The sequence below is a fragment of the Gossypium raimondii genome, chromosome 7 (assembly GCF_025698545.1).
Source record: "Gossypium raimondii isolate GPD5lz chromosome 7, ASM2569854v1, whole genome shotgun sequence".
In the NCBI taxonomy this organism is placed as follows: Eukaryota; Viridiplantae; Streptophyta; class Magnoliopsida; order Malvales; family Malvaceae; genus Gossypium; species Gossypium raimondii.
In genome coordinates, this window is record NC_068571.1 from 3,562,235 (window position 1) to 3,631,925 (window position 69,691).

Genomic DNA, 69,691 nt, shown 5'->3' on the forward strand with positions numbered 1-69,691 from the left:
AAATATATAAAATGGACCACCTTAAAATAAATTATCGAAATGTGTTATTCATAACTCCATGTTAGGGTGTCACATATCGTAATTTAATAATATTTTTCTATTAGTGGGATAAAATGCGAAATAAAAATTAATTATCGAAATGTGTTTTTTGTAACAAACTAATTGAACTATTTGTTTTAAAATTGCAGATATCGAAATGAGTTCTTTGGTTAGAAACGATGATCACATATCAAACATAATTAATAAGATGGTAATAAATTGTTATTTGTTACTCACGAGTTCCCTTATAAAAAGTTCCACCCCATTTACGGAATTAAATTATGTTATATTAACTATTTCTGTAATTTAATAGTGCCGGGGCCAATACCGCGCATTAAGGGGTCGTGTGAATGGTTTAGAGTATCCCCGGATGAATGACTAATGCCATACTTGGAGTTAACCGGATTTGAGTTAGCGGCATTGATCCCGACATTTGATTTGCGATACGACTTAATCCATTTTGGTTGAGCGGTGGCACCCGGAGACCCACATTTTTCATTTGGCGTGTGAGGAGTGCACTATCACTCTAGAGGATGTTGTACTGCAACTAGAGCTCACAATCGATGGGAGTGTGATAACGGGCGTAAGTACGATCTCTAAGCCGGTCGCCCTTTGTTATAATCTACTAGGAGTCTTGTCCGGTTATGCTGGGTCAAAATTTACGGGTTTGAGGTTTCCATAGCTGAAGGCCGATTTTGAGCATTTACTAATTAATGCCACTGAGCGAGAGGTGATGTGCGCTGCTTAAATGTACATTATGCACATTATAGGGGGTATACTCATGCCGGATGCAAACAACAACAAGGTCCATTTGATGTACTTACCCCTGTTAACTTATTTGCATAATGTCCATCCGTTCGTATAGGGGGTGTACTCATGCCTCATATTGTTGCAGTCTTGGGCTCTTTACCAGATGTCATTCTTGGCTCGTACCCGCTAATTGCAGCCTTCCGTTGACCTCCAACACTCCCCCAATATATATAATGTTGGTTTAGACACGATGACTTTTGTAGTCTATTGACACATTCATGTTATATCGCTTAATGGTAAATACGCACTCTTCCATGCTTTCGAATTTTTGGCCCACGAACAACTCTTCAGGATCGAAATCTACGGACAGCCGGTGAGCAGGTAATATATCAGGGTACTCCAGGAATTCGGTTGCATGCATCGCACCGGGGTCTATGAGAGACATGTGTGCCCCAGGATTATTATGTATCACAATATGTTGAATCTGGTTCCCGACTAAAGACGCGTTAACATTTCCATCATCATTCACGCCTTCATCGTTAATATCATCTGGGACCTCGTCCACATCAGGATCACTATCACTATCGACCTCGTGATCAGAAGGATCACTACTACCGCACCCATCATCACCAATCGCATCAGTTTCAGATGCAGCATTAAGATCGATATCGATCCTGAGTACAGTCGATTGACTATCAACGTACGATATCAGAACCACCATACACGACTCTTGAGCTCCATGTTCTTCACCTAATGGAGTGAGATCTTCAGTTGTCTCTAAATTAGCTAACCCGATAAATAATTGAACCGTTGCATTTTGGTCACTCTGATTCCCACAATAAAGAGCGACCATTGTCTCCACGTCTTCATTGTTTTGAAGTTTCATCTCGATGAATTTGATGGGATCTGTCGAAACTAGAGACTTGTAGAAAAGTTTTGAGATCCTTCTCTCATAACGTCTAACAATTTTTGCACTAATCATTCCTTTCATATCATCAAACGAGATATTTCTACTAAATCTCATTACTATTTGTTGGCGACATTCAAATATACATCCAACTGTTGTCAAAATTACTCCATCGAAATAAATGCATACGAAAAACTGATTATCCATCTTCAATCCTAAATCTATTAAAAAAAATAAAAATTCTCAATACAATTTCGAAGAGCTAAATAATATTTTAATAAAAAATAAACTGTAAAAAAAATATCAACATTATATCAATATGCAAAACTTTTCATTCATAAGATCAACATTATATCAATATTAAGTTCTCATTTCGTACATGTACAACCATATTTACTCTTTTTTTTGCCATATTCTCTAGTCTCTAACTTTTACTTTATCTTCGCATTTAACCTCTTAAACTCATTTCTATGTTTTATTCCATCTCTGATTATGTATCTTCCTCCGGGAAATTCTCTAGATTAAATTCTAAATTCTTTTCAAATCCATCTTCTACAATCCAATTTGGAAATTCCTCAGGATCTTCTTCCTCTTCTATCTTTATAACGAGTATTGAATTTATAAATTCTCTTGGTAATATCCTAAAAACTAATTCATCCATCCATGGCATGTCAAAGACATTTTGCTTTCCAGTCAACTTTCGCGAACCTACACTTTGTATCGCTATTTTTCTTGCTCCATAAGAGATTATAAACTTCACGTAGTATATAACTGTATTCCAATAGGTTCGTGGTACCAATGTCTTCCAAAGTTGGTCTAAAATCATTTGATGCTCTCGTTCTATTAATGTCCCTCTAAGGGTCAAATATTGCACTTTATTCTTTCTAATCAGTTTATGACCCTTCCATAACACTTCTTGCATCTTTTGATTTACGGTAATAAAGTGTTGAATGATGTCTTCTTCTAGTTTCATTCTATAATCTTACATTTCTCTCATCATCCTATCAACTTTCTCCCTTTATGCTGAAGTTGTTATCTTATCAGGTAATATCAGATTTATTGTCATTTCTTCCAATATCTATGATAAAAAATAAGTTTTTTAATTTCAATATTTATCTATTTTCCTCTCGCCATCACTAGCTAACAATCAATTTATAATAATTACTAACAAAATAAGTTAAAAATAAGTTAAAAACAACATAAATAATTATATTTATAACAAATCACAATAAATATCAAAATAAACAAATTAGTAACAAAATACCTTCACAATAAAAATTACATTTCTAATCCCTTTTATTAAAAAAAAAAACATACATTCACCTTCCTCTTCTCTACTATCGGTCGTTTCTTTTTTGCTTTTCTTTCTTTCTTTTAGCTTTCTTTTCCTAATCTTCTTCTCTACTAAAAACCTTTTTTTTTTCACTTTTCTTTCTTCTCCCTCTCTTCTTCTCTTATGCTATCTTTTTTTTTTTTAAACTACTTTTCTTCTTCTCTATAAAGGGGGGACCATGGTTATAAGACCCCCAAATTTACTTCATCGGTGCCGCCTATTAATATGGCTCCACCTCCAAATACCATACCCGTATACATCAGCGGTTTTATACTAAACCCAAACTTTAGGTGTCGCTTATCAATATGACACCACCTATTAAAATATATATTTTTTCAAATGACAAAAACTGAAACTGGCAACTTTAGGGTGTTGGTGTACCTATTCACCACCCTCCACCACCCCATTTATACCATTTTCGTATATAATCAAACATCTAACCCATTTTTGAATTTAATATATATTTTTTGTAACATTGGTGTAAAAAATTCAAGAAAAGTAGAAATAAATATGAATAAAAGAATCTCCTCAGTTTACAACTTGATAAAGCAGTGTTTCAGGAAAAAAAAAGACCACAAATGTAACCCTCTTCCCAAGTGGCAACCAGTAAAAAGGAAAAAACCCACCAAGAGAGAAGAAAGAAAACAATCGTAAGTATTTGTCAAAAAAAAAAAAAAACAATGGTAAGTGATTACTCTCATGACCGATCTCCTGAGGTGGTTCCTTTCTTTGATAACTCCCATTTTCTTTATAAGCTGAGAGATAACCAGTTTTGTGTTCTGCAATGTTTGCTTCATATCTCATGCTGAGATGCTTCGCTTCTGCTTCTGGTCAGTTACCCTCAATTTGGGACACATCTGAAAGACAGTAAAATGGTCAGCGTAAGGATTCAGACACTATTTCCTTAAGAACATGGATGAGTTAATAAAATGCTTACCTTCTGTAATGATGATACGCAGTCTGTCCACATTGAGCTCATAAAACAGACAGGTTCATGGTCTTTAACCCAAATTTCTTTACTTCTCGTAAAAGATGAAGTATCTCTTGAATTAATAGCAGCCCCTTTTTTCCATTTTTGAGAGCATTTAGAGAACGGTGAAGAAAACTACAGTCAGTTTCAAGTGCTTCCAACCTCTCATTAAGTTCTGCAATTTCGTTTTCAAGAGCATCTAAGCTAATTTCTCCCCAATCTTCAGAACCTTCCTGCCCATTGGAAACCGTATCACAATTTTCTTCTTCATCTTTGCTTATTGAAGTTTCTTGGGAAACACCGGTTCCATTAGCCATTGATGAAGCTTCCTGTACTGGTGTGTGATCCTTTTCCTCTCGGCCTCCATCAGAGTTTTGTGGTGATGAAGTCCCATACTGAGCAAGCATGTTAAGTTTCTTCTCCAACTTTTGTAGCCACTGAGAGATGTACGACTTCTCGTCTTCGATTTCCGACCAGGCGGTTATGACTACGGGATGATCGTCGACGACGGTACTAGCCTCGGGCAACATTGTTTCCAAGGGATATTTCATATCATCTTGCTTGGAACATGTGCTTGTGTTGTTCTCCATAGAAACATATTCCTTGTCTAAGTTGATGTTCGCCTCGGGTTTGGTCTCTTCCGATGTTTCATCAGGGAAGTTATATTTGTAATATTCAAGCTCTGCTTCCAAATCTTGTACTTCTTTCTCTTTTTCAGTCAGAAGATCGTTAGCTTTCTCCAAGGCGTCAACATCGTATTCGGCTTGCTCTTCCATCATCCTTAGGTACTGCAGGGCTTCCATACGGAGTGCTGCTTTTTCTTCTTGCAACCTTGTGATCATCGCCATTGCCTGATTTGCAGCAATTGCAGAAGCATTCCTTTCTTCATCTAGCTCCTTGGATAATGCATTTATGTAGTTCCTGTAATTGTCAACTTCTTGTTTCAGCGTATCAAGTGGATTTTCGCCTTCGATGACGCTGCTTTCTTCGAAATATTTGAGGCCAGGTGAGTCATTTATTGCTTCAAAGAACAGGTTCTGAAGATTCCGAACCTCTTCGGAGTTGGATTCAGATCTTAGCAATTCAACTGCACGATCTTGTAACTCAGGACTTAAATTGTTCAATGATAAATGAATCCCTTCTCTAGAAGTGCTCTGCCCCGACAATGACTGAACTTCTCCATTAACTCCATTCGTAGGTTCAGTAACAAACTCGGATGCACTTTTTTCTTCACCACAGACTGGTAGCTCCTGCACCGCAATCCGATCCCCATCGGTTGAATTTACGATGGCGGTATCATCTCCAAGTCGGTCAGTTCCGAAAACAGTTTGAGTTGACGAGCTTATCAACTTAGAGATTTCATCACTCTCAGTTTTACTCGGTTCAAAAATAGTCTCCACCGGCAATGACTTATGATCTTCATGAACCTCATTATTGTTTGTTAGCATATGTTTTGTAACAAACTCAGGTTCACTAGGATCTCCATCGGTCGAATTTAGCATGGCAGTATCATCCGCAACTTGATCGGCTTCGAAACGAGCTCCGGTTGTTGTACTTATCAACTTCAAGATTTCATCATTCTTATTGACAGAAACATTTTCATTCTCCGGTTCAAGAGGAACATCCTTAGCATTAACTGAATTAGAAGTATCAACCAGAGGAATAAGATCAGCTGCTAATAATGAGGCACTGAAACTTGGAACTTCCATTAGACAGGATGTAGGAGGATAATTATCTAGAGAAATAAGCTCAGGTAGTTCATTAAAATTAGCCTTCACTTTATGCTCACTGACCACATTCTCATTCTCTGGAGCCAAGCATCTAAGATCATGAGATTCATTAGGATCATCAGCCTGTTCTTTTTTGTTCTCGTTTATATTACGAATTATGCTACCGCCAGTATCGTTATCAGTAGCCGGGAACGCGGATTCAGATTCAGAACTGATCTTCACCTCAGGTTCTCCTACGTGAGACAAGTGCTCAAATCCAGTTTTCCCAGGAACCGTGTCGTTCATCTTCTTCAAGTCATTTATAGGACTTAAGCTACGAGGCAAAGGAATGCTGGGCTTCGAAACCGACGTGGACGATTTCAGGAGAAGTGATCTATTGGAACTTGGTCTTGGAATCCATGGTTTATTACAGCATAGGCACAACCGTGTGAATTTGTAGGCAGATGTAGGATCCTCATCTACTTGAGAACAACAATTTCCATCATAACCCAATTTTCCTGAAACGAGTCTCTTCATATCGGAGTTTGATTCATTTCCCTCGACATGCGACGCGAGACATTCATCGCACATGCCACTGCTATCGACGAGCTTGTCATGGATGTTGCAGGAAAGCAAGAATGAAATCTCTGATCTATGACTTCGGCAAAACAGAGTCCGATAGAATCCATCTTTTGCATTGCCGAAAACATGATCAAGCCGTGAGCATAGAATGCAAGGAATTTGCAATTCACAGTATTGTGCAAAACTTGTGACCATGTAAGAGAAGGCAGCATCAATGAACAATAAAAAGATTAGCATCCATTCACAAGCAGCAAACTTGAGCACTCTTATAAACCCTTTCAAATTCCTTTGTACTCTGGGAAATGGATTTACAGTTGCAGTCATTTTTTCCAGAAATTTGCTCTAGGACTGGATTTCCACGAGGTTCACAAAAAAAAACCTTGCAATGCAAACCTGAGATTTTAAAAAAATGGGAAAAAAAAAAGTGAATTTTATGATAACAAATAATTAAAAATTGAAATCAAATTCCTTAAGATCCAACCTATTAATTAATTAATGTAATAAAAAACAACCCCACATGAAATCAAAGAAAACCCAATTACGAGGATCTATTGACACAGACAATTATAAGAACAATCCTCCAAATTCAATTAAGATCCAAAGATGAAGAATAATACCTTATCTGGATTGATATGAACAATGATGATGAGTTAGGACGAGTGTCAGATATATATACCTGTATATACATATATCTGACACAGGTAATCTTGAAATGTTCTTAGATTTAGAAGAACATTACCATATCACTCTGTCCTAATAAAATCCATACGAAAAACCCAACTAATATGATGATGATTTAACAGGGAAGAAGAAGAAGAAGAAACGGAAACGGAAAGTGCTTTTGTCCGGGAAAAATGATTGACCGTTGAAACCAACTGTTATTGGTTGTTTAGTTGCCAAATAAAGGATTATTTCATGTTGGAATTTTTTTAATTTGAACCAGTTTGGATATGTATTTTTTTAAGCTCGAGTTCAAATATTTTTAGATTCGAATTTTCTCTTGCTCGGATCTTTTTGAAATCAACTTTTTTCGGGCTTGAATTTTTATTTTTTTGTCTGGACTGGCTCAGATCAAAATGGTTTAGACAGATTCAAATAATTTTAATGTTTTATAAATCCTACCTTTTTGAATGTAGGTGAATAACACATTTATTTTTATATAAAAATCTATATAATATATAACATATAATGTAAATAATATTTTAAAAATAAAAAATTTTGAATCAGAATTTAGGTAACGGTACCATATTTTAAGAAAAAATATATATTTTCATAATATTTAGAAGATAGACGTATTACATGACCATATTTTATATTCTTTAATTTTCATTGTTTTGATGTATGCGAAATTGATATAAATAAAGTAGTTATATTCTAGATACACATAATAATCATTTTCAGTGAACGTAACACTTCCAGCGCTGCAAGTACATCAGCCACCATATTACCTTCACGGTACTCATGCACCACCGTGACCTCCCAGTTTCGCTTAATCAGTTCCATCGTTGACCTCCCGGTCGAACAAGGAGGCTCCAGCTTTGTCATGCCGGTTAGAAATCGAAAAAACAACAAGGCTATCCATTGCTAGTACCATCCGTCTTATCCCTATCTCCCATGCAGCTTGGAGTCCCTCGTATGCACCCCAAAACTCTGCCTCCATCACCGTGCAAGTTCCAGCATTTTTAGCAAACCCCCATACCCATTGACCATTCCAATCATGTATATAACCCCTCCACAGGCAGCCACCCTGTTAGAGTTTGCGTGACTCTATTAAGCACAAAATTAGATTGGGATTATGCTTTGTGGTACGGATCATACCGTACCAATTTAGTTCATATAGAACTATACTTCTACTATTTGACTTTGATTAGAATAAAGTTTTTCAACCCTTAAATAGAGATAATCGAAACTCCTATTGTATCATTTGTTTTTCAACCATTAGTTTGTTAAATTTATTCGAATTCCTTGATTGGTTATCTTCCTTCACAATATGTGTTAATTCTACTCGATTTCGGTTCCTTAGTTTGGCAGTGAACTACTTCTCTAGCAATATTTCACCAGGGCTGGGAACTTGTTCTTCCTTGGAGCAACTTTTGCTTGGCAGAAATGATCTTAGAGGTGGGATAACTGTAGACATCTTTTAGCTTCAAAATTTGAACCTTTTGGAGTTTTAAGAGAACCACTTTGGTGGGAAGCTTAATCCTGGTATTGCTAATCTTTCTAAACTTGTTCGGTTAGATATTTCTTCAAATGATTTTTCTGGAGAGATCCCGGATGTGTTCAGTCAACTTCAGAATTTTCAGTTTCTAGTAGCGCATTCATATCTATTTAGTGGTAGAAATCTCAGTTCATTGTCCAATTCTCCAACCATTAGTTTGTTAAATTTGAGGAACAATACATTTGAGGGTCCTATAGATTGTGCCAGATAATCTTCCTTCATGTCGACAATTGAAAGATATCAATCTTGCTAGGAATAATTGCAATGGCCAAATCCCTGAGAGCTTCAAAGAATTTCATAGCCTCTCTTATCTTTCCCTCTCCAATGCCAGCCTCCGAAATCTGTCTTCTGCTCTTCAAATTCTGAACCAGTGTAGGAATCTAACTACTCTGGTCCTTACCTTGAATTTTCGTGATGAAACATTGTCTGATCTTAAAGGTTCAATTCCCCTATGGTTTAAACGTATTACTGCTTTGCAGTTGTTGGATTTATCATGGAACCATTTGGTTGGAAAAATTCCTCCATGGTTTGGGAGCTATAGGGATCTCTTTTACTTGGACTTACCTAACAACTTGTTGACAGGAGATATCCCAAAAAGCTTAACTAAATTACCGGGCCTCATTCATGGAAATATCTCGTTGGAGGAGCCTTCACCAGGTTTTTCTTTTCTTCTTGAAAAAGGAATGCAAGTGGTAAAGGATTGTAGTATAATAAAATTTGGCGTTTTCCACCGGTACTTAACCGTAGTCACAACTTGCCTAGTGGACAAATTTTACCAGAGTTTGGGAATCTGAGAATGGTCCATGTGTTTGATTTGAGATTCAATAATTTCTCAAGACCTATTCCGATAAATTTATTCGAGATGATCAACTTGGGTATTCTGGATTTATCGCATAATAACTTGTCTGGGACCATACCATCTTCACTGCAAAGTCTCAGTTTTCTGTCTTTCTTTAGTGTTGCCTATAATCAGCTTTACGGGAGGATCCCTTATGGTGGTCAATTCCAAACATTTCCGAGTTCAAGATTTGAAGGGAACTGTGGTGATCCCAGGTCTCGTTGTCACCAAGACCGTCATGAATCTCCGAAAAGATCAAGAAGAAACACAAGTATCATCATTGGACTGGTTATTGGAATCGTTTGCGGGACAATTTTTCTGGTTGGCCTCATAATTCTGATTGCGTTGCGTGCAAAAAAGTCGCGACGAGGTGGACCCCAAGAAAGAGGAGCTTAAGGCTGACACAAATGATAAACACCCTGTGATTTATTGAATAAACAGAACAATGTAGGCTACTAAAGTTGGAATTTAAGAATGATGTAATGAATTTTAATTTTGTGTAATTATATACCTAAAATCTTTTATTTCGATTCTGTTAAATTGTATTCATGAATTTTTTATTTTTTATTTTTTATTTTTATTCAATTGTACATATTTTAAAAAATTAACAAATCTATTTTATTTTCATGTTTGATAAATATAATTGTTCATGTCTACAACATTTTTTTTTCTTTGGTTACTGTCCCAAAAAAGGATTCAAGAGTTTTGCAATTTGGTGGTTCGATGTGTCGTGTTGGCTATGTAGTACTGGGGCTATGAATCAAATCGGACCGCTAGCTTCCATCTATGGTGGTACTTGGGTGACACGCAATTAGTTCATTTTCGAAAATTTAACCGATAATCCTCTTTTGGTGTGGAACAAGAGCGGGGAGTTTGTTGTTTGTGAAAGAGAATGAGTCGGTTTCGTTGATTCGGACTAGAGGGATTGCTAGTCTCAAATGGAAGAATTCAAACCCTCAGACTATCAAAGGAAATTGCGATGCGCCTTGCGCGAGCAACTCGAGATGGGCGGGTATAGTGGCTATTGCCAGAGATAGTGCAAGAATTATGATTGACGGGTGCAACGCAGTAGTACAAACTGCCTCAGCAAGAGTAGCAGAAGCTATGGCTATTTGTTTGGATGCTACTTCAATACGAAGTGGATATGGGAACGATCTATTATCGAAATGGCTTGCCGAGACCTTGCTCTCTCGTTAATGAATGGCTCTCTAAGTGACTAAATTGAGGATAAAACCTTAGATAAGCTATGTGTTTTACTATTAGAAATAAACATAGGTTTAACCCATAGATTCGTATCTAAACTATACTCTCTTTTTTGTATTTTTTTTATCACGTGACATTTTAACTACTTTTTTTTTTTCAAAGTTGATACATTTGTTCATCAAATCCTTTAAGTATATTTTTAAAATGGTGAAATATAAAATTGATACTTGAACTTGTTCACTTCTCTCAGATAGGTACTTTTAGTTTTTTTTTGTCTCAGATTGGCAACTAAATTTTTTTCCGCCCACTATATAGGTACCCAAGTCTAACGTCGTTACCTTTTTACTGATGTGGCAACGCTAGCCACTCGTGTGCTACCACGTGGCATGCCCTTTTTTTCTTTCTCATTTTCCCTCTTTTTCTTTTCTTCTGTTACTTTTTCCTCCCCTAGTCGCCCTGCTTCTACACCATTCACCACCGTCCGGCCTACTCCAGTGAGCTCTCCAACCAACGACGACCACCGTCCGATCTTCTTTCATCTGCTGTTGTCTGCTAATACTGTTAATGAGACTAACGTTGTGCTGAAACTGAAGCTTGCTCAGAGATATTAGGATTTGAGTTTTAAGAAGGAAACTGAAGGGTGTTGGTGAAAAAGAAAAACAAGAACGAATCTAAATAAGAAAAAAAAATTCAAAGGCATAAAGTTTTGAGAAATGGGTCAAACAACACCAAAGGTCGTCTCTTTCACCTTTTTTCTTCTTCATTTTTGCTTCTTCGTTCTCTTTTTTTTTTCCTAATATACCATCAAAATGGAGATACAAATCAATATTCTATGGGGATTGCAAACAGGTCAAAATCGGAATAAAAAAGGGGGGGAGAAAGTGAAAATTTTCACATTGCATAATGCATACATATTCGCCAAAAGGAAAATGAAAGCTTCTATTTTTTCTCTCCATATTTCCTTCCACTTCATCTGCATATTGAACAAGTATATATGTTTGCCCCACTTCAAAATGATTCAACCGAATTTCTTTGTTTATCAATTATCCTAAAGCTTCTGTTTTATTTTTATTTTTCTCCTTTTTTATATCCATAAAAAACTACCATATTATATGGCTATCTAAGAAAGTTTCCAAATTGGGAACTGGGTATTTTTCATTGTTTTTGTTGGTTGTGCAACTCAGACTCTTTCTTGCCCCATCATTTCCCTTGTGTCTCACAGTTGAACTGGTATAATTTTTTATCATAGTTGATTTTGTTTTCGTTTTTGGTCAATCTCTTAAGTTACCCATAGTTGCAATATTTCTGCTGTTTTTTGAGCTTTTCTTATATTATTATTGTTTGACATGGTAAAATATGGGAGAAAGCTTGATGCTCTTTGGTTCTAGACAGTGAACTATTGAAAGGAGAGTTTAGCTCTATCTGATTTTACAATTCCAGTTTCCTTTGCGCCATATCCCACACCTCCAGCACCATACACTCCTTGTAACACTCCTATATCTAACCCGGCCATCGAATCAAATATAAGAATGATACATTACATATCAGAGTATTAACCAATCAAAATTTAACAAGCAAAGTTTCATTTGGAACTTATTTGGAACTTATCGAGTCATTAATTAACCAATATCAATGATAGGGAAGAGCCCGATAAGTTTCCTAAATATTTTAGTATTTAAAACAATGTTTTAAAGTGAAATATGAACTTTTGTGAAAAACAAGGTGCATGGTCGTGTGGCTAGGCCGTGTCTACCACATGGTCGTGTAGTCAGACTGTGTAAATCTTTGAGGCCGTGTGGTTCCAAAATTAACCAATTCTAACACTCACACAGCTGTGTGGGTCATACGGTAGTGTGACTAGCCTGTGTAACTCTCTAACCCCATGTGAGCCAAAATTGAAGGAAATTTTGCAATTTTTAAACTTTTACACCTTAGTCCCTACATATCAAATTTCAATAGCAAACCAACCAATTGATAATTTAAACATTTAAAACCGCCATAACACTATCTTTCCATCATACTACTCAAACATTTAGATTAAGTTCTGATAATTTATAGAGTTTACATTTTAGTCCTTCCTAATAAAAACACACACTAAATACCTATGTACATACCATTTTAACCCAAAATTTAGAAGTCATACTCTCTTGGCCTCGGGATGTGATAAGACGAGCAGGTCTCAAACCACTTCTAAATTCTCTTTCCCACTTCAACCTACACGTTAAGCTAAAATTGCTTAGTAAGTACTTCAATAGTTTAATCGAAAAAACTACATATTATAATGTGAGAGACTAAATGATGGATGATGATATTTTCATCTTTTTCTTCCTTCTTCCACACTCTTCCTCAAAAATATCAAATGATCTTAAATTAAAAATTGCTAAATTGCTACCTAATCCTTCATCCTCTCATCTATACACTTTGGCCCAATCATTATCCATAAATATCTTGCCTCACTAATTACCATTTAGACATTTATTATCTTTACAATTCTCATGCATGAATTACATTTTATTTGGTAAAATTTCTTCCTAATCCTTCCATGTTTTCCACCTACTCCTCTGTTGTTAACTTAACTTTTAATTTTTACACTTTTACCCCACTACTTTTTATTTTCCTATAATTTAGTCATTACCTCAAATCAAAATTTTCTATCCCGAAATTATTTCTAATTTCTATCAACTCTAATTACTTTATATACTTTTACTCTAAAATTCCTATTTAATCTATTTCTAAAAATTCTCTAATTTTCCTAGCCTGACACGCCACTAAACCACACCCTCTATACTTTGAAGATGTTACACTCCTCATGTTTGTATCCTCTTTTTCTTTCTCTCTTTCACCATTTTGGTGCCTTTTATTCACCTTATCAAAGAAAGAAGGTCAAACAATGGTCGTTGTTGGTTGGAGAACTCACCGGAAGAGGTTGAATGGTGGCTAGCGGTGTAGAAGCAGGGCAGATACGGTCAGAAAGAAGAAAAGAAAAAGAGGGGAAATGAGAAAGAAAATAAAAAGAAAAAAAAGGGCCAGAGAGGACATGCCACGTGGCGATGCACAATTGGCCAGAGGACACGCCACGTGGTGGCGCATAAGTGGCCAGCGTTGCTACGTCAGCAAAAAATAATGGCGTTAGACTCGGGTACTAATATAGTGGACAAAAAAAAGTTTGGTTACCAATCTGAGACAAAAAAAATCATAAGTACTAATTTGAGAGAAGTGGACAAGTTCGGGTACCAATTTTATATTTAACCCTTTTAAAAACAGACTTAACTCACAAATTGGTACTTAAACTATGCTTTTTTTCGATTTTGATACCTAAACATTTTTTGGTCAAAAGTGGTACCTAAACTATGATTCTTCCCAAATTGCCACTATTAGCTCAATCGTTAGTTAAGCCATTAAGTTTATTTTTAAAAAAAAGATAATTAATTAAAACTTTACATGTGAAAAAACAAGACAAAAAGTATTATTTTCTTATATATATATATATATATTCTTTTTTCTTTCTTTCTTCAAAACCATACCAATGATCGAAATAGTCAAGCCACCAATTCTTGGTTTGATCAGTTCATCTGATTTGATCAAATAAATTATTTTAAAAAGCATAAAATAAAAATTATTTTAAAACTTGAGAGAATTGGTTTAACTGTGTTTTTTTAAATTAGTTTAATCGTTATGTATCGATTCACGAGTCAGTCAGCTCAACCCCTATCTTGGAACCAATATCCCAATCAGTTCTCGGTTAGTCAATCCAAGTCTGAAAATATTAGTTTTTATTGATGAAATAACTTTTTCGATTCTGTCAAGTAGAGCAAACAAACAGTGAAGTTTGAAAACAAAATTAATCGCCAACTCTCAACTTCATGATGGCAAATTTTTTGTCATGATTTCTCTTACAAAACAAAGTATTTTTGTACGTAAGAGACAAATGAAGTTAGAGATGTGAAGAAAGAGAGGTCGTCGCTACGGCGTGGAGGGGGTTTGAGATGCGATGAAAAACTGTGAAAAGAGAGAAGAGATGTGCAAAATTTTGTGGTCTACTTATTAAGAGTTCTTTGAGCTTTAGTCAAAAGTTAACAAATAATATCACTTGTCTCACTCAATAGGCTAATGTATCACGTCAGTAAACCTTTAATAGAAAATAAATTATTTTAACGATAATGATTAAATTAAAAAAATTAATCAAAATAAGACAAATCATATTTTAGAGTGACATTGAGTATAATTTACCCTTTATTTAATTTAAATTGTCTCAAAATTAAGACCCATTTTGAAAATTAATGAATTAAAAACATGGAGCATATATCGAAATCGAAGACGATAGAGCTCCACGAAAGCTTCCTTGCACCAGTGGTCAACGGCCTTTTCTCTCTTTTTGTAATTTTATGGGTAAACTATTCATTTTTTTATACTTTCTGTGATTTTTAATTTAGTTCTATATAAAATTATATATTTTTAAATTATTAAATAAAAATTAGAAAATTCAGTATAAAAATTCTAAAAATATCAAGTTTCTAGAAGTGTTATTCTGAAAAGTTAAAATGCATGAGAAATAAAGAAGAAGACGAATTGAGTGGTGAAAATAAGTCTTAAACTCCATAATTATATTATAGAAATTTCATGAAATCGATTTTAATGTCATTTTTAATAAAAATATAAAAAATTCAAACTCAATTCAAAATTTCAATTCATTTAAATTATTTTTCAAAACCCAAATTTAAATATAAATTATACTCCTATTTTTTATATGATGAAAAAGCTTTGTCAGAAGATATAGAAAATAGACTTAATTTTTATATTTTTCTATATTTTTTAAAGAATGGGTATTGGATATTTTAATATTGCGGTTAAAATCAAATTGATAGAAAGTATAAAAACTGTGGATTAAAATTTTATTACACCAATTAAAAAATGTTATTGTAAGCCACTTAACGATCGAGTAACTAAAAATAATAATTTTGAAAATGTTAGTGATCAAATTATAAATTTTTTAATTAAGTGACTAAAACAAAATTTCATCCATAATTAAGTGATTAATGATGTAGTTTCTCTTTATATATATATATATATATATATATATATATATATATATATATATATTATGTTTTTTAATAATTTTGATAATTTGTAATGATTTTTATTCTTTTTATTTTTTAATATTTTTAATACTTTCATATTTTTTATAATTTTTAAAATTACATCCAAATTGAATCAATCAGGACAAATGATCTCTAGTTAGTGTAAGTCTTGACAATCATTTGTCTAATTTTATTCTAGCATCTAGATTTACATTTTTTAAAATAAATTTTATTTTCTTGATTTTTTTTTAGTTTTTTCTAGCATACCAGTGCCACATCAGTAACGTTCAATATCAGTCAAATGATTGATTTGGTCAATTTTATAAGTTTAAGGGTGTAATTGGATGCAAAAAGTTCATAGAGACTCGATTGATTATTTTGGAATAATTTAGGGGCTTATGATACTATTAAGCCATTAGTAAAAAACAGAGAAAAAAAAGCACCCAAAATCTAGATGGCCCACTGTGGCCGGAAAAACAGAAATCTAGAGGGCCCACTAATTACAATATGCGGCAAACCGATAAGGAAAGTATCGTAGCCGAAGCAACGAAGTTATATATAAAAAGGGAAGGGTGGTGGGCTGTGTAGATGACCTAAATACCCTCTAACTTTGGCTAAACCCTGCTTCTCTGCTATGACATCCCCTCGCCCCAACACCTCTTCTGCCCTTTTACCCTTCTCCTTTCCCAGTTTTCCCCTTTTAACCCAAAACCCCCGCCAACTCCCTCCCTTTCAAATTTATCTACACTCAACACCCTCCCTCCTCCATTCTCTATTTACATGCAATCCCTAATTCCCTTTTAAGCTCCATTTTTCTCCCCCCCCCCCCTTTTTCCATTTCCTCTTTATTGATTTATTGAAATATTTTTTTCTACCCTTTTTCGTGGTTTCAACTTATTTTTGCAGGTCCCTTTTAAGTGTTATCTTCCGGTGAGTTTTTTTTTCCCTCTCTCGTCTGTTTGATTGTCTTGGAGAAACAAGAGAGGATTTTTAAAGCTGAATTTCCAATGTTGCTTTTTCTTTTTGGATACATTGAAAGAATTCGAAACTTGAACTCTGTTTCTTTTTCTTTTTTCTGAATGCAAAGTTGATTGTTTATGAGGGTCCCACGTGTGATTTTTGTTGTGTTTGATAAAAGACCAAACTGAAAGTAATTTGCTTTTTTGTTTGGTTGCCTAGAAATACAAAAAAGAAAAAGAAAACCTACGTTTCAGTTTCTCTTATGTCGTTTTGTTTCTACTTTATTCATGATTTCTTTTTCTTGTAAATTGGCCATTTTGCATTGAAGTATGAAAGTTTTTTTTCCCTTTCTCTTAATTCTTTTATTTCAACTTCTTGATCATTATTGAGATGGATCCTCCCCCCTCCCCCTTCCAAATCCATGATCCTGAGGAACACTGTAGAGTGGTGTTTTGTTCCAATTTTCAGTAAAATGGGTGCTTGATCAGTAAATGTTTTTCTTTATATAGGTTCTACAGCTACTCGCTTCCTATTAATTTATGGCTTTATATCATGTTTAGATCGAAACACTGCTTTTTACTACGAGTTTCTTTTTTCTTTTTTTTCTTGTTATGTAAAATAATTGTTTATTTACCAACATTGTTACAAGAACAGGTTCTGCTTGAAACCAAATCAGTCTCAAATTAGAGCTTCCTGTGGTTTTTTAGATGAGGTTTTGCTTGGATTTGTAGGGTGTGGGCTATCAGTTATTTAACTTTATGGCAAACCATGAGATGGTGATTGAGCAAAAGCAAGATTTGTCACTACGGCAGAACCAATATGTCGGAATGGGGCATGATGCCAACTTTGTTCTTGGTCGTAATCATGATTTATTACGTTCAGAGCAGATCCCTGATGTTGATTTGGTCATCCGGCCTGCTCATGATCATGGTCATAAACTATCAACTTCTCAGACATGCACAAATGATGTAGCTCTGTTACGTGATAATCTTCATGATTATGAAGAGAATGGATTAGATATGGATCAAATTAACTATCCTGGTGCGGAGGAAGACCGTGCTGGTGTTGAGAAACATGATGATCAATTCCCTGCTGTTGTTCAAGATCATGAATTGGGTTTTGATGGTACTGAATTGACTCTTGTGAAGAACCAGGATATTTCAGACAACTTAAATTCGGATTTGCAGCTAAATCAGGAAATGAGTATTGAACCTGTATCATATCTGTTTCGTCAGCAAGAACAGATGATAGTTGGTTCGTCCATGCTTCAGCACCGCTTGTTATTTTTGGGGGAAAACCATGAATTGACTGTTGGAAAAGAGTTCACTGATGTCCACAGCTGTAGGAGGGCCCTGAGAGATGCAGCTATTGCTCTTCGCTTTGAGATCCAAACAATAAAGTCGGACAAGACTCGTTTTACAGTTAAATGCGCGAGTGAGGGGTGCCCTTGGAGAATACATGCTGCAAAGCTCCCTGGTGTTCCTACTTTTACCATTAGGACCATCCATGATCAACATACTTGTGGAGGGATTACACATCTTGGTCATCAACAAGCCTCGGTTCAGTGGGTTGCAGATGCAGTAGCAGAAAGCATCAAGGAAAATCCTCATTATAAACCCAAGGAGATATTGGAAGAGATTCACCGTGTTCACGGAATCACGTTGTCATACAAGCAAGCTTGGAGGGGCAAGGAACGCATCATGGCCAGTGTGCGTGGCTCTTTTGAGGAAGATTTTCGCCTCCTCCCGCAATATTGTCATATGATCAGAAGAACAAATCCAGGAAGTATTGCTCGGGTTTATGGGTATCCTGTTGATAACTGTTTTCAACGCCTTTTCATCTCATATCAGGCATCCATCTATGGTTTTCTGAACGCGTGCCGACCTCTTATTGGACTTGATACAACTCTTTTGAAAAGCAAGTACCTGGGGAGCATGCTTTTTGCCTGTGGTTTTGATGGATATGGTGCTGTATTCCCTCTTGCATTGGCGGTGGTTGACGAGGAAAATGATGACAATTGGATGTGGTTCCTAGCTGAGTTGCACGATCTGCTTGAGATCAATGCAGAGAACATGCCCAGGCTTACCATCTTGTCTGATAGACAAAAGGGTGTTGTAGATGCTGTGGAAGCAAACTTCCCAACAGCTTTTCATGGGTTCTGCATGCATCATCTCGTTGACTGTTTCCAGAAGGAGTTCAATAGTTCTGTGCTTACCAACCTTTTCTGGGAGGCTGCTTATGCGCTCACCAGAACTGAATTCGAAAAAAAACTCATTGACATTCAAGCAATCTCACCAGAAGCTACTACTTGGATTCAAAATATTCCTCCTCATTTATGGGCCACATCACATTTCGAAGGGACAAGGATGGGACACCTGGCGGCCAACATTGTGGAATGTTTAAGTGCTTGGATAGCAGAGGCCTATAGCCTTCCAATAATCCAAATGATGGAGTGCATCCGTCGGCAACTGATGACTTGTTTCAATGAGCGTCGTGAGACAAGCATGCAGTGGACAGGCAATCTTGTTCCTCCTGCAGAAAGGATTGTATTGGAAGCCTATGATCGTGCATGCACTTACCAAGTGTTCAAAGCAAACGAATCTGAATTCGAGGTACGATGCCCCAATGATGGATCATTCGTAGTAGATATCCGAACCCGAAGCTGTTATTGTCGTGGGTGGGAGCTGAGTGGACTTCCTTGTGCTCATGCCATTGCAGTCCTCCTTTCTTGTAGACAAAATGTGCATAGGTTTACAGAAAGTTGTTTCACAGTGACAAGTTACCGAAAGGCATACTCGCAGACAATACACCCTGTTCCTGATAAAGCCCTTTGGAAAGAGATGTCTGAACAATCCCCAAATGAAGGGTCTAAAGACGTTGAGGTCACTATAAAACCACCTAGATTGCTTCAGCCACCAGCAAGACCTAAAAAGAGACGAGCTCGTGCCGAGAATGCTGGTCGGGCAAAACGGATGGTGCATTGCAGTCGCTGTAATCAAACCGGACATTTCAGAACTACATGTACAGCACCTATATAGAAACTCATTTTTCAAAGTTTTCCCCTGAACTGTGCAGATAGAGAAGTAATTTTTTAGTTTGAAAATTTTTTTAGAGCTGCTATTGTCAGCTCTACTTTAGTAAGCACAGATATATATATATAGGTTTTCCATAGACAACTGAATACCTTTGTTCTATATTCGAATTAACTTTGGCAAGCTTACTTAAATATATATATATATATATCAAGAAGTTGCAAGTTCAATTTTTTTTTCCACAATTTGCTTGCATTTGATGATAACTTTTGGCAACATATTCAAGCGAAAAGGCATTCTTTTTTTATAAATAATAGCAATAATGCGAATAAACTATCGTGTCCTATTTATTTCATGTAATGTCTTTACGCAAGGGTTTATTATTATATAAGCAATAATTTAACCATGCATGAATGCATGCATGCAATCGCAATGTGGATCCATCCACCTTTGTTTTTTTGGCATTGAAACTTAGTAATATACATTTCCTCCATTTCCCAAAAATAATATAAAAGGCTTCGATGGATCGAATTAAGTTAAATTAAGAACCATAATATAAATAGCAAAAAGAAGTTTTGAATATGGGAGATGTATGCATTTAGGGGAAGCAAGAAATCATCAGATTATTACATGTGTCGGTGCTCGATCTTCATCTCAATGAGCATCCATGAAACCATCTCAATGAACAGATATAAAGGATTAAAATGTGCAGGTTCAACCAAGATTAATGGCAATTTTGCTTCTGGCATTGGGGTTCTCATCATCATCATCATCATCATCATCAAGCCTCGAAGAAAATTCTAGTTTTTGGAATTATAAAACATGCATAAAGGTAAGTCACAAATCATTTTACAAACCCTTTTACGTGATTTATGCATCTATATATAAATTAATATATATATCTACTTGTGTTGTTCAGATAATCACAGCGAACCCACATTCACACAAATCATGGTTGCCTCTTTTATAGGCATCATCATTGCAGCAGCATTGCGGTTTCATCTATGGAAACTAAGGGATGAAAAGATCATCCCACGCCTACGATCCAGAGACAAAGGCGGTGGCCGCATTGATAAGGTCGAACGCTTCCCTCACTACGTAGGTAAATATATATATTTTTAAATTTATATGATCCTCCATGGATTCTCCTTCACGTATTTCGTGTCCGACCCTTGATTTTGTTTCTCCTATCCTATGTATTTCAGCTAGGCAGATGGGATTTATAGATAGAAGAGAATGCCCTTTGCTCTGCAAGTTATCCGCCGAATATATCAGGAAATTAGAAGGTTGTGAAGATGATATATATACATTCTTCTCCAATGAGCCTGATGTGGATTCTCTCTTTGTTAAGCTTGTGGAAGAGTTTGAGAGATGCATTCTTAGTTATTTTGCATTTCATTGGTGCCATGCAGATCTTATGATCACCCAGGTAATAATATATGTATATGTATGTTAGATTCATTTCTCTTTTCATTCTCTCTTTATATTTTCTGTATTCTGATAGAAACATGTAGAAAATGAACTCTTCTTTTTCTTTTTTCTTTTTTTTTTTTTTTGCTATATGGTTTCAGGTTTTAAGTTCTGATGCTGAACCCAAGAGAAAGCTCAAGCAGATTTTCATGGCAGCAACTAGGTTGGGCATTGATTATTACATTACCTATTCATTGTTGTCATATCATTATAACAATATGAAATATTGAAATGAGATGGACCATTTTGTATATGCATCCAACTATTACAAGAAACTGGAATTAAGATCTTAAACCGGCCAAGATATAGATCTTACCATCCTTGTATATGCTGAAGCACCTATGTTCGAACATGGGGACATTCCTCTAGATATATGAAAACAAACTGAGCATATTCATATCGTATACATACCGACATTTGATGCTAATTCGTACAGGAGAATAAATCATGCTTTTCTAATATAGGGAGCAGAGATTTGAGAGGGTGACAAAAAATCTAAAGGTGGCTAGAGTTTTCACTACATTGGTGGAAGAAATGAAAGCAATGGGGCTTACATCAACAGATGATTCTCAATGTACAGAGGTGATGGCTCCAGTGGCTCACAGTGATAGAAGTCCAGTGCTGCTCCTCATGGGAGGTGGGATGGGAGCTGGGAAGAGCACTGTGCTTAAGGACATTCTCAAAGAGTAAGCCCTTTTTTTACCCAAAAAAAAAAAAACTCAGGACCAAGATGAACTTAAATGTAATTGTTCGACTTATGTTTTAGGAAGAATCAAAATGCAATAAAACCTGGAGCTTAACCACTGTTTGGTTACAGATATCTTTATTTCTTCCTACAGCATGTAAACACTGTATATTAAAAACAAGAGCAATATTTAAAAGCACTAATATCAAGCGTTTTGCATAACATATGAACAGACCATTCTGGGCAGGAGCAGCAGGGAATGCAGTTGTGATTGAGGCAGATGCATTCAAAGAATCAGATGTTATCTACAGAGCCCTCAGCAAACGAGGTCATTCAGACATGGTCCATACAGCCGAATTAGTAAGTATTGATTTCTCTGTCTCATCCCACATCTCCACCATGTCCTTCACTTTAGCACACCAAAATTCTATCAATCATATCATACCATTCACCTTGTCTCACTCAGCTGCATGATAGTAAGGCGAATGGAAGGATATTTTGTGTTCAATGGGATAGCTTAATGACTGAAACTGGTTTCACTATACAATAAGAACATAACTTAGTAGGTTATACTGAATGGCATCTATGCATATTTCTTATCGGCACTTAAGATGGAGGTTTAATTAATCGAAACAGGTGCACCAATCATCTACAGATGCAGCATCGTCCCTTCTAGTGACAGCACTGAACGAAGGGCGGGATGTGATCATGGATGGAACACTGTCCTGGATACCATTTGTTTTACAGACAATAACTATGGCCAGATGTGTCCATCGCCGCCGGTATCGTATGGGTGCTGGTTACAAGAAAAACCCCGACGGGACCATAACTGAGAACTACTGGGAACAAATCGAAGAAGAAGATCAAGTTCCAGAAGGAGGCAAAAGGAGGAAGCCATACAGAATAGAGCTGGTTGGGGTTGTTTGTGAAGCTTATTTAGCAGTTATTAGAGGCATTAGGTAAGGCACACACTGAAACAAAACTATGCCTAGTAAGAATATTTTATTTCCCTTTTACCCTGAGATACTGATTCTATGAAGGAATCTAATACATTCAGGAGAGCTATAATGTGTAGACGAGCCGTAAGAGTGAATTCACAATTGAAATCCCACAAGAGATTTGCAAATGCATTTCCAACATATTGCCAACTGGTTGACAACGCTAGGCTATATAGCACCAATGCCTTGGAAGGTCCACCTAAGGTGAAATTTCACTATCACTCCCACCTTCATTTGTTAGCATGATTACTTGATGAAGTATTGACTTAAACAATGTATGTGAAGTTGATAGGATGGAAAGAGAAAGACAGGACATTACTAGTGGATCCGGACGAGATCGGGTGTTTAAAGAGGATAGGCAGGCTGAACGAAAACGCGGATTCCATATACGAACTTTACAGGTATCCTAACCCCGCTTGTCAAACCGGTTCGATATGGAAAGACATTGTACTATCACCTTCAAGAGTAAATATCCAACAGGAACTGAAGTATACCATCCAGAAAGTTGAAAGAATGGAAAATGTAGTTTCCCACATATGAATGTTCACAAAACAGAAATTGCAGGCTGAACATGTCTAAATTCTCATACCTTGTTGGATGATGATGATGATGATGATGATGATGAAGCTTTATATGTAAATTTATTGTTCCTAGCCAAAGCCAAGTTTAGACTATGAAACCGAAAACCACAATATTTCCCTTTAATTGTTTCAAATAATCTGCTAGTATCAGTAGAGTGTATTGGCTTAATGGGAACTCCAAACAGGGATTTTTAAGAAAAGAAAAAGCAAAGAGGAATTGCAGCTGCAACTTTGAGATAAAGTTTCCGAAGTTCACACAATTCAGTTAATGCAGATGGAGTATTTTGTATGATTTAAATTATGGTATCAATGCAGTTGGATCATCATTCCACTTTTTAATTCAGCTCTTAATCTCAAAATATGTAATTTTAATATATTTTTTTAATCGGACGGGTTATTGAACTGATCAAATTAACGATTTTTTATTTGATTGATTCATATAATTCGATCCAATAAATTATTTCATCATATTTGCTTACAAATTAATCGATTCAACCCTTTCTAGACCAATACCCTAATGGATCCGATTGTAAAAGAGTGAAAAAATAGCACCTACTAAGTAAGTTCAATGGACCAAGTCAATTGGTGTACAATCCGGGTCGGTAGAATAAAATGCCCGTTTCCATTTCGGTTACCGTATAAATTCTCACCCCGCAATATCTTAACCCTAGAAAACGCACTCTCTTGCTTACTCTCCCGCGGCTTCGAGCTCTTGGTGCTGTTTACTTCATCTCCTAGCCATGGTCTCGCCATCGTTGCTAACTTCACTCATCTCTCTTGTCTTTCAATGTTGCTTCGTTTTCTAGATCCTTCTCTTCAAGTTTCTCGGGGTCCAAATATTTTCTTAACAATGGTGCTTTTTCTAAGGTTTTTTTTTCTGGTTCATTTTCGTTTAGGCGGACGTGGATGCCGATGTCGCTGCACCAGGTGTACCGAAGAAGAGAACGTTCAAGAAGTTCAGTTTCAGAGGTGTCGATCTCGATGCTCTCTTGGATATGTCCACTGATGAACTCGTCAAGCTCTTTCCCGCCCGTGCACGCCGAAGGTTAGCTCTCGCTATTTTCCCTACTCGATCTTCTTTTTTACTTTTTAATTCTTCAAGATTGTTTTTATGCCTTTTTTTAATTTCGAAAATTAGATAGTTTCGTTTCTACATTTTTAGGTTTCAGAGAGGTTTAAAGAGGAAGCCAATGGCTCTTATAAAAAAACTACGCAAGGCTGTAAGTATTCTATTTCGTTCTTTTTCGACTATGTGAGGACCTAATTAATACTTTAATTTTTTCTTTTCTTGTTTTTTAATGCATAGGGTTTTGGATTACTCTCCTAATCAATTTCTGTAATATATTGTTGTAGTTGGTTGTGTATGGTACTTTAATGTGATTAACTAGATATAGATAAATGGTATTGATGATCATCTCCTAGATTCGATAGCCAGTAGTATATTGTTCTTAGAATTTTCTGAACTTCACTTTGTTTATATTGCTCCTCTTCATTTGACGACGTTTACCATATATTTTTTACAATACAGTTGTTTTTTTTACTCTATGTTGGTTCTCTTGATTTGTGTACATAATAAAGTTATCTGTGTCACAAGCAACATTGTGGGAATCTTATGATTTCATGGCTGTAATAGCTTGATCATTTCATGATTATCTTCCTTTCTCCTTTGCCATTCTTTAGCTATTGTGTAGTTTCATCTAGGGAATCTCTCTGTTACGTGAGATTTGTGGCTGTTGCAAATATTGCCAGTGAAGTAGATAGCGTGATTATTCTTATGATATTTAACTGATTTGTTGATTTATAATAAATTTCCCCTGAACCATTTTATTCCATGTTAATGATGACTATAAAGTAACTATAGATAGCACCATAAACTGAGAATGTTTTGCTGGTGTTTTGAAATAGAAACGTGAGGCTCCACCTGGTGAGAAACCCGAGCCAGTTAGGACACACCTCCGCAACATGATTATAGTTCCTGAAATGATTGGTAGTATTATCGGTGTTTACAATGGAAAGACCTTCAATCAAGTGGAAATCAAGCCAGAAATGATTAGCCACTATTTGGCTGAATTCTCAATCTCCTACAAGCCGGTAAAGCACGGAAGACCGGGTATTGGTGCCACCCATTCATCCAGGTTTATTCCACTCAAATGAAAAAGATTATGCATGTGTCTTTATTCTTGGTCTTGTTGGAATGTTTTGTTATTGAATTTTGATCAATGTGTCTAGTGTTGATGCTTCTCTTTTGAGTATTCAATTTAGAAAAGGACTCTGTCAAGCTTTGCATTTCTTTCCTATTTCCCCCTATTCTGAACTATTACTAAAAAAATTAAGGTTTTTGTTATTGAATTTTGATCAATGGATCTGGCCTGGCTTTGATGAAACAATTAGGCTCAAGTTTTTTGGCCCAGTTCTCAGCTGACCGATCTTGTTTATTCCCATTCTCCACATAACTGACATGTTAAGTAAAAAACCCACCTTATATTCTGTTATATTATTATTGGATAAGCAAACCCAACCTATATTCAATCATAATCAGATTCATTACATTTTCCTAAATTTTAAGGTAAAAACTTATCCCTTGTGTAGGGTTTCACTTGAAAGAACAGAAGCCCCCAGTTTTTATATCTTTAATTATGTAGTGTAACTATGAATACTAACCTTTCTATCCACGATTTTATTTTTATTATAAAAAAATTGGAATTTTCAGGTAGCCCTAACAATCACAAACTCATTGCTGTTTGAACAAATGTTAAATTGCTGAGTCAAATCTTTTGTATTTCTTACCCACATAAGACAAGGAAAGCCAGCCTACTTGCCCTGTCCTGAAACCAATCCTCGTAATGCATTCCTTGTGTCATATGATGGGTTTTATGGTTTCACAGATGTGACTCGTATCTTCTGATTGGACATCATCTAGTCTACAACTAACAAATTGTTGGCTCGTCTCAATTCATTTTACTTTTTCAACTCTTCTTTCTTATCATCTAAGGTTGTACTTGTTGCATTAATAGTTGTTTGAAGCACCAGCTTTTTAACCAAAATTCAACCTCCAAATTTTGATCTCATTATCATCATTACTTTGACTAGCGTATTGTCTGGTTTAGCTCACGGTTTTGTCCATAAAAAGTCTCTCTAGGACTACAGCACCGAAGTTTCTACCATAATGCCCCAGCTAATCCATTCAAACAAGTTAGGAAAAAGGTCAGGCTTTTGCTAATGGAAGAGGGAATACAGTTGCAATGTCTTGTCGAACCATGTTGCCCGTGTTAGTTTAGTCTACGCAGTTCACATGCCTTGTTGCAAGGCTCACTAGAGTTTCACTTCCAATAGTAACATGTTATATAATAGGAGATTGTTAACTCAGACAAATCTTTGAACGCAATCAGTTTGGTAGGTATACCCTAGTTATGTCATTATTCAGAAGTTTCCAGCTGTATGTACAAAACTGCAAATCTTTTGTTGGCCTTTAAAGTTCACAGGAGATGACACATATAACCCAAAAAGTGAAAAGAAACTTGAAAAATTATGACCAAGACGTGGTAGCTAGGACAAATTTTCGACAATTTTGGTTTGGTTCCAAACGTATTCACGCGTAGACATGCAAGCAGCAGCCAAACTTCCATCTCATGCCATGTTGCACACAAAAGAAAGGCAGCCCCACAACCCCTTTTGTTCATAAAAAATTAAAATGTATACCAATTACAGCATCTTGGGCAGCACTAATGGCATTTCATTTAATTCAAAAAGTTCAACCCCTTTCAAGCTTTTCATTGCCATGGAAGATGAAACAGTTCTTTACAATTTAAACCTCAATTCCACAATCTCGTTTCGGTCCAGCACTAGGCTTTTAATGTCGGCTGCCGAATTTTTAGAAAAGGCTTGGAAAGCCAACCTTCCAAAGCCCCTCAAAAAGAAGGGAGAAAAGAAGAAAGAAACTGCTCCTATTTATCCCATGCTTGAACCATGCAAAATATGTACATGACCAGATTGAACATTGAAAGACTTGAAGAATTCTTTAGCAATGTTTCCACTGAGATTATGTCGTTGCTTGTGACGGTAACTTTGGGTGGTTGTGCTCACCTTCATACGTAACAATAAGCATCGACGGCTCTTCCAAGCACCTCTCCACATGTTTCCTCGCAGGGCAACCTCTCATACTGCTACATTTATAATATCCCCTACACAATTTATAAACAAAAGACCACCTAAGTCGATATTATACGACAGACTCCACCAACGGCATACAAAATTTTACAGCTCGGTCCTATAAATGCTTAAACATTATAAAACTGACGACTTAAATGCATCCCTCCATTCATCTTAGTCCTGGTGAGAGTCAAAATCAGATGAGAATCAAAAGCATAAAACACTATATTTCAAATCCCCTAATGGAAAAGATAATCTGATAATCATATATCGCAGACACTACGACCATGGAGTTAAATGACTTTCCATTACTAGTCATTTTCAATCTAAAAGTTCATCCATGCATACAAGCAACACCGAGCAGGGCAACACCAAAATTCATATAAATGAGATAGCAGTCTGATAAGATGATAATGATTACCTGGGGTGAGGAGAACCCTTGATTGGCTTCTGCCCATATTTCCTCCATGAATAATCATCAGGAGGAATATCAGCAAGCTTGGTACTGATAGCAGGAACCTTGATTGATCTCTTTACTCTCTGTTTCCTGTCAATACAATGCAACCAATTTAAGGTAAAAACTCAACAATCTAGATCACATCCCTTCACTCTCCATAAAAGGGAAAGCATAATTCTATAAAGATGTGAAATTGTGGAAAAAGAAAAGAATCCAACCTCTTTTTTGAGCAGTGGCATTTCCCACTACTTCCACATTTGACACTCCCATCTTCTCCCTTACCAGAACACTTCTTTTTGTGTTGGGAACCCTGATCCGAGGATCGAGGTGCGCCGATTAAATGGAAGGCATTCCCACTATCCATGTTAGCTACACTACCATCTATACTCAGAGAAGAAATGAAAGACCTAGTTGATGACATGGTAGGTGTGCAGCTAGAGCTATCAAAGTTGAAGTTAATCCCACAATTACTCTTCCTAGACAACATTTCAGCTTGATGCTGTTGGAGCTGTAGCCCTCGTTGGTGGAGGAAATGATAGTGGGCAGGAGGAGGTGGCTGTTGGGCGAGTGGAAGAGGGTTTTTACCATTCGAGCTCAGTTCCAAACATGGGGTTCCCAAATAGAGAGAGCTCTTAGCATGTGAACTAAGTTCTTGATGGTAACCGAGCTGCAAATCCTTGGATGGATAATCTGTTGGGTTATGGCGTTGATAATCCAAAAAGATGCTTTGAGGAAAAGGGGTTTGTAATTTCCTCAGTTTCCTCACTCTTGCATGTCCCAAACTAGAGTTTAAAAGAGAAACTACTCTTTTGAACTTAAAAACAGCCTCCCCTGTTTCAGCCATTAAATTCCTGTAGTGAACTTGATCTTGAGGCTGAGACAAAAGACTCAATACTCTATGGCAACTCTCTACTGCTGCCTTGTTAGCTTCCTCAACCTCCTCCATATTACCACCAATTCTGCAAACCCAGATTAGCTAAACCAAAAAAAAAATCAACAAAGTTCACTAAAACATTAGATCTTTAAACCAAAAAGATAAAAGAAAAGAAAGACCAATCAGCGAAAATTCAACTTCCAGATCACCCAGAGACTCAACAAGGATCAAAGCAGAAACAACTCTCTCATTAAGAGAAAAATAAAGGGAAAAAGTGCCCCAAAAAAAAGAAAGAAAAAAAAAACAGACCTTGTTGGACTTGGTGTTGTCAAAACCCTAAGTTCTTCTCCCCACGTTTTACTTTTTCTATTTTCTGAGATTGAAAGGTGTGAAAGAGAAGACTTTGTTTTTGGCTTTGAGAGGAGAGAAACTCACAAACGGCCGTAATACAAACAAAGCTCCCATCTTGTCTACTATATTATTATTATTATATTAAAAAAACAAAAACAAAAAATCAAGAGGAAGAGAGATTTAAATAAATAAACAAATAAGAAAAAGGGGGAAGAAGAAGCAATGAAACTGCCGTCTTTGTCACAGATTTTGAAGGTGGGACCCAAACAAAACACCTTGGTTTGGGTTCATTCTTTTCCTTCTGCCATTTCTGCTTAACACCATTTCAGCTCCAGTTGTTTTTAATTATCAGTCTGTTCCAGAAACCACACATGCTTTGAGGTTTCCTTATACTTTGTCTTGTACTACTGTAAATTGCAGAGTTGTTGAGGAACTGGTCAAGAGTTGGAGGGGACATTGATACATACTTTTCAATCCTCTGCTCTTTTTCTTTTTCTCTTTTTTACTTCTTACTATTTACTTTGTTGTCATTCTTCTTGTCCCAACCATGGACGATGAAATTTGTCATTTCTTGTGTCATAGATTTAGTCTATTATTATTAACCTAATTCAATTCCATCATTTTTAGAAACCCATTCTTTAAAATTTCTACAAATGTTAATGCATTTTCTCATTGTATAGTTGAAGAATGCTAAATATGAATTACTTCTTTTTTTAGCATTTTTCATGTTGAAAAACAAAACACAAATGATGCATAGCGTATTCATCGTCCACTGTGACTGTTTTGGAATTCACTTACATACTGATAGCTTAATCATTACATATAGAATCCACCTACCCTATTATTAAATTCAAAAGTAAGGGTGAGTATTCGGTCGGATCGAGTCGAATTGAACCAAATAAAAAAATTTTAAGTTAATCGAGTTGACGAATCATATTTTAGCAACCGAACTCAATTTGAATTTTTTCCTAATCGAGTCAAAATTTCAAGTCGAGTTAACAAACCCTACTATTTATACTCAATGTTGTGTTTATATTGACCGATTATTTAACTAGTAGACGAAGGACAAGAAACAATATAATGGTTTTGTATTTTAATTTAATGAGTAAAAATTTATCAAAACGATGTAGTTTTGTCTTTTAACTTAATGGTTTTGACTTTTAACTTTTAAAAAAAGTAAACATTTATCAAAACGACGTAGTTTTGTTTTTTCTTATTCGAATTTTCAGATAACTCAAATTATGTAATTCATATTCGAGTTAAACCGAAAAACTTAATTTTTTATTTGAGTTTATCTGAATAACTTGATTAACTCAAATAACTCAAACTGTTTAATTTTTTATCGAGTTTTTTTGAATTGAATCGGATTTTGCTCACTCCTACTTCTAACTTTTAACTCAAATTTAGGTCAACCTAGGTCCAATTTGTATTCTTTGGTGGTAAAAGTATTAAAAGTTGAATTTGTTATGGTATAAAACTTAACAAATTATAATCTATCATGTGAGATCATTAAAAAGAAATTTATATGCGGAAGCGTACCTAAATCTATTATTGGAGATTGCTCCAAGAAAACAGTTTTTCTCTTATTATAACTCTCTCTGATGGGGATAGAAAAGAAATAAGAGATATATACTTTTTTAGGGGACCACTACCCTTTTTAAATAACTGGTTATTAAATTAGTTTTCAGTATTTATAATTTGGCCCCGCATCAAATTATAAATACAACTTATGGTATCTACACGTTATTTCCATGATACTTTAATACCTATGACACTTATAACATAATTGGTCACTTAATATTATATCACACTTTATAAAAGCATTATACATTATACATATGTGTTCATAATTGAGGATTTTAATCTAATAGGATTATATTTTGATTTTTTTATCAAAATGGACAAATTAGTCTCTATACATTAGATCAAAAAGTAAATTTATCATTCAGTTAAAAATTTCATCTATTTCTACTATTAAAAATTAATTTTTGTACGTCAACATAAGGTACATGTAGCGCACCACATTTTACTATCTGGTTATTCTGTCAGCCACTGCAGCTTTTTAAAAGTAAAAATTAATAAAATTTTTAACAAAAAAAATTGTTTACTCATTGATCTAATGTATAAATATTAATTTATCTATTTTTTTAATATAAATGGCATTATATTTTTACCACCCTTTGTTACATTTAATGTATTATTAAATTATTTAAAAATTATGAAATATATTTATTAATATTTAATACTAAAAAAAAAGAGTAAGAAAGGGTAAAAAAACCTGAAATGCGTAGTAAACTTTATGCTTTTTTTCAAGCGTTTTAACTTTTGCCCTTTCTTGTCAAAAGTGGGGCCCAGGCCCGGTACACGAGGGCAGAATCCGATTAAGCCGTTGTTGGGTCCAACCAATCATATTTCCCCACGTGTACCCATTTTCGCCCTTAAAATCTTACCACGTACCTCATGATAAGCGGTGCCTTTGACCGCCGAGATGCTTATGTCGGAACGCTAACTTGGGCCTGGGGGACACTGAGCGTGGGACAAGTAGGTCCCGCTGCCCTTGAATGATATACACCTTCCAAGGCTTCATTAATAAAATAATAAATATATAAAAGGGTAAATTCATAGTTAGTCATTAAACTACGGGTAAGTTTTAGTTTTGGTCATTTAACTGAAAAAAGTTACAATTTGGTCACTAAAATTTTCGAAATTGTTTTATTTGGTCACATGACTGTTAAGTGACATTTTTTTAGTTGGTATAATAATAATCTTAGTCTTTATTTTTTTTATAATTTTTGTCAATTTGACGATTATATATAAAATGATAAAAAATTGAAAATCTTTTTAAAAATACTAGAATCTAAAATAAAAAGCGTAAACTACCTAAAAAGTCACTTTTGTTTCCCTCATGTTATATTTTAGTCATTTATGTTTGAAATGTTATGTTTTCGTTACTTACATTAACGTGTTGTAACATTTTAGTCACTGAGCCATTAATTGTCGTTAACAGTGGTAAGCTGACGTGACACTTTAAATCATCATTTTAAGTAAAAATTTTATGTTAAATTATACAACTGGTCCTCATATTTTTTTGTTTTGAGCAATTTAATTTTTTCTTTTATGTTCTTTTAACTTTCCTTCTTTTTTTTTCTATATTTTTCATTCTCTTTTACTTCTCCCTCTATTTGCTTCCTTTCTTCATCTCTTTTAACGTAAAAGAAAAAGATTAACTTGCTCAAAAAGAAAAAAAATATAAGGACCAATTGTATAATTTAACCTAATTTTTTTGTTTGAAATGATGATTTAACGTGCCATGTCAACTTACAGTTACACCGTTAACGGCAATTAACGCTCAGTGACTAAAATGTTACAACACGATAACGTGACTAAAACGTAACATTTCAAACATGAGTGACTAAAATGTAACATGAAATAAACAAAAGTGACTATTTTGACAGTTTACCCAAATAAAAATAAAAGTAGATAAAATTTTTAAAAATAGATAAAGTGAGAAAAAATGAGGATTATTTTTAAACCCTCCAAAATTTCTTTCCATATTATCTATACAGAGATATCCAATGCCCATTTTTAAAAGGCATACAAAAAAAAACATTAAGCAAATTTATTTATATTTAACGTCTTCTGTTTCTTGGTATGATTTTTGTTATAAGAAAATAAAAGAATTTAGAATAATACAAATTTTTATTTTTTTTACAATTTAGGTTTTGAAAGATAATTTAAATAAATTGAAAATCTGAATTAAGTTTGAAAAAGAAAATTTTACGGTATTTTGGCTAAAGAAATAGAATCAAAGTCGATTTCACAAGTCTTTATAATATCAATTCGACATTCTTCAAGGGCATAGAATTTAACTTGAAAATATTGCTAATTTTATTTCGAGAAATACTAAGTAGGCATGTAGTGATTTAATTTTTGTTTTGGGTCTTCTTCTGTTTTTAATTTGTTAGGAATTCTATTAAATGATATTTTTTATTATTTCTCATACATTTTAGACTTTATTTTTCTAGAACTTTTATATAGAATTTTCTATTTCTTAAATAATTTGAGTTTTTTATAATTTTATATAAAATCAAGGTAAATTTGACAAAAAATAAAAGAAAGGGATTAAAATTATTATTATACAAATTAAAAAGTGTCACTTAATAGTTGAGTGACCTAAAAAATAATTTCAAAACTTTAGTGATTTAATTGTAACTTTCTTTAGTTAAGTGATCAAAACGAAAATTTACACATAATTTAGTGACTAATAATGTATTTAACAAAAATAATGTATTACTATATTTAAAAGGGTTAAATCAGTTAACAACTTTCCTGAATTGGGGTTTAAACCTTTTTCTGTTCAAGCTATTGGGATCTGGATAGGCAGGTATTCTCGTACTAAGAATTTAATTTTTTTTCCAAGTTAGTTCATGAATTTAACAATTATTCCCACATTTTCGAGAAAAAAAAAAATCAGAACCCAAATAGTAAATTAATTCTATCTAAAATAAACAGCAACAACGAACTTAGATTCCAACTTGCTTAAAACATTGTATAAAGAATATAGAAAAGATTTAAAATGCTTATAAACACTTCTTAATTTAGAAAGTATATTTTCTTTTTAACTTAACTTTGATTTTACTGGTTTTTTTTCTTTTACTAATTTTATTTTGTCAAATTCTGCTATTAGACCTTGTACTTTGTGTAAGTTGTGGATTTAGTACATGTACTTTAATCTAGTTATTTTCAACATCGTACTTTTAGAATTTAAAAATTTTAGTCTTAACCAAATGATAACTATTAAAATTCATTAAGTTAAGTTTTGTTATTTTTAAAATTTGGCGTGTCAAACATATTATCGACGTGTAATGACTATGTTTGCTTATTATTTTCACATATTACTCACAAAAATTGTTAATAGATTTAACGACTACCGTTTGTATTAAGCTTAAAATTTGAAATTGAAAAATGTAGTCAATAAGAATGATCCAATTAATGAGCGTCGACTAAATCTATAACTTTACGCATAATAGGATTAATGACATAATCTAACCAAACAAAATTAATCGCTACCATTAGATAAGACTAAAATTTCAAAATTCAAAAATATAAAAGTTAAAATCGATCAAATTAAAATACAAATAGTACAAAATTTAAACAAATTACATGATCTAATAGCATAATTTAACCTTCATCAGTCATCTTCGTGCAAGTAATTACATGTAGTGCATGTGTTCATATATATTTTATAGTTTAAAGAATGAATTATTTGGAGTCAGCATTTTGAGTATTAGTGAAATAATTATTGTTTCTTATCATTGAAACACTTGTAATTGAGAGGCGAAGTTAGAAAATTTATTTTAGGAGTTAAAATTAAATTTTAATGTTTAATTATTTATATTTTATAATTTTAAAATGTTAAATTAAATTTTATCATTTTAGGAGGGTAAAATATTTTATTTTTATTAATTTAAAATTTTAAATAGCTTAAATGGATAATTTTCTATTTTAAGTGAAGGCTCTGCTAACCCCTTAAATACGCCACTATTGTAATTATCAATGACTTAAATATGTAAATAAAACTGGTAAAATTTGTTTGTAGCGGTAATTAAATTTTTTATTCGTGATATAAATGATACAAAATTAAATTATATGATTTTTTTAATATTATAATGATAAAATATATATTTAAATTTGATGATAACGAAAAAGTTTGATATAGAGAATAAGTGATAAAACAAATGAGTTTACAATTAAAATTGAACAATATAAATAGTAATTCATATATTGGAATGAGTCGGGTGGGGCAAACAATTACCATAATCGTTGTATACTCACTATCCAAAAGAAAAAATCCATCTCGAGCTGCATCCACTTTTCAAAAGAAAAAATTTGCTCTATTAGGAGCGGATCGATTTAGAATCCATCAAGGGTTCAGGTTTTACCATCCCTATTTAGAGTCATGGTCGTTTGAATCGAACTTACCAATTTTACTAGGAACTATTCGGAGTATTAATCCAGAGAGACGCATCAGACTAGTTGATCTGCGAGCTAGTACAGATCGATTGAACCAAATTAAGAAACCGGTTGAACTGGTTTTTATTTTTAAATTTGATGGTTTTTAATGATTTCTTTATTTCAACCGTACAAACCAATAGCTTAAACAGTTTGACCATCAATTCAGTTCTGAAAACTTTGTTTTAATTTTTAAATTTTTACTCTATAATTTAACACAAACAAATAATCAACCCGGCGCGTAACATGAGACAATTCTAATCTAATAAATTTCAATGTTATCATTTTAGACCTTAAATTTATAAATTGTGATAAAAATTATTATATGGTAAAAATCATGTAGGTACTTCGTATGTTTTCTATAATCTTTATCTTTTTCATTTAAGTATTTAAAGCTTTTTGTAAAAAAAAAGCCTAAATTATTGATTTTGTTTCATTTTACCTAAAAAATGTACCACATCCAATAAAAGTATATCGTGTGTAACATTCTTATTAACTGATATCATATTTTGTGATCAAATTAAACGAAATTGATGATTTAAATATCACTTTTAACTAAAAAATTCAAATACTCAAATGAGAAAAACTTTAAAGTGTCAAATCTTAATTTTATTTTGTATGTAATTGTAATATTAATTAAGTATAATATAATATTAATCTAAAATCTAATTAAGTAATAATAATTATGACAGAAAACATTATTGAAAAATAAATATAATTATTTTATATTAATAATTTTTATTGAAAAAATGAAAACCTATGTATCATGTACATATCCAATATTGCTATAACTTTAGGTTGATAATAAAATAGTTATAATTAAAATAAATTTTTTAGTCATCTAATTATTAAAAAATTCATTTTAAGCATCCAAAATAGAAAGTTTGTAATTTAAGCACCCACATTATATAGTTTGATCATTTTAGTCACTATCATTAAAATCACAAAAATAAACGGAAGTGACAGTTAAAAATTGGTATAATAACAAATTTAGCCATCAACTTTTACATATTATATCGATTTAGGCATAATTTTAAAAATTAACCCTCAAAATTTACAAATTTATCCTAATTCTGCAAATTCAAATAAATATATAAAAAAACAATAAAATTTAATTTTATATTAGTATTGAATAAAAAAATTTATATTGATATTAAAATAATAAAATAAAGAGTAAAGCCTTATTTGCCTAAGAGATACTCAACATTCACCTTTTGGGATTCCAAGCTTTTGTTGGGATGTATTAAATAATCCGACAGCAGTCGCTGTTGAGTCTGTATAAAGTGGTAGTTTAGCAGAGCTGCCATTGCCATTACTCTGATAATAAAACACATTTTTTCTGCGCATTTCCTTCTTTGCTGCAACCTCTTCTTCTTCCCTATAAACAATAATACACTTTTAACATACTCGAACTCATATCCTTATGCATTAACAACAATGCCTATACCAATCAAATTAAAACTTAATCAATAAAATTTTTACAATCTTTATTTGGTTAAACCGTGAAAAGTAAAAAAAAAAAAAAGTTTTTACAATCATATTTATTTGTGTTTTTTAATATAATAAAATATTTATTATATTTATGATAATATTTGTTTAATATAAATACTTTTTAATGTGTTAGAAAACTTTTATTTTAATATTTTTTCAGTGTATTATATTTAAAAAATCAATTTTAAATAAAAATTAATCTAGAAAATCAAATATGGACGGCCGGGTTGGATCTAAGTTTATTTTTCTTAAATCGGGCCAAACTTGGGTAAAGAGTAAGCCCATTTTTTGAGTTAGACTCGAGCTTGGAAAAATTATCTAAATATCTTACATAAATCCGAACACCGCCCGACCCAACCCATGAGCACCTCTACCTTTTCTTTTTTAAATAAAAAATATTATTGAAACAAGAAAAAAAGGTGTTGCTTTATCTTATTATTATTTTTCTATTTTATTCTTAACTTTACTATTAAACACAAAAATTAGTATATATAATTATAATAACTTAAAATTCAGAGTTTAATGTCACCAATTAATTGGATATATTTTTATTAAGTAGAATATAAATAAATTCAAATTTATAAAAATAATAAAGTTAAATAAGTAACATAAATTTAAAAATAAAAAATAAAAACCATCCATCTACTTTTAGTCATTATTTTTTTTTGAAAAGTACTCATGCAATTTTTATTTTACCAAAATTAATTACATTTATTATTACCTTACAAGTGTTTATTATTTTCTAAAAAAATCAATGCTAAACTCTTTTTTTTTCTTTCACTCCCTCACCAAAACATTAATGTATAGTCATAAATTGAGGTGTTCATGGGTCGGGTTAGGCCGGATTTGGGTCAGGTCTAAATATGATATTAACATACTTTATGTTTGTTCAAGTTCGGCCTGGCCCGAAATCTGGATTTAAAATTTTTCCCAAACCTGCCCATATTATTTTTTAAAATATTTTATTTTATTTTATTTGAATATTTAATAATTTTATGCATTTTTTAATATCTGATCATTGTAACAATTTTTAATTATTAAAAAAATGCCTACTAAATTACTCTCTTTTTAAAAATATGTTTTATAATTTTAGAGGAAATTTGGTAACTGAACTAATATTTAATGAATTACAACCTTACTTAAAAAAAATTAAATTATCAAGCCTTAAAAGAATTTTAAAATATCAAGTAAGAAATAAAATTAAAAGATTAACTTAAATATCAAACGACAACTATTTGATATTCTGCATAAAGGTATTAATGGGTCAGGCTGGATATAGACATAGTATTAATATATTTTATATTTGTTTGGTCCAACTCGAAATATGGACTAAAAATTTTACCCAAGTCCGCTTGTATTTCTAAATAGCTAATGCGAGTTATTTTAGGTCCGTCAATATTATTTCCTTTAAAAATTAAAATATATTTATATTTATATTATTTTAATTTAATATTTAATAATTTTATATATTTTTATTTATTAAATATATATGGTTATCTTACAAATTTTAATGTTTACATTATGTTAGTATTATATAATATTATAGATTTAAATTTTATGTATTATAAATTATATAATATATAAACAAATAACATATATAAAATATCATAAACTTAAAAACGGGTCAGGCTCAAGTCTTGAATGTTCAAGCTTAATTTCGGCCCCATATTTTAAATAGTTCCAATTTTTTTACCTAATTTTATCTTTGAGAGCTAATATTTTTATTCAAAGCTTCTTGAATTTTAGAAAAAGATTCGGGTTTGGGTGAATAACTCGAGTCATGAAAAGTGGAATTAGCCCAATATAAGGAAATTTTATGCAAGAATCACCAATGGAACTTTTCATCCATACACTCGTAAGGTAAATAAAAATCAAAACAAACTACTCAATCCACTTGATGAATGAATGACTACCTACTCTGTTGACAAAAATAAAAACATTAGCTATAAAGTCAAACGAATCATGTCCGAATCCGAAAAGAAGAAAAGGAAAAAGAAGTAGCTACAGAATTTTCCAACTCAGTTGCAGCTGAAGGAAATAACCTGATACAAGTTCACACAACTTCCATCCATGTCTCAGAAACATGAAGAGGACCAAGAATTCGATGTAGGAAGTGAAGATGAAGCTGCCGGGAAAGGGACATGGAAACACGCAGCTTTTCATGTTGCCACCACCATTGCTACCCCTGCCGCTTATGCTCCTCTTCCTTTTGCCCTCGCTTCCCTCGGTTGGCCTCTTGGTAACTGCTATCATCTTCTCCCCTTATTCCTTGTCTTCAACTAACCACTGATTTGTATAAGATCCACCCAAAAACAGCTATAGCTTCATAATTTTTTTCCCTTCAAAAGAATAACAAAGCTTGCTGCCCGATTGATTTCAAGGTGTAAGCAGCTTGGTGACTGCAACACTAGCCACGTGGTATTCTAGTTTGCTTATTGCCTCCTTGTGGAGATGGAATGGGAAGAAGCATGTCACTTACCGGCTTCTTGCAGACAGCATCTTTGGTCAGTTCCTTTGTATTATTCTTCCAAATCACTGTTATGCTATATGCTTGACCATTTTCATCTTTCTGGTTCTTGAAGGATTCTGGGGTTACTGGTCTATTGCATTTTTTCAGCAGGTGGCTTCAATAGGAAATAACATCGCCATTCAAATCGCTGCTGGAAGCAGCCTCAAGGTCAGTCAATCTGGCCCTCATTTCCTTCAAGGAATCATATCAATTAAGGCAATAAGTTAGTGCTCTATCATTTGCAGGCAGTTTACAAGCACTATCACAAGCATGGCACACTCACGTTGCAACATTTTATTATTTTCTTTGGGGCTTTTGAACTTTTCCTATCTCAGCTCCCTGACATCCATTCTTTAAGATGGGTCAATGGGTTATGCACTTTAAGCACAATCGGCTTTGCCTGCACAACCATCGGTGTCACAATCTATAATGGTAAACTTGGGGATATCCCTTCTTAATTTTGTTCTTAGATATGATCTTCATATCACCTCTACAACCAAGTGCTAACTTTGGACAACTTTGTAGGTAAAAAGATTGACAGGGAGTCAATTAGTTATAGTTTGCAGGGAAGCTCATCTGCTAAGAGATTTGCAGCATTCAATGCTCTTGGTGCAATTGCCTTTTCATTTGGAGATGCAATGCTTCCTGAAATACAGGTTTAAGATAAAAAAATTTGATTCATTCTGTGCTTAACAATTGATAGTTTATTATTTTTTAACTCCCAGAATACAGTGAGGGAACCTTCAGTGAAAAACATGTACAAAGGTGTATCAGCAGCATATAGTGTTATTGTTCTAACTTACTGGCAACTAGCTTTCACTGGATACTGGGCATTCGGATCACAAGTCCAGCCTTACATCGTGGCTTCATTGACTGTTCCAAAATGGACAATTATAATGGCCAATATCTTTGCTGTGATTCAAATATCAGGATGCTACCAGGTAGCCGCCTTTCAAGAACAAGTTTCTCAAAAAAACAAAAAACAAAAATGCAGTAAACCCCAAAGTGTTAAAACAATTCCTCTGTTTTAGATTTATTGCAGGCCGACTTATGCATATTTTGAGGAAAGATTGGCATCCAACAGAACATCCATGTTGAAAAATGGTCTTATCCGACCAATCTTCACCTCCATCTACATTGTTGTTATTACACTGGTTGCTTCAGCAATGCCATTTTTTGTAGATTTTGTGTCCATTTGTGGCGCCATTGGATTCACTCCCCTGGATTTCATCTTCCCTGTTTTAGCATTCCTGAAAGCTGGGAAAATGCCCAAAAACAGAGCAGTTGGCATCTCCATGCGGATTCTGAATGTTGGAATAGCCGCCTGGTTTTCGATTGTTGCTGTGGTGGGTTGCATTGGTGCAATCAGATTCGTTGTTGAAGACGTCAAGACTTATAAGTTCTTTCATGACATGTAAAAGTTCTTCTGTTTTAATATTAAAAGATCATGGGATACACATAGATGGCTTTTGATAAATTTATATAAATATTGGGAATCTAGTTGCTTTAATATTTAATCTTTATCAATCTTTTTTTTTTTTTCATTTTAGTTTTGAAATTTGATAACTTTTCTCACATCAGTCCTGAAACTTAACAAGTTTTCTAATTTTGCTCTCGTGATAAGGTAATACTTTAATATTGTACCATATTATCTAATAAAAATATTTTTTAAAAGAATTTAGGCATCATCATAGAATCAAAATTGAAAAATTTATTCAGTTTAAAGATTAATGTTGATAAAGTCCATATATAAATATATATACATTGATTAATTGTGTTATATTTTTGTATTGTTTGGTGATGTTCCTTGCAATAGTATTGCATCATCTACGTCCATCCACATATATAGTATATAACAATTTGTGCATTACAGGTCGTGTATATATATATATTTTAAGAGAAAAAGAACCGTTTTATTAAAAGGGTATGTATTTCATATATTGATGATATATCTTTTATTTTATTAGCAGTTTAAAAAAAATTGATACTTAACCAAGGTGATTGGGTATTTGGGTATGGCCATAACATAGACATTAGCACAGTCTTAAAGGCTGAAAGCGGCTTGGGAGAAAGATGTAATACTTGGAGTTAAAGTGGTGGGCTCATCAAGATTGGCATTGGAGGTTCGTAACTGGATGACAAGAGATTGGCAAGTGGAGATTCAACATATACACAACAAACATGGCTACTGATGCTATAAGATGTTCAGGTGTTGCCAAACAATGTTTTTTTTTTTCTTACAATTGCCTTTGGTGGTGCAAAATGTAATGTTGAGGGATAAGTACTGCCTATTGTTATCGGCTAAGCGTTATAGTCAACATCCTTCATTGTTTTAAACTTTACACGGGTAGTGTACCAAATATTTTGGTGAAAGAGGTAAATAAATATATAAAGTTTTGGCATAAATGTGAAATTTTAATATGGATTGAATTGCCACTTTTGGGGTCGTTAATAAATAAATTAAAAACGCCATCAAAGAATAGTAAAAGACAGATGGAGACTTGAGGATTCCCTTTAAAACGAAAGAGGTTAGACTCTCACAATCTCTCTCGCTTTACCGTGTATTCCTTGCTGGTTAAGCCAAGCTCAGTAGTCGATTATCAGTTCAGATTATCTTCACTCCTCTCCAATTCGATTCTTCCACGCCAACAATGGCCTCCCAATCACCGCCCACCACCGCCTTTTTCACGCGTGCTACTCTGTCGACCTTCACGCGCCGCCCCTGGCGGGTGTTCCTTTCCCTCTCGTCCTTTGCCCGCCCCATTTCCTTCGGTGACGCCTCCGCCCGTATGAAGCGTAACCTCAACTACTTCCGGGTGAACTACGCCATGATAATCCTGGTGATCCTCTTCCTCAGCCTCCTATGGCACCCGATCTCAATGATCGTTTTCTTGGTCGTCTTCGTAGCCTGGTTCTTCCTCTACTTCTTCCGTGACGATCCCTTGGTCATTCTCAACCGTTCGATCGACGACCGCATCGTGCTGGCGATCCTCGCCGTAATTACGATTGTAGCCCTAGTTTTGACCGACGTTTGGCTGAACGTGTTGGTTTCCGTTCTAATTGGGGCTTTTATCGTGGGAGTACACGCTGCGTTTAGGGGAACAGAGGATTTGTACTCGGACGGACTTGACGGTTCCGATGGTGGGCTGTTTTCGGTTGTCGGCAGCCCCACCCGTGGTGGGTACTCCAGGGTCTAAATCCAATTTGTTAATTTTACGCTGATACATTCTTTGCTTTTAGTGTTTCTTTTTGGTGTAATTTTTTATGTAATGCTTTCAACCCAAAACTAAAGATAGGTACCCAAAATTCAAGTAGAGATGTTACTTCTTATTAAAGCTTAGCTTTGATGATTTTCTTGCTTGCTTGCTTTCTGGTACAATCAAGTTCTGGGTTTAGTTTAGGGGTTTTGCTGGTAAAACTAAAGATAGGTGCCATTGACAATTGAGCTCTCCCAAGTGCCCAATAGATATTTTGGTGGGTAGATTCCTATAGATTCGTGGTTTTGTCTCCGCTAATAATCATATTTTGTCTTAATTGGGATTTTGCCTATTGCCAACCCACCTTAGCCTTTCGGTTGGTGTAATGTTGCCATCCTTCTTTTCTTCTTTTTTCCCTTATCAGAATGTCTTCAAAAGGCCTGCTGCTTGATTTTGTCGTTTCTTAGACGATGTCGTAGCAAAGCATAAAACTTTTTAGTTGCTAAAAGTCGAAAAATTTTAGAAAAATAAATGAATCCCTGGGTAATGTGGAAAAAGATGATGAAAATTTTACATCAAACTGATAAATTGAAGGCAGTCAAAAAGGAAGATGAAGCAATTGTAACACTAATGGGTTTCATGTTGGATGACAATGATGTTTTAACATAGCAAATCCCATTACTTAGCCACATACGGTGCTCTAAGAAACTATATTGTAGAAGAACCAATCTCACTAAATACATATGTTTATGTAGAAGAAAATACATGCCGGAGGATCAAAATGTCCTACTCTATCACCAATGAAATTCCAATATATTTTATATATAGAGAGAGAGATTATTGATTGTGGTGGGGAAAAGAATGAAACAAAGAAAGCATTATTACTCATCTGGGGCTTTTCGTGCATAGGCCAACACCATGACGAATTCCTTGGCGGATGAACCAATGGTGGCCGGTACTTGCTGTGATGTTGCTGCTGTTTGTAGCCACAAATCAACTAAATTATACAACTGCAATGTTGGAACTACAGGCTGCCCCATACATTTTATCTCAACCTGTCATCAAGTACATGCCAAAATGTAAATAAACACATTGCACCTTGTTTATCAAAGAAGGCGATATATCTATGGCTTAAACTACTTCAAACTGCTTGTTGGAATTTACCTATATTTTCTTCAGAAATTTTCACAAACCAAATGTGATGTCGCTAGATAAGTAAAAAAAAATTATCAAACAAGACAGCAACTAAGATGTGGATTCTATAAATCAGACTGCTTATACATGCATATGGTTTATCCCACATGCATGGAGTGGAGAATAAAGCTTGAAGCTATCTTAACCAGACGTCAATTATGCATGCATAATAATAAAGCATCTCCATGACATCATAAATGAGCCTCATAGTAAAAACACTGAAAAGCTAAAATCTTTTTGGTAAAATTTCTTATTCGCATGTCATTAAAGAACATATTATTCAAGGAGAGATTAACTCACCTCAGCTTCATCAGTGAGGTTCAGTTTCTTCTTCAGATATTTTTGAATAAAAGAAACAGGTATATTTCCATCCCTGTCACAGAATAAAATAAGTACGATAATTATCTCCTGTAGTTAAAGAAATTTTTAATCATTCTACCATTTGAAAGGTCAGAGATAAGTTCAACTTTATGTATTTGTAACAACACACATTGAGAAAAACAATTCAACAGGATTTGTTACCTAACACTAACAAAGAGCTATCATTTGGTTTAAAACATGATCATTAACCTGATACAAAAATTGTAAACCTGGTATGCAATTGATGGAAGGGGGGAAAAGCAGAAAAACAGGCAGGAGAAAGCACCTTTAATTTAACAATTTGATAGAATCGGTTTAGCTAGTGATGATGACAGACCAAACTTAAAGAAAAAATGGTCAAGTTAAAATGGTTACTTGGAAATAGAAACAAACTGCAGATTATTTCTTCTATTCCCCTTAAAAGCATTCATCTTACAATAAACAGGCCATTCAGGAGATAACTATTACATGCTAGGCAACAGTGTCCAGAAGGCATATTCCAAAATGATTTAGGCTAAAGTAGCATAACCAGAGTAAATGCCCATACTGTCATAAATATTCCCCTATGCAGAATTAACACCTTCCAAGAGAGAGAATATAAAATGGGAAAAAAGAATCACCTATAATAAGTCGATAGGAGATGAATTAACAGCAGAAAGTGACTAGAGACACCATATAAAACAATCTTAACCTTAAGCATTTCTAATCCAAGCATACTTGTCTTACGACACTGTTACGTACTTTCTTCCTATTTATCCTAAGCTTACTGGATTATTATATAATCATCCATATACTGGTCAAATGCTTTCTTGATTATTTTGATGATAACATAACCGAAGATGACCAGCAAAAAGCTGTGATGGAACTAAGTTAAGCCCATGATCTACTTGGTTGCCCGTGTGTCATTATACTATTCAGTAGCTCCCACCATCCCGTTTCAAGAAGTGGAACTCTGGGTGCAGGAGTTACACAGAAGACTGTCAGGGTATTAGTATCTTCGCCTTCACCCATCTCCTTTCTGCTTTCAGAATCTATTAACACTTCCTATATAACTCCAACTTATCTATCATCTTACTGAATCCAGCATATAATATTTATTTTATTCCTCCACTAGATTTGTAAAGACCACATGTTTGTTGTCTCTGCATTCTAAGCACAATACCAGGAGAATATGGTACAGAAAACAGGATAGCTGACAAGTCAGAATCACAGTCTTAACAAACAACAGATAAAATTTACAGTCTTCGTCCAAAAGGAAGAAAAATAGTTATAGCAAGCTACTGTAAGACACAAGCAAAAGAAATTGGACGAAGGAATGTACTTTATCCTCAGGTAATTTGCAGAAATTTGAGGGAGGGGAGCATCTCCTTCCCTGAAAGCATTGACATTTGAATCAGTTTATGACCAAGACAAGTAATCTTAAGCAACTATGTTTTCAAACCACTAAAGTCTGAAAGTTGAAATCAATTCTTACTGATTTTCAGAGGCCACTAATGAGAACCAAACAGGACCAATTCTTCTTTCATGCTTTGGACCAGCAGCATCTAGCACTGCCTGCGGGGAGATGCCAGAATCCCCAAAACCAGAAGCCCTTTTTCGACTGACTCTGCGCAGCTTTTTAGGTGTTACAGTTTCTGAAGTTGCAGGACCAGCACTAGTCCTTTCATCCTCAAGTTTTGTTTTGCATTTATATTCTCTATGTTTGCTTTTGCACGTATGAGCTTCAATGGTGGGCACACAGGAAGGTTCTAACTTAGAATCAGAGCCTTGAGAATTGGACTTGAAGGACTTGGTCCTATTTGCAACCTCCACTAAACAATTCAAAGGTTTCCAAAGGTCCAATTTCCCATCCCATGCTTTGCCACCATTCTCTGCTTCTTTATTCATGTTTTGGATATGTTCGGCGGAAGAAGTACACTGAATTGTTCAATTTTATAACATCGCAGATACTATCAGTTTAAGCTAAAACAATTTATTTCAATTAGAATGGATATTTGAGAAAAAGAAGACTATTAGACAATATTAAGCCCTACGAGAACAAAGGATATCACCTAAAAAATTGTCTTCAATTTACCTGTCTTTTATTCTGAGTGAATTTATTTAGTGTTTCAGGTGAGCTTGCAATCTCCTGGTGATCCTCCATAAAGTCTTCATCTCCTTTAACAGGCTTCTCTATTGGAAAACTGGAATGTCGCAAAGCACCAGCCTTTCTGGTAAAAGCTTTTGTTCTCCTCCCAGTCATGGTAGTTTGTGATGATACTTTGGGGGCATTAACCACCAACGAAGAGAGTGATCTCTCCTTTCTTCTAGTTGGGATTGTAACTGGGGGTACAACTTCAGGTGCCTTAACTTTTCTTCTTTTAAGAGGGAAGATTTTGGTCCGCACATCTTGCAAATTATGGTCTGGCCTGATTATCACAAGCACAGACCAATGTCAATGCACAATAATTTTCCAATATGTTGATTAACCAACATTAAGTGTGTGGACACTCAACCAAGAAAGACGGAAAATGATTGATTACACAGGGAAGCCAAAAGCGGGTAGCATAAGGTCATTTTTTCCTCTTCAACATATTTCACCTTGATTTTTGGTACTGAGAGACGCACAATAGGAGTCCTTACATTTGCATAACTGCTAGACTCTGCCTAGATATTTTACTTGAAATTGGCTAACGTACATATACAAGCCCCTAATTTGTAAATATTAATCATCCCAGGAGATTCAGAAGAAATCAGTAAACTTTGCTAGTAACCACTTGAAACAAGTAAATATAAATTCAGAGCAATTGACAAGATTAAAACTAGGAGTAGTTTAAATTTCAAGAATGTGTCATGAAGAACGCAATGCATACATCAGTTAAGGCTTAGAAGTTGGTAGAGGAGAATAATATGCAAAAGAATGGTACCTTAATTTCTCCAGAGGGACACAACCCAAATCGATGTTGCATATCGGACAGCATTCCAGTTCTTCCTCTTCTATCTTATCATATATGCACTTTCTGCAAACTAAATAAAATTCAAAAGACAAATCTATCATAAATTTCTATTTATTGACTCAATAGACTTCTATGGCACATAAATAAAGATCACACCCATCAATCCTAGCAAATATTTTAATTAAAAACAAGCTGAAACTGGGAAATCATATGAGAATTTGAATCTTATTATGGAGTTACAAAACAGAAAAGGAAAGCTCCAATGTTGGAAAGGAGCCTTGAATTGGAAATAAAGAATAAGATAGTAGGGAGCCTTAGCTTAATGTGGAAAACAACAACAAGTGCAAAAAACATTTAAAGGAACGGATTCGTAATCAAATAAACAGAAGCCATGAATGAATTACATTGAAAACCAACTTTCTCGATAACCAAACTGTATAAGAAATACGACTGTTTTCGACTAGTTTATTAAACTAATCTGAACCCAGTTATTGTACCAAAAATGCATCAGCATCAAGTAATAAGAAACAGAGGGAAACGAAATAAAACAGCAAAACCATAAGTTTATTAAGGCATAGTAATGGTCAACCGAGAAGGTAAGAAATGAAAGCAAGAAAAACCCAGATAATAAAACGGCAAAAAGGAACAAAATTTGAAGAATTAAGAACAAATGAGCTAAAAAAAGGAACAAAATTTGGAAGTACAAGAAGAAGAAAAGGAGATATAAATCTGACGGAGAAGAGAGAGACTCACACGTGTGAAGACATTCAGATATGGTGGTGGCATCTCTAAGAAGCTTATTGCAAAGAGGGCAAGTCATGCATGCCGCAATCGCTTCTCTCTTCACTTTGACGACCTGATTCGCCATCTCTCTTCCCTTTCACCTTTCTCTTGTTTCAATCTCAACTCAATAACCCCTTGAACACGTATCCCCCTCACTGCATGTTCAATCAAAAGAAGCAAAAAAAGGAAAAATTTACGTACATATCTTCATAAACAAACCTGCATTAAAACCTATGACAGAAATATACTAACAAGAGGAAGGATTATAAACAGAGAGAGGCCGACAAAAAGCGAGAAGCAAAGGTAAAGAGATATGGGTGTATAAGCTATATGGGAATAATTTTTATTCTGAAAGGAGGGATTGAGATTAAGGGAAAAAAAACAAAAAAAGGGGAAAATATTATAATTATGATGAAACAATGGTGATTTTTTTTTCAGACAAAGAAGAAGAAGAAGAAGAAGAAGAAATAGGGTTGTTGAGAACAGGAAGGCAACGATGATCTGAATCTAACCAAATAGAAAGAGAAAGAAAAAAAAATACTAAAGAGGGTGTCGTCGAAAGGAGCATGAACCAAAGAGTTTTCCTTTGGTTTTATTATTATGTATTTTTCCCCATATTTTTATTTTTTATTTTATTTTTTTCTAATAAATATTTAAGACAAGTTCAACGGAGGCTTCAAATTACACGATTCGAAATTTTTGGGTCGGTGGTGACTTGTCCCTTTTGTCAATATGTAAGGGACATGCGCCCTAAAGAAAACAGAGTAACCCTAGGATGCAGTTTAATATACGACGTCGTTACTGTGTTTTATTATTCTCTTGGGATGGGGGAGGGGGTAAGAGGCTTAAATTTTGTTGTTATTATTATTATTAATGGTAGTGAATAAATAACAGAATATCATAATATATATATATATGAATTTACGTGAAAATTCAATTCTAGTATTTTCGAAGTATTCGTGTTGGTGTCGTTGTAGTATGCAAAAGAAAGAACATGTGTTTTTTGTACTATTAAAATTTTCAATTTTATAAGCCGAATTACAATTCAAGAAATTGCGAAATGCTTAATTTCATTTTACAAATTAATTTTTAAATATATTATAAGTAGTATTTTCTTCAAATCATTTCACTTATAAGTTCGATTAAAAATTATATTGATGTTCATTTTTTTTTTTAATTTTACCCGGATTTCAAATAAGAATTTATCTTGCTTCCCCTATCCCTTAAACTTCAGCCACTCATTACAAAGAAACAAACAAAAAAATATTGTAGAGCTTATTAATAATGCACATTTTGGGGACTTCTTGTAGCAATTGATTGGTTTATTAACCTTCATTGTTAAGGTAATATTGAAATGGTGACAAATGACTAAGTCTTAGGTTTCAATCTTCTCCTCTACAAGCCTTAGCATTATGTTATGCATTAAAAGACCAAAAGCTACTTCTCTTTTTTTTTTTTTTTTATTTGTGCCCCCACCCAAATAAAAATAAAAGGGGATGGTTGTTATATTCTAATTTTTAAACTTAACATGCACGACATTTTGCCCAAAGAAGTAAAGGAAAGATGCAGGACACAGTGGTACGAGGCAAAGCTACTTGGGAAATGATGAAAAAGGTTCCGACCACGCTAAAAACAAGGATAAGGCAGAGAGAGAGAGAGAGAGCATTTGTTCGTCGCAGTGCCAGAAATCTCGTTAGAATTTTGTTACAGTGAAAAAGGCTTTGACAACTTTGGTTGGTAGGTATCCGAAGAAATTATAAATGCTGGAAATACTCTATACCCGCTCCACGAAAATGATTACATGAATCAAATGTACTAACTATCGAGATCCACCCACCTCATAGTCAGTGCTCACTGGAAACACTGAGATTAATGAAATGGAAACGAAAATGCCATGGAAGGTGGGAAAAGGAAAACATGAGTGTTCTTGGGGGGGAGAGAAAAAAAAAACAGAAAATGATAAATGATGACAGCAGTAATTGATGTATGGCGTGATGTCTGTTGTAACTGTAACACAAGACAAGGCCTGCCTTATTCCTCTACAACAGTTATAAGGTGGCCTACCATCTAGACAGTGGCATACTAAAGGCCACTTGAGTCCCCCCACCCCCACCCCCCCCCCCCCCCAAAAAAAAAGAAAGAACCCAATCAGTATCAACTATCACACAACATTTAAAATATACATGGGTGTATATATACAATGTATATATGTATATGCCAACATGATGATACTTGATAAAACTTTTTTCTGCCAAATGCAGTGACCAATTACAATAGGAGGAACAACCCCTCCCATGGACCATATTTTTCATAAAGCATGATAAATTGATAATACTAAATATTATAGCATATGCAATGTTTCACCTGAAATTGGCAATGACCTGAAGCTTTACCAGGAATTCGTTTCAGTTCTATGCATCTGCATAAAAAGATCAAGCTTTATCCCTATTACCTTGAACGCATTCTATGCACCTCATGACCCAATAAGACCCTTGTGCCTCGCGTAAGAAATTATTGATGTGAAAGTCGATGTGCATAGTAGTCCGGTAAGGATGACCACCTAATTTCAAACAGCATATTTTCGTCATTAAAATTCTCAACAAATTTATGCAAATTATCAATAACTTGGGGAAATAAATCTTTAAAAAGAAAAAAACTGTAGGTTAAATTTCGTAGACAAATATAGTAGTTTACTTCTGGTATGGTGATCATAGGAGGCATACCCATTTAAACATGTATCCATGGCCCTCTTTCCATGTATAAGGAATATTCATGCCAAAGATTGCAGCAACCAGGGAATATATAGACAAGCAAACAGTCCCAGAACTTAAGAAGAGCTCTAGCTGCCACATACAGTGAAACCAGTAAACATAAACGCATGCTGCATGCAGATATAATATTCTATCTCGAAACCAGATTTATGTCACTGAATAACAGCAGAGAAAAGGGTTTGGAGTCTAAAGAGGAGCACCTGAATAAGCTGATTTCGATGATTGTCAAGCTGCAAGAGAACGCATAATTCAGATTATCAAGATCTCAAATTAGGTCATGATACTTGAAGGCGTTAAATTGCCTCGGGAGAATTTTGATAGCTACAGCAAACTCCCAAGCTTCAATTTTAAATCAAAATTGTCAGGTAACTGAGACATTCAGACACGTTCCTCAACCATCAAAACCCTCCTTCAGCAATTTTGCCACCTTAGTTTTTTTTTTTTCCCAATATAAATTTACTTAGCTGATCACCTGGATATTGATATAGTCTTCTGTGTCATCGATGTATTCTCGCAGCTGGTGAGAAAAAAGGATAATTATGCTAAGTAACCATGAGATTAGAGCAGAATTATTGTTAAAACTAAGGAGCCTACCGTGGTCAATTTGTTCAATGTATTGTCAATTTGCATAAAGTAAGCCTGCAGAATCCAGAAATCTAAACATAAACATTTACTTTTGCATTAGCTAATCAAAACCCATGACAGGTAACGACATCAATTACCTCAAGCAACATTTCAAGCTCCTCGACATCATTGTCCTCCTCAGCTGTCAGTGCACTTGCCCGACTTGTTCTTGATATCTTTGAACCTATAGTTGGTGAGGACGGATACCAATTAGGAGCACCAGAAACACTTACAGGTGAGCATGCCCCTGCCAACTTTCTCGATAAATAAAGGTCTGCCATATCATCATCGTCATCCAAAAGTTGTTCAAGTTCATCTCTTACCTAAAGGTAGGAGAGCTTATAAAGAATTGGTCTAGCTCCTTCAATAAAATAAAATAAAATAAAATAGTCTAGGGACTTAATGTGTTCTACTATGGTTTACTTCAGTCATTAGTGCCTAAGGATTTGCAACATATGCCCTAGAGAGCACTAGCAGTCATATAGTTGTAAACTGAACTCTGGACCTCAGGTTAATATCTAACCAACCAAGATATCAAACCTTGACACATCCCAGAAATGTTCGTACCTTTTTTTTTTAGATAAATTAAACTACTACTGAAATAGACAATATAATGTTCGAACGTTATTCAATGAGAAAGTTACAGGTATCTTAGCAAAATGCCAAAATCCCCCTTAATGTATTGGCTCCTAGGTCCTATGGCTTTTCCATTTGAGGAGACTTTTTTTCGAAATCAGGATCATCCTTGCACCTCTAGTTATAACTGCTCCTCCTTGTTAAAATTACCAGGTTTTCCAATTGATTTACAGAATGTATATGCACTTACCAATATTTCTTCTTGTTCTGAGGTAAAACAGATATTACATTTGATCTTAGCCAAAAGACCGAGAAAGGTATTGCTCTTACCAACATACATTTTCTTCCTCATTATCCCTTTTTATCTAGTATCATAAAGTTGCTCTTATTGTGGCTCTCCCGGGTTTACTTTGGGAGGTTTCGTTTGCCTCTTTGGTTTTCCGAGTGACTTGCATCCCAGACTAAATATTAGAACATGAGATCAACGAGAAAACAACCAAATTTGTTAACCTTCCACGGGGAAAACCTGTACCGAAATCAGATTACCCGGATCAACTCCTTGAACAGAGAAACCTATCCCCCCAAGTGCCTCCCATTAGCTTCCTTTTATTTGCTTAAAGAGGTTTTTCCTATGAATTCGCATGCATCTAGGGCCTTGGCTTTTCATTTTTTAAATGGGAAAGAAAAAAACTGAAGAAAGTGCAAGTAATGGCGGAAAACAATTATGGTAGCCTTGAATCCAAATATCTCTGTTTTGGAAGCCACAAATCTGACCCTCCGTTTCTAAATGTGTTCACTGTTCGTGCACAATCATCCTCTCAGTGAAAACTCACGTGCGGAGGAAAGAATATTCAAAATTCTAAGTGACTGACAAAGCCAAAATAAAGAGCTGAAGTACTACTAAGACTATACCAATGCACGTTAATCTTTAGTTAACAGGAGAGTTTATTTGAATTTTCCTTCTGGAAATCAGCTGGACCATTCTATACATGCGCCAATAACAAAATCTCCAGTAATCCTTAAAAAAAAAGTAGATATTTATTATGCCTGTTATTGCATGGCTGATATACATACAAAGTCATCTGATAACTGAAAATCTGTAACCAGCTTATTAGCATTGGGCCAAATCAAGAATGACAAAAAAATTATTTATCCACCATGAGAAACTGAAATTTCAGTGATGTTTAGCTTCTAGAATCCTAAACATGGCAACATACCTTTTGAACCCGATTTGTCAGTCTTGTCATTGCACTTTTCAGTTTACGCACATGGTCCAAGTTACGACTGCTAATCTGCACATAATTACAATTCTTGCTTGTAATTGAACTTATCTTACAGGCAAACCTAGAAAACAGTGGTACTGAAACTCTTTGCTATTCATCAAATAACATTAAGGCAAAGCAAATGAAAAGTTGTGATATAGAAAATCTTATTTCCATGTTATATAGAAATGGCAATTAAACAACTGAATCACAGTGGACAAAGTTTCATTGTAACTCGTATGTTGCAAGAGCTTCTGTTCAACATTGTGGTTATTGCAGGAAAAAAGGTCATATAACATATTTTACTATTTCTCTCAATACTACTCATATTTCATTGCATTACTTATGGATGCCTCAAAGTGAAGGTACAGCCTGTTCTAGTGTCCATATAGGATGCAGTTGGTACTAATCATGTTAGCAACTATAGAGGAAGACCAGCCTTAACAATAGAGCCTACTCCTGATGACCAAGTTAATTGTGAACTGAAAATCTGAGCCAGAAGCACATCTTGCGAAACAGAAACCTAAGATATCATTGCAGCTTTTACCTAGACTTTCTTTCTCCCATTTAGCCTCACAGTTTCAATGAAATTAAACTGCTTAGTTACCACCATAAGATGTAATTACTGTCATTATCAAGGCAAGTTTGGTAAAAGGACTAAACAGCACATGCAGTAAAATGGCAAAATTCCCAAATATACCAAAGTGGCTGATGGATACTTTGACTTCTTACACACTGAAGTCGTTATTGAAATTCAATTTTGCGGAGAAAGGTTGATGTGTTTTCCATGGTTGAATATATTCATGTAATGTTAAGTTTAATCCTTTCATCACTTTCACAAAGAATGGGCATAAAAAAACATTGGTATAATAAAGTGAGGAGGCGTTAAATAGATATAATAAAGTTTGTAGTACTTTAAGAGCCAAAATTCTACTCCTATAGCTATATTGTATGTTGCATCAAAGTCAACTATTAGCTTTAAATGAAGCACTAGAAAGAATAATCAGCCAACAACTAATCTCATCCCTTCAATTCAACTAGATGTAAGGGAAAGTTAAGGATAAACTATTCAGAGAGAAAAAACAAATGAAAATACCTTGGAGGTCAGCTCATCTAGAGCTGGATAGGTATCAGTCTCCAGTTCTCTAGTACGCGCATCAAGAAAGCTACAAATTGCTTCTAGTGCTACTTCCAGTGCCCGGAATTCAAATGGAAATTCTACATGAAAAGATATAACGATGTCGTAGAATGAAAAACAACTCGAGAAAATGATTTCCAAACCAAAAGTTAGTATTACCGTTTTCTTCTCCAGTGTTGACATCGTTGCGCAAACCAATATGTTCTTCTTCTTCTTCTCCTAGGCCTTGACATGTGAGATTTTTTTCTTGAGGCAATCGCCTTTTAAGTTCGGCAACAATAGGTATTACGTTATCATCAAATGGATCTCTAAGCAACACCTATCTCAAAATAAAACCTCAGTACTACATTAAACAGAAGTATTAAAAGGTATTCGTTTGTCCTATAAACTAACCTCTTCTGCTGTTATTATAGCTTTAATGTGCTGCGATCACATCATGAAAAACAAGATCAAATTAAAACATTAGAAAATGAAAAAGATGAAAAATAATCGAAATCGAAATTACCTCTAAATTGAGAACAATGACTTTTTCTCTGCCCAAAACGGTGGAAGGATAGGATAACATAGGATCAAGAACACGAAGATCTCTAGCATGGATCTGAACGCGGCGCATTATAGCGTACTTGTCGACGTCAAGAACCGTGCCTTGCCCCTTTGCATCTACCGAAACCCAGCTCGTCGTAACCGCCGTTTTCTTCTTCACCGAAGCTACTTGCGTCTCCGCCGCCGGAACAAAATACACCTGTCGAGTCATTCCTGAAAAAAAAAATAAAAAAAGACTTTGAAAACAGAGCAAAGATGAGTGGAAAATTTTTTATAGAGACTCGAGGACATAAAAGGGAGTGTTAATGGTAATGAAGGAGATGTGGGGGCAGATGAAAAGGAAATTAAGGAGATATTTGCTGCTGTACTGCATGGGGCCTCAAAATGTTTCAGTGCTGTAAGTGAGAAATGGAGGAGGAAAGGTTTTTTAAACAGCATAAAGTTTCCTTGTTTTAACTTCAACATTTGGCGCGTGTTTTAACTGTGTTCGTCTTTTTTTCTCTTTAAATAATAATTATGGTATTATTTGATAATATTTTAAAATATTAATTGTTAAAATTTTCTGTTCAAGATTACTTTAAATTAAATGAACAATTCTAGTCTAGTTTTGGCAAATGTAGAATCTTTGTATGAAAATGGAGGTTTTTTTAAATTTTTCTTATTAATTAATTAATTAATTAAATTATTTTAATTGGAACTTTTGACATAAATAATTTAGTCTACGTGTTATTATCAAACTGTTGGAATCAACAGTTATAAGTAATTAAAAGTTATATCACTCGGTTATTAACTAAAACTTATCGCTATTTATAGTGATGAGTTATATCTTTTAAATTCAAAAATTATGTCACTTGATTATTACCAAATAGTCATAATTATTCGTGGATATCTATTGAATAATTATGTTTATTGCTAAAGATATTATTGTCCATTTAGGTAGTTATATCCTTATGTAGGGGTGAGCAAAACTCGATTCGAAAAAATCGAAAAAAATTTTGAATTTTAAGTTATCCAAATTATTCGAGTTCAAGTCGAGTTGAATTTCACAATTTGAATAACTCGAATAATTCTACTAATTTGAATAACAGATTAGTGTAAATACTCTTTTGGTCCCTTTCAACTTTGAAAATAAGCAAATTGGTTTCTCTCTCAACAAAATTTCAAAATAAAATAAAATAATATTTAAATTTCAAAATATTTATAAAATTTTCAAATTTTATATTTTTAAGAAATATTTTCTAAAATAATAATTTAGGACCTAATCAATGATTCAAATTTATCAAACTCAATTTTTTTTTTTTTACTTTGAAAAAGAATTCAAATATATATGGTTTCAAATTAATATGCTCTAACATGAAATTAATTATACTGTAACAATATTCTTATTTGACATGTTTAATTTTTTAAATTTAACTCAAACAATTTCACTCGATTCGACTCGACTCGAATTTCATTTCACTCGATTCGAAAAAATTTCAAATTGAGTTAGGATGATTGGATCACCTAAATTTGACATATTTAAATTTCAAATTGAGTCGCCACCAATCTTTTATTAAGGTGTGATTGGATCACCTAAAAAATAGCTTTGGTCTACGAATTTTAGAAAAACGGGTCCGGGAGTCGGTTACGTATGAGGAAGGATTAGCACCCTCATTACGCCCAAAAATTGGAACCTAATTAATTAATTAATGTCTTAATGTCGAAAATTTGAAAAATATAATCCTTAGCAAAAACTTAAGAACGTTACGTATTAAGACCCTTATCATTTTAGAAAAAGAAAATGCCACACCAAATGCGTTAAGGCACGACATTCTAATTTCCTCAAAAATGAATTAGGCCAGAATACTTGTATAATAAAAATTTAAAAGAATATCCATTTATTCAAGATTTAAGAAATCGCGGCCCAATACGTTAGGGCACAATTCCTCCAAAATCTCAAACTCGGAATATTTCCTTTATTATTTTTTAGAAAAAATCTTCATTTCGAGAAATCAATGCGTCACATCCAATATGTTAAGACACAACGTGTTAAATTCCCAATAATGAGTTCTTATTTTTTGATTAAACAAAAATGCTCGATTGTTAGATTTAACGAAGAAAATCGGAACCCAATACGTTAGGGCTCAATTTCCTTGAAAATCCTAAATACAAACATTATCTCAATTTTGAAAAGTTTAAAATCGAGTAAAAAATGATGTGATGCTACATTAAATATACAATGCAATAATAAATATTACAATAGCATAGAAATAATGTAAACATATAAATAATGAAACTAACATACATAAAAGAAATAACCATTGACATGCAAGAATATCAAATAAATAAACAAAATATAAATGAAAAACATAAGCCAATAAACAAATGAAAGAAACAATAAAGGATAAACAGCACATAATATATACATTGAAATTAATATGTCCATATATACATTGAAAATCTATAGAAACAAAATATAAGTGAAGATAAAGGAGGAAAAAATTGCACATTATAAAGTATGTAAAAAAATCATGCATTCGCGTTTTTCAAAAAAGATAAAAATTAATATGTCCATATATATAAATATAAAAAAATGGTTAAAAATATTAATATGTATACATACATATATATATACAAGAATAAATATATATACATATATAGATTATAAAAATAATTACATATATAAAAAAATTACATTATATTAAAAAATAAATATGCGTATATATATAAATATGTAAAAAAAACTATATGTATATACATACATAGATTTAAAAAATAATTAAATATGAAAATAAAAAAATTAATTAATAATAAAAAAAAGGAAAACAAAAAAACTAATTTGAACTATAAATAAAAAAGTCTGGGGCAAATCTGCAAATAATCGAAGTCCGGAGGACGAAATTGAATGCGCGAATTACATAGAGGGGTTGGAAGGAAAATTTTCCCTTCTCCTCTAACCGAAGTCGGTCACATTAGGACGAAATTGAAAACGATAATAAATTAAAGGGTAAATTAATAAAATAAAATAAAAACTTAATTACAAAAACATTAAAAGGCGGAGGGGCTAAAAGCGCAATTTACCCCTCCGCTGAAAAACAAGCATATCCTAGGCCGGGTCGGGTCGGATTCAAGTTAACCCAGGTTCAAAACAACGTCGTTTTGAAGAGGTTATTTAAGCCAAAAAAACAGTTCAAAAAATCATTTTTTTCAGTTCTTTAAAAAAAAAAACAAAACCTCTTAACCCCTTTTCTCTCAACCCTTCAGTCCGGCAAAGGGGTCTTGGCAACGGCCGGTCACCGGCCACCGGCCACCGATCTCCGACGCCGGCACCGCCATCTACGGTGGCCGAAAAAGATAAAAATTCCGCAGTCGGTCTCTCTAACCTTTTTAAACCCCAATCTGAGTTTGAAGTTTCTAGAAAACCCTCAGAAAACGCGAATGAAGCACGAAACCTTTCGGTTTCCGACCACCGATCCTCGGAGTCGATCCTCCTACGGCGTTGTCTTAAAAGAAAATTGGTTGTTTTCTTCTTTTTTTTACTTTTATGTTATTCGTTTGTAAAAAAAACATAACGATAAAAAAATGAAAAAAATATAAATATCAACCTTTTAATCGGTTTTTTTGCTCTCTGTATTGAACCTTTTTGTTTGCTACAAAAATAATAGCTAGTTTTTCTTATTGATTTCTTGAAAAATCGGGGCCTCGATTACAGTGTGTTAAATGGCTTCTTATAGCCATAATAATAAAAGAAATAAAGGAACAAATCTCCTTCCGATTTGATTTGCCAATCTTTGATTCCCTTTCCATTTTTGTGTTTGCAGGTGAAGATTCGGCTGCGGCAGGCTAAATGGTTGCGGCGCAAATGGTTAGAAACCCTAGGGTTTCTGTCATCCTTTTTTGGGCCACTGTATTTGGGCCTTCATTTAATTTTATTTTGGGTCGTATGTAATTGGGCCTCTGTAGTTTAATTGGGTTTGGGTTTTGTTGTAATTTGGCAGTTTCATTTGGGCCCGTTTATTATTTGTACCCGGGGTAAAAATCGGGTATTACAATATATTTTTTATAATTTTATAATATTGTATGGTTTTTTATAAAATCATGGCCAAATTGATACAATGTGTAAATATTGAGGGTTACTTTTTTTTCGGAGTCATAATCAAATTGAAACAATGTGTAAACTTTGAGAACTATATTTGTTATCATATCAATTGTAAAACTATTCTCTATGTTACAAGTTAATACAAAGTTAACAGTGATTAATGAAATTGGATAAAAAAATAAACATCATAGAAATAAATAGAAAAATGAAGGGATATTTCAATCCTTACCAAGTCGATCTTGTTGCCCCTATAAACAAACATGCGTGAATCATTTCACGAAATATGTGTTTGGATAATCCAAAGTTTCAATAGTTAGCTTTCGATTTTTCGGTCGAAAAGCAACATCAATGAAAGCGTGTGAGTGCACTATTTCGCATGAAAATTGTAACTTTCCATGATTTTTTTAAATTTTTCACTTTTTTTGAAAATTGATGAATCAAAGGATATTATATTTCCAATTTTTGCCTCTTATTCTCCCTACGAATCAATCTTTTCTTTGCAATAACGGTTGATTCCTATTAAGGGTGAGTATTCGATCAAATCGAGTCAAAAAATTTATCGAATTGACAAATCCTATTTTAGCAACCAAACTCAGTTTGAATTTTTTTTGAATCGAATCTGTCGAAACCATTTTTAAATTTGAAAAACGAAAATCGAGTTTTAAAAAAAATGAAAATTCTGGGAGTCGCCACCGATTTTTTATTAAGGTGTGACCAGTTCACCATTAAAAATGATTTTGGTCTGCGAATTTTAAGAAAATAAGTTCGGGAGTCGGTTACGTACGAGGAAGGGTTAGCACCCTCGTAACACCCAAAATTGGTACCGAATTGATTGTTCAATGTCTTGAGGTTGAAAATTTGAAAAGATTTTAAGAATACGATCCTCTAAAAGTTTAAATTTGAATAGCAAGATGTACTCATTTTAAAGAAATGAATTGCCACACTCAGTGAGTCAGAGTGTAACAATTCAATCATCAAAATTAAATATGTCTTTTAAATTTTTAAATTTTGAAATTCATGCATTTTGAAAAGGATGTTGGGTCATTTAAGTCCAACAAGAAATCCGAATCCAGTAAGTTAGGTTTCGATTTCTCGAAGTTCTTAACCATCAGACATTGCCTTTATTTTAAAATCAGGATAACAAAATGTCACATCCAGTAAGTTAGGATCCAACAATTTGAAATCTCAAAAGCTTTATTTAGAAACCATAAGGTTTTTATTACAAAAGAGATACTCGATTACCTAAATTCATCAGAAAAATTGAAGCCCAGTAAGTTAGGGCACAATTCTCTCGCGAATTATGAATGTCGAGTATTATAACATCTAAAAAGGGATTTTGAAACTTAAACCATATTAAACACAAAATTTTAGCAAAGGAAACACGGTGGAATAATGTACAATACTAAGCGGTAATTTGTAATCAAAATGCATTCTAATGAACTACGTATAATTAGCAAATACAAACAAGCAATACAATACACCAAAGAGCAATTCTCACATCATATATTATGTTAGCATCTAAAAGCTAATGAATCTAAAGTCCATCAAAACACTAAATAAATTAATACACATGAGAATGTACAAATTTTTAAAATAATTTAGGATGTATGAAAAAAGAAATTATAATTCAAATAAATTGAAAATAAATAATATATAAATAAGAATTTGAAATAAATCAAAATTATAGTTAAAAACAATTATCAAATGGAATAATAGTATCCGAATAAATTTAAAAATAAATATCATAATTAAAGAAAATAACATATATTTATTAATTTAAATAAATAATATTTGTAGAAATAAAAAATCAAAATGGATAATAACATATAATACATAAAAAATGAAATAAGTGAAATATAACAAGGTGGGTTTTTAATGAAATAAATTGCGTATGTATTAATAATAAGTAGAAAATACAATAATAAGATCAATAATATACATTTATATGTAAAATAAACATAATTTGATATAAATTATATATACATATGTATATAAAATAGTATTATATAAAGGTATTATTGATTTTTTAAGCACAAAAGTATATATGAATAAACATTTTAAGAAAAATGTATTATAGAAATATAAATAATAATTAATATAAAATATATGCTAATATATTAGAATAGAAAAATTTAAAATAACAATATGTAACGAAATAAAGTAATGTACATGCATATATATGAAAATAAGTAATTATGTATACTAATATGATAATAATACCAATAATAACAATAGTAAAGATACTAAATTAAATGATTTTAGCAATAATAACAAAACAGAGGACAAAATTGACATTAAAGCAGTAATGCAGGGGAGAAATCTAAAACAAATAAAAGAACGGGTCCAAATTGCAAAGCGCGAATGACATGGGGGACCGAAAGGGGAATATTCCCCACCCTCCAAAACGCGGCGTTGCAAGCTGGACCAAACTGAAATGAAAACAGAATACGAGGCCAAATCAGAAAGAAAGAAGACACTTGATTCAAAAGCACCAGAAAATGGGAAGGGCTAGCCGCGCAAATATCTCTCCCTACGCCAGAACATGCGGATCTAGCCGCGTCTGGGTCGGGTCATCGGGTCGCAGCCTAAACGGCACCGTTTCAGGGCCATTGAATCCGGCCCAAACAGTGACGTTTCAATAATCAGCATAAAAAATAAAAATAAATAAATAAATAACCTAAACTAAACCTAATCTGCCATTTAAAATAAAACCTAAGCAAGCTTCTCATCTCTGCGCCATTTCATGCCTTTAATCTCCATCCAACTCCGATTGCAACGGAGTAGAAGGTAGATCGGCCACCAGGTAAACTCGTTCCTCTCCCTCTCTTTCTAATATTTCTCTTTTGAACAACGATTAATGTACATAAACTGGAAAAAGAAACTAAAGAAAAAGGATCCAGCAACAAGCAAAAGTAATAAAAACCCAGAAAATCACCTTTCTCTTTGTTTTTTCTTTGTATTCTCGATTTTTTTTATATTGAATGCGTGTTTTTTGAAAAGGGTACATGGACCTTGGGGTTTTATAACCCAAAAATAAAATAATAAAAATAAAATACAAATTTATATTTCTTTCTGTTTTTCTCATTTTCTTTTTCTCTTTTTCTGCCGATTTCTGCCCCTCTTTTCGTTCGTTGTCTATCTTTTGCTGGTCGTTTGCTCGTTTCTTGCAGGTACGGAGAGTAGGGCTTGGGACGTGGCGTGTACGGAGGCAAAGCAAACAGCGGTGGTGCACGTGTGAGGTCGCGCACGCGGGCAGAGGCTCAGCACGTAGGGACGAAGGTCCTTGGTGGTTGTGGCGTTGGAAGCCAAATGCTGCTAGGTTTCAGTCTCGGTTAGGCTAGGTGTGGGCCATTGGGTTTAGGTTAGTGGGTTAGGTGTACTGGGCCTCTGTTTAGTGCGTTTCGGGCTAGGCTAGAGTTTTGGGTTAGGGTCTGTTTCAGGTTTAATATTTTGGGTCTTGGTATTTAGAAGTTGGGCTTATTGTATTAGGTTGTAACTGGACTGATGGACTTAATTTGTTTTTATTTATAAAATTGGGCTGGGCAAATTGGGCCTATTACAGAATCGAGTTAAAAAATTCGAGTCAAGTCGAGTCGAGGTAACGAATCCTATTATTTATACTCAATGTTGCATTTACATAGACCGATTATTTAACTAGTAGATGAAGTACAATATTATTTAACTACATAAACAAATATAATGATTTTGCCTTTTAACTTAATGAGTAAACATTTATTAAAACAACGTAGTTTTACCTATTAACTTAATGGTTTTGACTTTTAGGGTTTGTTTGATTGCCAGTAAAATGTTTTCCGTAAAATGATTTCTGAAAAATGTTTTACTTTTCTGTGAAATGATATAGTAGAAAATATTTTCTGCTGTTTGGCAGATTTCCTGAAAATATTTTCCGGAAAAGTTGTTTTTACATATATTAATATATATTAATAAATTTTTATATTTTAAATTGTTTTTACATATATTGCAATGATTTATTTATAATAATACTCAATTATTAAGCTACAATATTAATCGTTATAAATTGAAAAAACTAATATCAAATAAATTATTTGTAATTGTGTTAAAAAACAAGTATTGAATAATTAAAAAATAAGTTCTTGGAAAATCGATAAATGCGAGCGGTTTTTTCTACCGGAAATGAAGGAAGGAATGAAGGAGGCGACCGAGAGGAGAGCACGAAAATTTCTTACGGAAGTTGAAAGGGTAAGACATTTTCCCTAAAATGTAACCCATTTTCCCTTGTTTTGGAGTTCATTTTTCAAATGGAAAATGTTTTCCGCCAATCAAACGCTGGAAAAGTTGGAAATGATTTTCCGAAAAATCAATTCCGTCAATCAAACAGACCCTTAACTTTAGAAAAGGTAAAATATTTATTTAGACAGCGTAGTTTTGCCTTTTCTTATTCGAATTTTCGGATAACTTAAATAGTGTAAGCATATTTGAGTTAAACCGAAAAACTTAATTTTTTATTCGAATTGATCCGAATCACTTGATTAACTCAAATAATTCGAACTATTTAATTCAAAATTTAAAATTTTTATCAAATTTTTTGAATCAAATTAAATTTTACTCTCTCATAATTCCTATTATTATCAATAATACAAGTAGGGCAATTAGTAGGAGAATAATTTTGTATCTCTTATAGAGGCCCGCCCATCGTTGATGGGTTAATTGGATTCAAAGCTTTAGTGTGGGCCTTACTCTCCCCCAAAAAAAATCATTTCTCTTTAAATTTGTGAATTTGCCACCTAATTTTTTAAAATTTTCATTATGCCATTTAGTTATTTTTAAAATTTTAAATTAATTTTTTTATTTTTCAATTATTTCATTAGTCTCATAAAATAATTTAAAATTTTAATTAAACTATAATTTTTTTAAAAATCTCATTAAATACTTAAAATTTTTAATATTTTAAAAAACCTCACAAAATTTAATCTCAAAATCTTCTATTTTCTAACATCAACATCTTAGGCTTTTTTATAAAAATAATATTAAATTTTAATTAACTACAAAAATAGGGTGGAAACAAATTAATTACAAAAATAAGATGTTCGCTACAATAATTTTAAGTGTCGCCTAACACACTAGACAATAACTAATACATTAGACAATAACTAATACAGAAAAAAAAAAAACTAATTTGTGGTTCCAACACTAGACAATAACTTTTTTCCTACATTTAGTGCCTTAATTACTTTTCCATGCATTTAATGCATTGATGTCTTTTCTCTATATTTAATGTCTTTTCCTTGCATTTAATCCCTAAAACAACAGTTTTTTTAAGGGGTACCACCTGACACGTTGATAGCACCAATTAAAAAATAGTTTTTTGTTAGATTTCTTTTTAAAATTTAATGGTACTATCAATATATTAGACAACACTCAAAATTGATGTAACAAATACATTATTTTCGTAATTAATTTATTCACATCCTATTTTTAATATTATTTTTATAAAAAAGCAAACATTTAAAAGTATAATAAAGAAGATGTGGAAGGCTGCAACCCTCAATAGGTCATCCATACCCTAATATAAAAGTTGTCTCCCAAAACTTTTTCCAGCTAGAATTTGAAATTTTGATAGCCTAATTTAAGAAATTATTTAGGTTATTTTAGATGTTAAGTTAGCCATAGAATAGATGGTGGTGACACTTGTGGACTACTAAGGAAAGGTGATTTGGATGATTTCTCTTTGGGTTAATTTAAGTAATTGTCCCTAAATTATTAGTTAGATTTTAAATTGATCCCTAATTTTCAAATTATTCTATTTGAATTCTTAGAGTATCGATATTGTATCAATCATACCATTATATTAGCATAGCCATTAATTTAGACATCGGATGCTAGTTTGAATCTAACATGGAACATATTTAAAATACATTAAACAAATTATGAATACGTGTGTATTTATCACATTAACACGTTGGAGATGAAAAACAAACGGTATCAATAAAATTTAGGAGGGTCGTTTTCTTTTTTTTTAATTTTAAAAACATTAAATTCAAGTAGTTCATGATCAGAGACTGTAGTTACACATACGTTTACAATTTAATCCACATATTTTAAATATGATTCACATCAAACTTGAACTAGCATTTAACACCCAAGCTAATGGTTAAATTAACAGGAGGACATATTTTATAAAATATTATCACTTCAAAGTTCAAAGTTTAGAAATCAATTTAAGATCCGAGACATGCATATATATGATCACATTATTTTGTTTATGCTCAAATTATTATAATATTTTTATTCGTTAACAGATTGATTTCTAAACTTTAAAGTATCAATATTATATCAATATCCTATAGTTTCTAAATTATATATATACACGTGCCATTTCATGTTAAATTTCATATTTTATGTAGTTTGTTATAATTACTCAATTAAAAATAATTTTATATAATTTTTAATACATATTATAGTTTTGTTCAAATATTTTAATTTTTATTTTTTATGATGTGTCTTAATAGATCTCATATTTTACGTTATTTGTTATAATTAGGTGTGTTCATGAGTCAGGTTTGGGCCGGGCCGAATCATGATATTAACATATTTTATGTTTGTTCAAGCTCGGTTCGACCAAAATCTGGGCTTAAAATTTTGTCCAAACTCGTCCATATTTGCAAAATACTAACCCAATCCCATTTTAGGCCGGCCCGTATTATTTTTTAAATTTTTCTTTAAAATATATTTATATTGTTTTATTTTAATATTTAATAATTTTATACATTTTTTATTTATTGAAAAAAATTATATAGTCATCTCAACATTTTTTAATGTTTACATTTGAGTCGTATTATATATTTAGTATAGGTTTATTTTGTTAATGTGTTCTAAATTACATCATATATAAAAAATAACATAATAAAAAGTATTATAAACTTAAAATGAGTCGTGCCGGGCTCGGGCCTTAAATGTTCAAGTCCGAGCCCGACCTATATTTTAAACAGGTCTAATTTTTTTGCCCAAGCCCATTTTTCAAACATAATATTTTTATCTAAACCCTCTCGAATTTTAGGTAGACATTAAAATCTTAACAGGTAACCCGACCCATAAACAGGACTAGTTATAATCGTTTATTTTTAACTTTAAATTTATTTTACACATGGTCTTTGGCCTTTAATGAATGGCATTGCCAATTCTTATACGCAATTGGAGTTTGCATTTGCTTCACGCCATGGACTCCCTAATACATAAAAAGACTAAATTTTTTTTACTAAAAATCACAAGTTATTATTATTCTGGTCTGATATATGATATGGAATATATCTGTAAATACACAGATGATCTATTCTTTCAAATTGTTACTATATGTCGTTAATTGTATCTTAGCTCGATTGATATTAATATTGTTGTCAATGTAGGAGGATGTAGATTCGAGTGTACGAAAGCGCATTATCCTCCTATTTAGGTTGGAATGGGGTTATGAATAGTTTTAGACATTGATAAAACAGAACAGATATGATAATAGCTTATAATTAGATTAATATTCCGAAAACAAAAACTTGTTACTAAAGTGTCATCAAAGTTGTTGTACTAAGAGTCAAATTATATTTTACTTTTTTTATTAAAAAATAAATTAATCATTATATATATTAGAAAAAGTACAATTTGATCTTTCTATTAAAAATTCACTGTTAAATAATGACGTGGAATTAATTTTTTATTTTTGAAAAAAATCCAACATAGTAAATTTACTATGGAAACTTTTATGCTAAGTGTCGATTGTATTTTGTTCTTTCTATATAAAAATTAGGTTAATTAATCTTTGTACATTAGAACAAAGAGCAAAATAGTCTTTTAGTAAAAATTCCATCTAATTCTACTATTAAGTGCTAACATAGAGCGCCACATATACCTCTTGCCGACGTAATACTATTTAAACAATTTTAAAAATCCTAAAAATAAATAAATGTTTTTGTAACTAGTTAAAAAAAACAACAACATTCATGATGAATCCTTGACATGGACTAAATGAGAATTTTATAAAATATATAAAATTATTAAGAATGGTAAGAAGTTATAAAATTATTAAAACTACGCCTAGAATAAACTTGGACACATGGTTGTTCGGACTCGAATGAACCTAGACAATCTATTCATGTTCATTCTAGAGTGATTTCTTAAATAATTATAAAAGTTATAAAAAATGTTCAAAATTTAATAATAAATTTCTAGAAGTCTTAAACAATTTTAAAATTTTATTGGATTGTAAGTTTTTTTAATATTTGTTGACAAAATGTCACATCAAGATAAGGTACATGTGGTACACAATGTATTGTTGTTTGATTGCTCTGTTAACCACTTCAACACTTAACATTAAAAATAGATGAAATTTTTAACAAAATGGTCGGTTTACTTTTTGATCAAATGTACATGAACTACTTAATTTGTCTTTCTTTTTTTTTTTTTTGTAGAGGGTTCAAAATGCAATTGAACTCTTAGTACAATGACTTCTATGATTTTTTACCATATTAGATTTTATGTTTTCTTTCAAATAAAAATTAATTCCACATTGGATATTCCACATCATCATTTAAGGGTGAATTTTTAATAGGATGATCAATTTGTACTTTTCTAACATACATGGGCTAATTTGGACATTTTTTAGTAGAGGGTAAAATGCAATCTAACTTCTAATACAAGGGCCTCCATGATTATTTTACCCATAATATCTCTAATCTTTTAATCCTCAAATTGCAATAATAAAAATATTATTAGGAATTTTCAGTTGGAAAAAATTCTAGCTAACTATTTAATATAATATATTTTTACTCCATTTAGACATAGATAAATGAAAATTCATAAGAATAATTTAATAATTTATTGAAAAAAATTAAATATGTAGAACTAAATTAATATAAGTATGATAGAAAATACAAGAAATGGAAAAAGAGTCTAAGCCATATAATACAAAAAAAACAAATTCTAGTCCTTACTTTTAATCTATCTAAAATAAAATAGGAGATCATATGAAACATGTAATCAGTTCGTTTGTTTCATTGGGTCACTGGCCATTCGCCAATAGTTTCGAGGTTAATACCGAGATTTTTAGCAACTATATTGATTTTTTCCGAAAAGGGAGAGTGTGACTTTGTGAGAGTTGTTTGTTTCAAGAATAAATTTGATTCACCTAGTTGTACTTTTTCTCATTATAACTAAGAAAGAAAAGATATAATCACGTGAATTACTTCTAAATAAATTTTAAAAAATAATCATATCTAAGAACTATAGCATTTCGTGATTCATTGGTACATCGACTTTGATTCATTGTTAACTAATAAAATGGGGCTATTAACCGGTTATTGCCAAACTGTTTGAAGTTCAAATGCAGAAGAGTACTCTTTCTTTTATTTTCTTTTCTTTTTTTTAAATTGAGTAAAGGTGAGGTTGCTAGAGGTTGAACCCAATATCTCATATAATGGTTAAATATCAAGTATGATCCTCTATCTTTTAGATTATAAAACTATCAAATTTCAATTTTGGTCACTATACTAAACTTAAATCTGAGGTTTAATCTTTATATTTTAATTTTTGACATAATTTGATACCACAACGTTTACAATGTCATCAATTTGTTTAAATATTGTTTATTCGATTAAAATGTAGATATGAATTTTAAAATTGTTTACACCTTAAATTTCTTTATTAGATTTAAGTTCATTGCAATGCTATTTTTTGTCACATGGCTATCATGTGAAAAAATTTAGAATGTCAAATCAATAAATTCAATAAAATAACTTTAACAATGTTAACAACTGGACTGAATTACATCCAACGCAATCACTCTATTTCTTCCGAATTTAATAGTATATTATATTTAAATATTAAAGCTTGTTTATATTTGATTATTAATATATTATGCATAATGCACGTAGTTTTGACCATCTTGTTTTGTGTTATCCCATTTATTATTATTAGTTAAGAAGTTATGAGAATATCTTTCCGAGAATGTTCTTTCGTAATTAAAATAAGTAATATTATTCGAGAGTATTTTAATCTTTTCACTTTAAAATAAACTAATAAAAATATGCATATAATGGGATTTGAACCACGCTAATTACATTAGTTTTATTTTAATATTTTTACACATTTTAATTTTACTATGCACACTTTATTTCCTTCGTCAATTGTATATATTAATAATATATTTGATTGAATTAGTGTCACAAGTTAATTCGACATCGACTCAAGATTGATGACAACACCATGATAAACAATTTGATCTAATTTTTTCATTTAAAAACATACATATTTCATGTGTTATTATTAATTAGTTTCAAATCATACGTTTTATTATTTATTGCATGTTATTTTAAACAAACATTTATATTCTAAATTTATAGTTTCCATATGCATACACGTGATGAGATTTATTATATTATAATGATTACGGTGGAGGCTTAAAACTTAAAAGCCAACGTTGATTATATTATTTATGCTATTTATTAAGTGTTTTATCGAATTGGTATCACCTCCAATCCAATTACCAACTTAGTTGTGCAATTACAAAATAACCATTTTATTTTTTATGTCGTTATATTATTATGTGAATGTTTTTGTCTTTTTATATTTTTATAAATCGATAAAAATTTACCATAAGGAGATTTGAATCAAGGCACCATGCATATAAAACATTTTCATTTACCATTTTAACTAAAGCATTTTTTTAATATTATATGAAACTTTAATAAATATACTTGCAGGTAAGCTGAAATTTTTTAGGGAGCCAAAATTGAATTGTAATATTTACGATAGTAAAATGTAATTTCACCTTTTAATTGCATATTTCTTTATAATTTTTAAAGGATTAAATCAAAATTTTATCAATTTTAGGGGATCTAAAGTGTAATTTTACATTTATTTATTTAAATTTTAAAAATTTTAAAGAACTTAAATGGAAAATTTTCCATTTTAGGGTCGAGCCCCTAGCTACTCCCTTGTATACTTGCTAAATAAATGTTTAGATATTTATGTATATTAATAACCATCTGGGTAGATGACAAAACATT

The 69,691-nt window shown here is 33.0% G+C and overlaps 9 protein-coding genes and 1 pseudogene across 12 annotated transcripts; 6 read left to right on the forward strand and 4 right to left on the reverse strand.

Annotated features, from left to right (window-relative positions):
* Positions 1-3,510: 3,510 nt before the first annotated feature.
* LOC105784518 (myosin-binding protein 1) lies at positions 3,511-7,044 on the reverse strand. Of its 2 annotated transcripts, XM_012610421.2 has the most exons (3): positions 6,908-7,044; positions 3,967-6,683; positions 3,511-3,886 (listed from the first exon to the last, which is right to left on the reverse strand). In XM_012610421.2, exon 2 carries the CDS (start codon positions 6,612-6,614, stop codon positions 4,005-4,007), a length of 2,610 nt encoding a protein of 869 aa, XP_012465875.1. In that variant the 5' UTR covers positions 6,615-6,683; positions 6,908-7,044; the 3' UTR covers positions 3,511-3,886; positions 3,967-4,004. The 2 variants fall into 2 exon arrangements, with proteins under 2 accessions (XP_012465875.1, XP_052489263.1); XM_052633303.1 differs by lacking the exon at positions 6,908-7,044 and having other exon boundaries at positions 3,967-6,717.
* Positions 7,045-8,007: 963 nt separating this feature from the next.
* LOC105781439 (phytosulfokine receptor 1-like) lies at positions 8,008-9,887 on the forward strand (annotated as a pseudogene).
* Positions 9,888-16,244: 6,357 nt separating this feature from the next.
* LOC105784252 (uncharacterized) lies at positions 16,245-19,758 on the forward strand. The gene is made up of 2 exons (XM_012610081.2): positions 16,245-16,557; positions 17,242-19,758. Exon 2 carries the CDS (start codon positions 17,346-17,348, stop codon positions 19,623-19,625), a length of 2,280 nt encoding a protein of 759 aa, XP_012465535.1. The 5' UTR covers positions 16,245-16,557; positions 17,242-17,345; the 3' UTR covers positions 19,626-19,758.
* A 683-nt stretch (positions 19,759-20,441) lies between these two features.
* LOC105781189 (calmodulin calcium-dependent NAD kinase) lies at positions 20,442-23,570 on the forward strand. Its single transcript, XM_012605738.2, has 9 exons — positions 20,442-20,451; positions 20,539-20,721; positions 20,825-21,048; positions 21,191-21,252; positions 21,554-21,775; positions 22,008-22,134; positions 22,411-22,733; positions 22,832-22,976; positions 23,058-23,570. The coding sequence occupies exons 1-9, from the start codon at positions 20,442-20,444 to the stop codon at positions 23,310-23,312; spliced, it is 1,551 nt and encodes a 516-aa protein (XP_012461192.1). The 3' UTR covers positions 23,313-23,570.
* Positions 23,571-23,935: 365 nt separating this feature from the next.
* Positions 23,936-25,712, forward strand: LOC105782957 (40S ribosomal protein S15-4). Its single transcript, XM_012608079.2, has 4 exons — positions 23,936-24,096; positions 24,250-24,398; positions 24,516-24,573; positions 25,259-25,712. Exons 1-4 carry the CDS (start codon positions 24,094-24,096, stop codon positions 25,505-25,507), a joined length of 459 nt encoding a protein of 152 aa, XP_012463533.1. The 5' UTR covers positions 23,936-24,093; the 3' UTR covers positions 25,508-25,712.
* Positions 25,713-27,065: 1,353 nt separating this feature from the next.
* Positions 27,066-29,613, reverse strand: LOC105782956 (probable WRKY transcription factor 21). The gene is made up of 4 exons (XM_012608078.2): positions 29,143-29,613; positions 28,178-28,935; positions 27,924-28,049; positions 27,066-27,534 (listed from the first exon to the last, which is right to left on the reverse strand). The coding sequence occupies exons 2-4, from the start codon at positions 28,903-28,905 to the stop codon at positions 27,393-27,395; spliced, it is 996 nt and encodes a 331-aa protein (XP_012463532.1). The 5' UTR covers positions 28,906-28,935; positions 29,143-29,613; the 3' UTR covers positions 27,066-27,392.
* A 9,006-nt stretch (positions 29,614-38,619) lies between these two features.
* LOC105781134 (GABA transporter 1) lies at positions 38,620-40,713 on the forward strand. The gene is made up of 7 exons (XM_012605703.2): positions 38,620-38,926; positions 39,069-39,191; positions 39,270-39,364; positions 39,442-39,628; positions 39,722-39,852; positions 39,922-40,137; positions 40,228-40,713. Exons 1-7 carry the CDS (start codon positions 38,758-38,760, stop codon positions 40,612-40,614), a joined length of 1,308 nt encoding a protein of 435 aa, XP_012461157.1. The 5' UTR covers positions 38,620-38,757; the 3' UTR covers positions 40,615-40,713.
* A 951-nt stretch (positions 40,714-41,664) lies between these two features.
* On the forward strand, positions 41,665-43,539 carry LOC105783236 (PRA1 family protein E). Its single transcript, XM_012608570.2, has 2 exons — positions 41,665-42,373; positions 43,303-43,539. The coding sequence occupies exons 1-2, from the start codon at positions 41,848-41,850 to the stop codon at positions 43,332-43,334; spliced, it is 558 nt and encodes a 185-aa protein (XP_012464024.2). The 5' UTR covers positions 41,665-41,847; the 3' UTR covers positions 43,335-43,539.
* Positions 43,013-47,785, reverse strand: LOC105783235 (E3 ubiquitin protein ligase DRIP2). 2 transcript variants are annotated; one of them, XM_012608568.2, is made up of 7 exons: positions 47,637-47,785; positions 46,854-46,953; positions 46,022-46,355; positions 45,422-45,864; positions 45,269-45,319; positions 43,888-43,960; positions 43,013-43,448 (listed from the first exon to the last, which is right to left on the reverse strand). In XM_012608568.2, the coding sequence occupies exons 1-7, from the start codon at positions 47,749-47,751 to the stop codon at positions 43,275-43,277; spliced, it is 1,290 nt and encodes a 429-aa protein (XP_012464022.1). In that variant the 5' UTR covers positions 47,752-47,785; the 3' UTR covers positions 43,013-43,274. The 2 variants fall into 2 exon arrangements, with proteins under 2 accessions (XP_012464022.1, XP_052489174.1); XM_052633214.1 differs by having other exon boundaries at positions 46,854-46,946; positions 47,637-47,780.
* Positions 47,786-49,816: 2,031 nt separating this feature from the next.
* On the reverse strand, positions 49,817-55,054 carry LOC105784167 (magnesium transporter MRS2-I). Of its 2 annotated transcripts, XM_012609963.2 has the most exons (11): positions 54,543-55,052; positions 54,431-54,460; positions 54,197-54,356; positions 53,996-54,117; positions 52,855-52,929; positions 51,160-51,384; positions 51,032-51,076; positions 50,910-50,954; positions 50,638-50,667; positions 50,390-50,509; positions 49,817-50,226 (listed from the first exon to the last, which is right to left on the reverse strand). In XM_012609963.2, exons 1-11 carry the CDS (start codon positions 54,789-54,791, stop codon positions 50,140-50,142), a joined length of 1,188 nt encoding a protein of 395 aa, XP_012465417.1. In that variant the 5' UTR covers positions 54,792-55,052; the 3' UTR covers positions 49,817-50,139. The 2 variants fall into 2 exon arrangements, with proteins under 2 accessions (XP_012465417.1, XP_012465418.1); XM_012609964.2 differs by lacking the exon at positions 51,032-51,076 and having other exon boundaries at positions 54,543-55,054.
* Between the last annotated feature and the right edge of the window lie 14,637 nt (positions 55,055-69,691).

What these genes read in the sequence shown, in the direction of transcription:
- LOC105781189 (XM_012605738.2), top strand. An exon ending in CTTAAGGACATTCTCAAAGA is followed by an intron (nt 21,776 to 22,007) that starts GTAAGCCCTTTT and finishes ACATATGAACAG; the next exon opens with ACCATTCTGGGCAGGAGCAG. An exon ending in GCAGTTATTAGAGGCATTAG is followed by an intron (nt 22,734 to 22,831) that starts GTAAGGCACACA and finishes TAATACATTCAG; the next exon opens with GAGAGCTATAATGTGTAGAC.
- LOC105784518 (XM_012610421.2), bottom strand. Translation starts at nt 6,614, where the DNA reads ATGACTGCAACTGTAAATCCATTTCCCAGAGTACAAAGGAATTTGAAA.
- LOC105783236 (XM_012608570.2), top strand. Translation starts at nt 41,848, where the DNA reads ATGGCCTCCCAATCACCGCCCACCACCGCCTTTTTCACGCGTGCTACT. An exon ending in TGTCGGCAGCCCCACCCGTG is followed by an intron (nt 42,374 to 43,302) that starts GTGGGTACTCCA and finishes TTTCGTGCATAG; the next exon opens with GCCAACACCATGACGAATTC.
- LOC105783235 (XM_012608568.2), bottom strand. Translation starts at nt 47,751, where the DNA reads ATGGCGAATCAGGTCGTCAAAGTGAAGAGAGAAGCGATTGCGGCATGC. An exon ending in GTCCCTCTGGAGAAATTAAG is followed by an intron (nt 46,356 to 46,853) that starts GTACCATTCTTT and finishes TGTGATAATCAG; the next exon opens with GCCAGACCATAATTTGCAAG. An exon ending in TCACTCAGAATAAAAGACAG is followed by an intron (nt 45,865 to 46,021) that starts GTAAATTGAAGA and finishes TGAACAATTCAG; the next exon opens with TGTACTTCTTCCGCCGAACA.
- LOC105782957 (XM_012608079.2), top strand. An exon ending in CCCGCCCGTGCACGCCGAAG is followed by an intron (nt 24,399 to 24,515) that starts GTTAGCTCTCGC and finishes CTACATTTTTAG; the next exon opens with GTTTCAGAGAGGTTTAAAGA. An exon ending in TAAAAAAACTACGCAAGGCT is followed by an intron (nt 24,574 to 25,258) that starts GTAAGTATTCTA and finishes GTTTTGAAATAG; the next exon opens with AAACGTGAGGCTCCACCTGG.
- LOC105781134 (XM_012605703.2), top strand. Translation starts at nt 38,758, where the DNA reads ATGTCTCAGAAACATGAAGAGGACCAAGAATTCGATGTAGGAAGTGAA. An exon ending in CGGTGTCACAATCTATAATG is followed by an intron (nt 39,629 to 39,721) that starts GTAAACTTGGGG and finishes ACAACTTTGTAG; the next exon opens with GTAAAAAGATTGACAGGGAG. An exon ending in CAATGCTTCCTGAAATACAG is followed by an intron (nt 39,853 to 39,921) that starts GTTTAAGATAAA and finishes TTTAACTCCCAG; the next exon opens with AATACAGTGAGGGAACCTTC.
- LOC105784167 (XM_012609963.2), bottom strand. Translation starts at nt 54,791, where the DNA reads ATGACTCGACAGGTGTATTTTGTTCCGGCGGCGGAGACGCAAGTAGCT. An exon ending in AGCTTGAAATGTTGCTTGAG is followed by an intron (nt 51,077 to 51,159) that starts GTAATTGATGTC and finishes TGGATTCTGCAG; the next exon opens with GCTTACTTTATGCAAATTGA. An exon ending in AAGACTATATCAATATCCAG is followed by an intron (nt 50,668 to 50,909) that starts GTGATCAGCTAA and finishes GTTCTCTTGCAG; the next exon opens with CTTGACAATCATCGAAATCA.
- LOC105782956 (XM_012608078.2), bottom strand. Translation starts at nt 28,905, where the DNA reads ATGGAGGAGGTTGAGGAAGCTAACAAGGCAGCAGTAGAGAGTTGCCAT. An exon ending in TGCCACTGCTCAAAAAAGAG is followed by an intron (nt 28,050 to 28,177) that starts GTTGGATTCTTT and finishes TTGTATTGACAG; the next exon opens with GAAACAGAGAGTAAAGAGAT. An exon ending in AAGGGTTCTCCTCACCCCAG is followed by an intron (nt 27,535 to 27,923) that starts GTAATCATTATC and finishes TAAATTGTGTAG; the next exon opens with GGGATATTATAAATGTAGCA.
- LOC105784252 (XM_012610081.2), top strand. Translation starts at nt 17,346, where the DNA reads ATGGCAAACCATGAGATGGTGATTGAGCAAAAGCAAGATTTGTCACTA.